This window comes from Dipodomys spectabilis, unplaced genomic scaffold, assembly GCF_019054845.1.
Source record: "Dipodomys spectabilis isolate Male_0828 unplaced genomic scaffold, ASM1905484v1 ptg000092l, whole genome shotgun sequence".
NCBI classification, from domain to species: domain Eukaryota; kingdom Metazoa; phylum Chordata; class Mammalia; order Rodentia; family Heteromyidae; genus Dipodomys; species Dipodomys spectabilis.
Genome location: NW_024870769.1, coordinates 12,489,354 through 12,561,442, shown reverse-complemented (window position 1 = coordinate 12,561,442; position 72,089 = coordinate 12,489,354).

Sequence of the window (72,089 nt, the reverse complement as noted above, 5' to 3'; positions counted from 1 at the left end):
GAGAGAGAGAGAGAGAGACAGACAGACAGACAGACAGAGGGGGGGTGGTATAGGGGAGCTAGATCAAAGAGAGATCAAGTTGGAGAGAAAAATCTACATTTTAATTTGACTATATTTAGGATATTACTAAGTTATAAAATCAGCTATGGTTGCCTTTCAAATTAGAAGTCAATTTTCAAAACATACATGGAAAACAAAGTTATTGTATACTAGCCCAAGTATCATCCAAATGTTATTTCCCATGTCACATTCATTTCTGGCATTAGTGTTGAGTATCCATCACAGTTGGTGAGATAATATTAATATAGTTATATTAATTAAATATGTATGTATAATATACATTAGGACACTGTCTTATACAAGTTTGTTGGCTAAAAACAAAATATTATGACGTGCCATTAGAGTATCATAGAGAGTAGCTTCACTATCTTAAAAATCACTTGTGCTGCTGGGCACTGGTGGCTCACACCTGTAATCCTAGCTAATCTAGCTACTGAGGATCAAGGTTCAAAGCCATCCCAGGCAGGAAAGTCCGTGAAACTCTTATCTCCAATAAACCACCAGAAAATTGGAAGTGGCGCTATAGCTCAAGTGGTAGCCTTGAGCTGAAGAGCTGAGGGACAGCACTCAGGCCCAGAGTTCAAGCCCCATGAACAACAACAACAAAAAAATCACTTGTGCTTTTCCTGTTCAGCCCTATCTCACTGTCCCCCCTTCAAGTTCTCCTAGTTTGTTCATGGCTCCCCCCACCCCCTAGTAATTAATGAATAATTACTCCCTTACTTCAGTTCTTAGCTAACCACTCCTTTCTGTCTCAATAATTTTGACTATTCTAGAAACATCACAGATGTAGGACTATGCAATCTGTATCTTTTACATGTCTGGTTTTTTGCACTTAGCATAATGTTTACATGGTTCATTTATGTTTAATATCAGAATTTCATTCTATCATGAGGCCTGGATTAAACTGCTTTTTAAGATAATGCTACATGTTGTTTATTTGTAGATGGACTTCTCCCCTTCACACACTTTTTTGGTTATTGTAAGTAAGGATATCCAGTATCTGTCCTGATTTCAGTTCTTTTAATCATATACTAAGAAGTGTGATTTTTGTGCTGTATAATAATTACAAATTAATATATATTATATTCTACAGAAAAATAATTCTGAATTTCTGCTAGTAGTACCCAATGTTTGTAATCTGTGCCAACACTTATTTACGTGTGTATGTGTGTGTGCATATTTTTAACAGCCATCTTAATAGCTATGCATTGTCACATTATATTTTATTGGAATTTCCTGAGTGATCAGTGATATTGAGCATTTTACATCTGCTTATCAGCAATTTGTATATGTCAAACTATATATCATGTATCTTCTTTTTGGTTGTTATTGATACAGAGTATCCTTTACAGTTTTTTTTTTTGTCATGGTGATACACAGAAGGTTACAGTTACATAAGTAAGGTAATAAATATATTTCTGGTCGATCTTGTTACCCATGCCTCATCCTTATTTCTCTCCTACTTGCCTTCTCGCATTTGCCCCTCTCACAAGTTGTACAGATCATTTCCAACATATTGTCTTGTGAGTATCACTGTTTCATTGTTTTCTTGTTGTCTTTAATGTACTATGTGATTTCTTGTTTTTTATATGTTTTTATTGTAAAAATACTGTACAGAAGGGTTACAGTTACATGAGTAAGGTAAGGAGTACATGTCCTATTGAGCATTGTTACCTCCTCCTTTGTTTTTCCCCTACCTCCCTTCATTCCCCACCTCCCCATGTCCTCCTTCCTCCCACCCAAGTTCAACGAAGTGTTATGTACATATTACTGTTACAAGGGGTCAACCTGTATCCTTATTTCAGCATTTTGTTATTTCCCTTCCACTCTCCAAATTAGAAAAAATATACAAGATGCAGGGCACCAACAGCAAATACAGTGAAAATAACATATTTAAAATGTACTATGTGATTTCTTGTTTCTTTTGTGAGTTCTTCAACTTATGGTTTATCCCCTGTCATCCCTCTATTTGATGTGGTTACACTAATCCTGTATAGGAAGGGCAACAACAATATCATGCATTTTTAAGATTTCTCCAGAGTTTTACATTTTTCTCTCTCATTTAATTATTCAAAGTATTTGAAGCTACACTTAGTGTGTAATATTAGCTATATATCAAATATCACTCTTTTTGCATGTGATTATCAAGCTTTCTGGGTACCTTTTGTGAATAGAATTTTATCTATGTAAGGTATATTGGTATGATCAACAAAATTTATTTGACCATATTCGTAAGGTTTGTTTTTTTTTCTAAACTCTCTGTTCCATTTGTCTATGCCTATGATCATGGCAGGAGCACATTGCTTTGACTGGTGAAGCTAACATCAGGAAGTAAGAAGTCTTCAAAAAAATTGGCTATTCCTTAAGATGATAGATATTTCAAGAACACTTTTGGAAATACTTCAATTTCTTTGGGTGGGAGGGCGTGTTCCATATCTGCCTAAAAGTTTATATTTCTTTGAGGATTTGTTATTGGGGGATTTATTTTTTTGAGTTCCATGTATATTGTAGATATGAGACCCTTGTCCTTGTATGGCTAGTGAAGGTCTTCTCCCAATCTGTGGGCTTTCTATTGACCTTGCTAGCTATGTCCTTTGCCATGCAGAAGCTCTGCAATTTTATGCAATCCCATTTGTCCAACCTTTCTTTGATTTGTTGTAAACTTGTTCAACCACTTTAGAAAGTAGTTTGGAGATTCCTCAAAAGACTCCACATAGAGCTCCCCTATGACACAGCAATCCCACTTTTGGGCATTTACCCAAATGATCACAAACAAGACCACACTAAAGCTACCAGCACAACAATGTTTATTGCAGCATTATTTACTATAGCTAAGATATGGAACCAACCCAGATGCCCCTCAGTAGATGAATGGATCAAGAAAATGTGGTATATATACACAATGGAATTCTATGCCTCCATCAGAAAGAATGACATTGTCCCATTTGTTAGGAAATGGAAAGACTTGGAAAAAATTGTATTAAGTGAAGTAAGCCAGGTCCAAAGAAACATAGGTCCCATAGTTTCCCTTATTTGCAATAACTAGTATACATCTGAGACATGCAGGAAAGGTCAGATAAGTTGATGTTAGGTGAAATGAATCCCAAGATAAGGACACAAGTGGTTTTTTTTTCTTTCTTGCTATTGTTTCTAACATATTTATAAGGTGATTTCTTTGTTGCTTGTATGTCCCTCCCCCATGACATTACCCCTGCTTTCAATGTATTTGATGTTGGTATAATTTGTGGAGGGGAAGGGAAAAAACAAATCTTTTAAATAGGGATACAGTTGGACCCGTTGCAACAATGAGTTGTAGAAGTAGTTATGTGGAAAAACGAACTTTACAACTTTGGCTGGGGGGGGGAAAGTTGGGGGGTGGGAAAGGGGGAGGAAATGGGAAGGAATGGGAAGGGGAAACAAAGGAAAAGGCAACAATGCTTGATAAGAAATGTACTCATTATCTTGCCCATGTAATTGTAACTGCTCTATATGGTTATTTTCACACACACAAAAAAATAAGTTGAGATTTCTAAATTTAAAATTTGATTATTAAAAACCATTGTAAAATGCACTAGAAAATCAAATAATTTGTTTTGTGTTGGAACGTCCAGGTTTGAGGGAAGGGGAAACAAATTGTTGTCCCATGGGATGGAATTGTAAATGCTGGGTGATTCAATTTTATTGTATTACAACACAGAGATTGATGACATCTTTCTTGCAGCAACAGTCTATTCTCAAATGAATGCCTTTGGCCAGCTGGGCAGATTTCATGGCAAATTGCTTAACATTTAAAAACAGGTAGTGTCTCATTTTGAACACTTAGGTCTTGGATTAACTTCAGTATCTCTTTTTAGTAGAGAGATATATGTATGTATTCATTTAAACAGATGCATGTATCTGAACAGCTGTTAAACTTTAAAGCTATTTTCTGCACTTATTCATAAACAGTTGGGAACACATTCTTCAGTGTTATCATGACATTGCTATAAAACTAAAATTAAAAAGGGAGAAATCTTCCAGATCCTGCTAACTCTTTAAGATCTATCATAGAAAGTAGACATACAATTCCAGTACTGGGTGCATAATTTTCAGATAGTTTTGTAATGCATACTCTTATCTGGATTAATTTAAATTAAATGAGAAAATTTGTCATGAATAATTTCACAAACCAAAATATGGCTCATTATGTTTGTAAAAAGCTAAGACACTCAATTAATAATTTAATAATTAACATATTTCAGATTTCTCCAATTTTCTTTTTATCTTGATACATTATCTCCTTTTCAAAAGTAAGTATTGATAAAACTTACTTCCAAGTCGATCAATTAAGTCAGATGTTGGTTGAGAGAAAAAAACAGCAGAATAATTTGGCCCAGTTTGAACCTCTTCAACTCTACTTAAAAGATATCACTATCAGAGATAAAGCATATCTTTTCTTTTTGGTCAGTCCTGGGGTCTGAATTCTGGGCCTGGGCACTGTCCCTCAGCTCTTAAGCTCAAGGCTAGTGCTCTACCACTTGAGCCACAGCACTACTCCTGGCTCTTTCTGCTTATGTGTGTTGAGGAATTGAACCCAGGGCCTCATGCATGCAAGGCAAGCACTCTACCACTGAGTCACCTTTCCAACCCCATAAGGCACATTTTTATTTGAATAAATAATGAAAAGTTGAGGTTCCGGGAAGATGGCGGAGGAGAAGCTGGAATCTGAACAAGCTCTTGCATAAAAAACAGTTTCAGAGTTCCAGTGAACAGTCCCAAGCCAGAGAATCACACCAAGTGTGCCATCACAGGACAGAGAGTTAGCCAAGAGAGGGGAAGCCAAGCAGACACATCTGAGCGTCTGCCAGCAGCTGCTGCTGCGGCGGCAGGGTCGCAGCTGCGACCGCAGCCGCGGCCATACCTGAGCGCTCACACAGAGAGTCCGGGACGAAGGAGCCAGAAGCGGCGGGCGAGCGGATTCTACTCAACACCAGCAAGAACCGACAAGGAGCGGACAACTTCATCCTGCACTTTGCAGACCAGAGACGACCCAGGATCCAAGACTCGGCGTGAGTAGCCCCACTTCCTCACTCCTTCCCAGGGAGCAGAGGAGGGAAGGCCACCCCTCCCCCCCCCAGCACCGGTGATCTCCATCTTGGATACCGACAAAGCTCTGAGGAGCGGCTAGCTCCAGCTCAGGCCTTGGAATAAAACAAGTCATTTAGCAGGTCACAAGAACTTAACGGCGAAGTGACCTCACAGACTCAGTTCCATCCAGGGAAAAGTCACCCAGCTCAGGCGCCAGCCATTGGAGTGGCTCTCCTCACCGGGTAAACAGAGCCAGAGGCTGCCCCTCCCTCTAGCAGCCACCACAATCAATTGAAAAACAGAAACCCTGAGAATGGCTCCAGGCTGGGTGCTGTGAGTTTTTTTCACAAAATAGCCCCAGGGAAAAGCTACTGTTTGTTGAAAGGCCTCAACTCTACCCAGAACCTAGCCTCATCACTGCATCCCCCTCTTTTGTGATTCTCAAAGCAGATCACCCTCCCAGTAAACTAACCTGGGAGGGGGAATCTCAAAATCTTGGGTAAAGCAGAGCATTTTTCTGCCTGTTCCAACAAACTGACTTAAGAAACCAATCAAGCCACAGGACCTCAAGCTGACCAGAGACTCCAACCAGACTCTGGTTACAGACAAAAGGGAGATACAGGACTCTTCCCCCCCCTCCCCCCCCCCCAAAAAAAAAAATCAAAGACCTTTTTTTTTTTCTTCTTCTTCTTTTCTTTTTTTCTTTTTTTTTGTTTTGTTTTTTTTTCTTCGTTTTTTGTTACCTTATATATATATAAAAATTTTTTTTGCTTTTCTAAAACTTTTATTAATCTTTAATTTTTGCCTCTTCTGAAAAAATAATTGTTTTCCATTAACTTTTTTTTTTTTCTTTTCTCCTCTTATAATTTTTATTTTAGGAATACGTGAATGTGTGTTTTCCTTTCTTTTCTTGTCTTCTTTCTCTTTTTCTTTCATTCTTAATTATCTTTTTGTTTTTTGTCTAGCTCTACTGAACTTCTGATCTTTTCTTCTCACTTTCCTATCCTTTCCATCTTTTCCTCTTTGTTCTTCTTTATGTGACTTAACTCTTGTCCTGCACATCCTCAGATAAACCCATAGTTAACCAGTAGACCCTACCCCCCATTGTGTACACACTTAACCCACAAACTTATTACTCAATTCAAAACCTCTGAGACTTAAATTCATTAATAGCAGTACTACCTCTTTATACCTATATAATATTTTAAGCATTTTTTTAAAGTTTTCCACATCTCCTCTATGTCCCTTCCTTTCTCTCAACATATTCATATTCCTCTATAAATAGATGGTCTTTTAATCTCTAAAATAACATTAATTTTTACGTTTCTATTTTTTTTTCTGGTCTCTTTTCATTCCCCTTTCCCTTTCTTCTTTTTCTCTCTCTCTCTACTTGCATCCTACCCAACCTATTTCCTGCACTGTGATTAGGACATAGTTAACTCTCCCTGTGCCTCCCCACACCAATCTATTCCTATTTTTTACCCACATCTCTCCCTAACCCTAATAATTTCTGGTTTTCCAAATTCTTCTCTGCGGTTCGAAGTCCTTTAACATATAGTTGTTTGATGTTGAATAGATGTATCTGTTGAACTAGATTGTATCTGTAGACTATTGACTGTACAAATGCAAACTTTGGTTGATGGTTGCCTTAAGATAGTGTTCTAGCACAAAACTGGTGCTATCTTCATCTCAAATGGGCAGAGTAAGCCGGAAAAACACAAGAAAAATGGCAAATTCGGGTATCTCAATTCCCAATCTTGATAATCAGGGGTTAGAACAGATAATGAATAATCCAGAGGAGAGTTCCCAAACAGCTCTACAAACACTGCTGGCAAACATGATAAATGAAAAGTTTGACAATGTACAAAGGACTCTGTATGAGCGTGACAGGGAGAGAGAGGAGGCATCCCAGAAGTTTATACAGGAATATCATAAGCGTGAGGAAGCTACTCAAAAACTGATACAGGATTTGCGTGAACAACTTGAGAATACTCAAAGAGAAAGGGAGGAATGGCGTGAGCAGGCTGAGAACACTCAAAGAGATCTGCAGGAATCCCACGAACGGGAGGAAGCTAATCAAAGAGTAATACAGGAATTGAGAGACCAGGTAGAGAACACACAAAGATCACTAAAGGCATTCATGGAATCCATTAACAAAGAGCTGAAGGAAGTCAGGGAGACCACAAAGGGAATGCTGAATGGAACCCAACAGAAGGAATGGGAGCCCAAAGAAACCATAACCAATCAACTAAGTGATTTGAGGACAAACACTGAACACCAAATTAAGGAAGTAAAGAAATTCATACAAGACCTAAAACAGAGCTTCAACAAAGAACTTGAAGCCATCAAAGCTGACCAACTAGAAGGAAAAGAGATAAAAAACAAAGTAGAGAGTCTTGACAGCAGGTTAGACCATGCAGAAGATCGAATCTCAGGGATTGAAGACAGCCTAGATATTATAGAGAAAGAACATACAACCATCCAAGACAAGTCCAAGAAATATGATAGATCTATCCAACACCTGGAAGACACCATCAGAAGGCCTAATCTAAGGATAATGGGTGTAGAGGAGCACCTAGAAACAGAAGTTAATGGTATGGGAAATTTGTTTAACAGGATCCTAGCAGAGAACTTCCCAAACATGCAAAAAGATAGGCCTGTCCAGATACAAGAAGCCTTTAGAACCCCAAATAGACCAGACCAGAATAGGACATCCCACTGCCACATTATAATCCACACAGGATCAACTCAGAACAAGGAAAAGATCCTTAAAGCTGTCAGAGAGAAAAGGGTAATCACTTATAAAGGGAAACCAATTAGAATCACCTCAGATTTCTCAGCAGAGACGATCAAAGCAAGAAGAGCCTGGAACGATGTATGCCATGCCCTAAAAACAAACAACTATCAACCAAGAATACTGTACCCAGCTAAACTCTCCTTCATAACCGAAGGCCAAATAAAAACCTTCCATAGCAAAGAAAAATTGAAACAATACATCTCCACCAAACCAGCCCTACAAAAGTTTCTTAAAGATGTCCTACACATAGAAAACCAACAAGACCGCAACAAAGGCCAAGAAACTGCACCCAAACTGAGAATCCAAGAACCATAGGAAGAACCCAGTTTTCGCAGCCCCCAAAAAGGTAGATAACATGGCAGGAACTCCCAAATACCTCTCAGTCCTATCTCTTAATGTTAACGGAATGAACTCTCCAATTAAGCGACATAGACTGTCTAGTTGGATTAAAAAACAAGACCCTTCTATCTGCTGCCTGCAGGAATCACATCTTGCCCGTAAAAACAAACACATTTTCAATGTTAAAGGCTGGAACAAAATCTACCAAGCAAACGGACCGCATAAACAGGTGGGAGTTGCAATCCTAATATCAGATAAAATAGACTTCAAATTAAAATTCGTGAAAAGAGATAAAGAAGGTCACTACATACTAATTAAAGGATCTCTCCTTCAGGAGGATATTACAATTCTAAATATCTATTCACCAAACAATGGAGCACCCAAATTTATCAAAGAAACACTACTTTCCCTCAAATCCCATATAGATCCAAAGACATTAATTGTTGGGGATTTTAACACACCACTCTCCCCACTAGATAGATCAACTCGGCAAAAACTCAACAGAGAAACCACAGATCTAAACAGCTGCATAGATCAACTAGACTTAACAGACATTTACCGAACATTTCACCCAGCAGCATCAGAATACACGTTTTTCTCAGCAGCACATGGAACGTTTTTTAAAATAGACCACATTTTAGGCCACAAAGCAAACTTGTCTAAATTCAGAAACATTGAAGTTATACCTTGCATTCTCTCTGACTACAAGGGAATAAAATTAGAACTCAACACCAAAAGCCACCAAAGAAAGTCCGGTATCACATGGAGGCTGAACAACACACTGCTGAATCATGAGTGGGTCATGGAAGAGATTAGAAAGGAAATTCAAATGTTCATGCTATTCAACAAAAATGAACACACAAATTACCAGCTCCTCTGGGACACAGCAAAGGCAGTACTCAGAGGCAAGTTTATAGCTCTGAGCTCCTACATCAACAAATTGGAGAGATCAGAAACTAGCAATTTAATGACGCATCTAAACCTCCTTGAAAAAGAGCAGCAAGATAAACCCCAATCCAGTAGACGGAAAGAAATAATCAAAATTAAATCAGAATTAAATGAATTAGAATCCAAAAAAACTATAGAAAGAATCAACAAAACAAAGAGTTGGTTCTTCGAAAAACTTAACAAAATTGACAGACCCTTAGCAAATCTTATCAGAAAAAGAAAAGAACACACCCAAATTAATAAACTCAGAGATGAGAATGGAAACATCACCACGGAAACAACCAAGATTCAGAACATTATAAGGGAATACTTCTCAAAACTGTATGCTAATAAGTTTGAGAACTTGACAGAAATGGACCTCTTCCTAGCAAATATTGACATGCCAAAAGTAAACCAAGATGAGTTAAACTATCTTAACAGGCCCATATCAAGCATTGAAATAGAAACACCAATAAGAGACCTCCCAGCTAAGAAAAGTCCAGGACCAGATGGTTTTACAGCGGTTTTTACAAGGCCTTCAAAGCAGAGCTCACACCAATTCTCCTCCAACTCTTCAATGAAATTGAAAGAGACAGCTCACTACCGAACACATTCTATGAAGCCATCATAACCCTCATCCCAAAACCAGGCAGGGACTCATCAAAGAAAGAGAACTATAGACCCATTTCTTTGATGAACATTGATGCAAAACTTCTCAACAAAATTTTGGCCAACCGACTTCAACAATTCATCCAAAAAATCATACACCACGATCAAACAGGATTCATTTCAGGGATGCAAAGCTGGTTCAATATACGCAAATCAATTAATATTATTCATCACATCAACAGGAGCAAGAATAAGAACCACATGGTTATCTCAATAGACGCAGAAAAAGCATTCGACAAGATCCAACACCCCTTTATGATGAAGGTTGTGGAAAAATTAGGAATCCATGGAACATTCCTCAATACAATAAAGGCTGTATATGACAAACCTACAGCCAGCATTATACTCAATGGTGAAAAACTAAAGCCATTTCCTCTTAACTCAGGAACAAGACAAGGATGCCCACTCTCTCCACTTCTCTTCAATCTAGTGTTAGAATGTCTAGCTACAGCAATAAGACAAGATGCAGACATAAAGGGGATCCAAATAGGGAAAGAAGAAATAAAACTCTCCCTCTTTGCAGATGACATGATCTTGTATTTAAAGAATCCCATAGACTCCACTCCCAAATTACTTAAGCTGATTCAAAACTTTGGCAAAGTAGCAGGTTATAAAATTAACCCCCAAAAATCCATGGCTTTTCTGTATGCCAACAATGAGAAAAGTGTGGCTGAAATTAGGAAAGCAACTCCATTTATAATAGCCCCACAAAAAATAAAATACCTAGGAATTAACTTAACTAAAGAAGTGAAGGACCTCTATGATGAAAACTTTAAAATCTTGAAAAAGGAAATCAACACAGAACTTAAAAAATGGCAAAACCTCCCATGCTCCTGGATTGGAAAGATTAATATTGTGAAAATGGCAATACTTCCCAAGGCTATCTACAAATTCAACGCAATACCTATCAAAATTCCACCCTCATTCTTCAAGGAAATAGAAGAGGCAATCCAAAAATTCATATGGAACGATAAAAGTCCCCGAATAGCAAAAACGCTCCTCAACGGAAAGAACACTGCTGGAGGAATATCAGTACCAAATTTCAAACTCTACTATAAAGCCATAGTAATCAAAACAGCTTGGTATTGGCATAAGAACAGACCTCAGGACCAATGGAATGGAATTGAAAACCCTGAAATGAACCTACAGACCTATAGCCATCTAATCTTCGATAAGGGAGCTAAAACAATAGAATGGAAGACAGACAGCCTCTTCAGTAAATGGTGCTGGCAAAACTGGTTAACTACATGTAGAAAACTAAAGCTAGATCCTTATATATCACCCTGCACCAGAATCAACTCCAAATGGATCAAAGACCTTGAACTCAAAGCAGACACTCTGAAAACATTACAGGATGGAATAGGAGAAACCCTGGGTCTCCTCGGCTCAGGCCGAAATTTTCTGAATAGAGCCCAAGAAACACAACGAATCAAAGAAAGGTTGGACAAATGGGATTGTCTAAGGTTGCAGAGCTTCTGCAAGGCAAATGACATAGCTAGCAAGATCAATAGAAAGCCCACGGATTGGGAGAAGATCTTTACTAGCCATACAACGGACAAGGGTCTCATATCTAAAATATACTTGGAACTCAAAAAATTAAACCACCCAACAACAAATCCTCAAAGAAACAACTGCCCAATAAGTAAGTGGGCGAAAGACCTAAAGAGAAGCTTCTCTGAAGAAGAAAGAAGGATGGCCAATAGACACATGAAGAAATGTTCAACATCCCTAGCCATAAAAGAAATGCAAATCAAAACACCATTGAGATATCACCTCACTCCAGTTAGAACAGCAAAAATCAAGAACTCTAACAACAACAGATGCTGGAGGGGATGTGGACAGAAAGGAACCTTACTTCATTGTTGGTGGGAATGTAAACTTTTTCAACCACTTTGGAAAGCAGTATGGAGGTTCCTCAAAAGACTCCACATAGAGCTCCCCTACGACCCAGCAATCCCACTTTTGGGCATTTACCCAAATGACCACAAACAAGGCCACACTAAAGCTACCAGCACAACTATGTTTATTGCAGCATTATTTACCATAGCTAAGATATGGAACCAACCCAGATGCCCCTCAGTAGATGAATGGATCAAGAAGATGTGGTATATATACACAATGGAATTCTATGCCTCCATCAGAAAGAATGACATTGCCCCATTTGTTAGGAAATGGAAAGGCTTGGAAAAAATTATATTAAGTGAAGTAAGCCAGGCCCAAAGAAACATAGGTCCCATGGTTTCCCTCATTTGCAATATCTAGTATAGGTATGAGTCAAGTGGAAAAAGTCAGAGAATGTGATGTTAGGAAAACGAACCCTCAAATATGTATTTTAATGTTTTTGTTTCATTCATGCATGTGTTTCTAACGCATTTATAATATTATTTCTTTGTCGCTTTGTATGTCCCTCCCCCACAGTGTAACCCCCGCTTTCACTATATTTGATGTCATTATAACATGTGGAGGAGACGGGGACAAACAAGTCGTTTAAGGATTCAGGTGGACCTGTTGCAACAATGAGAAGTACAAAATGTCATGTCCAAACCAGCTTTACAATGTCGGTGGGGGGGAGGGGAGAGAGGGTATGATTGGGTGGGGGGGGAGGGGGGAGGGTGGAAGGGAGGTGAAGGGTAAACAAAGGAGGAGGCTGCAATGCTTGGTAAGAAATGTATGCATTTTCCTGCCCATGTAATTGTAACCCCTCTGTACAGTATGTTTTCAAATAAAATAAAATAAAATAAAATAAAAAAAAATAAAAAAAAAAACAAGGAAAAAAAAAATAATGAAAAGTTAACAAAGATAACATTGAAGTTATATTTTCTTTAACAAATTTAGTCACATATTGCATATGGCAAAATAAATTTGCTGTTTTTGTATGTGTTCTACACTGATATATAATCACACAGTCTCACGCCAAAGTGTAAACTGACTCAAAGCTAAATGAACTCAAAATTCTCTAAAAATTAATTTAAAGACCTACAGAAAAATTTTAAATCCTATAATATTTATTTCATTTTGAAATGAAATATAGTTACAACGGGTCTTCAATATGACATTACACATCAATCATTCAGTCATCTTTTTCTGAGAAAGAATGTTGTATTAAGCAATCAGAGAAGGCAGATTTCATCTTTGTATTCAATTACAGAAGAATATAAGGCAGCCTAAATAATTTTTAATGGCAACTGTGCAAAGCATATAAATACTATTTATTTGAAGGGTTACTCTAAAAACCAGGAGAGTAATATGTAAAATCTCACCCATTATTAGCCTAAAATAAATTATAATATGACATAAAGAGTTGTTGTGCTTGAGTATACTCCCTTTATTTGATATAATTAATTATAGCCTTGTCATAATTATTAGAAAAGCAAGGGTACATTTTACTAAGTCTGAAAAATGCACAAAGGACCAATTACTCTTTTTATTTACTAATATTATCTATATTTTCCTACTTATTAAATTCTATGAAGTTCTATTGAGATATTTAATATACAGTTCTGTCCATATCCTATAGTTGATAAATTAGTAAATCTTGCACTTTTGGCTTTACTAATTTTTCATTTTTTCCTCACATCTTTTTTAAAGCTCAGTAGTTATGGTTTTGCAAGAGTTCTAATGTTTAAAACATAACCTTTCAAATACTGAGGAAAATACTGAAACCATACTAATATTTTCTATACTTAATTTTCATCATTTATTTCACAAAGGAATACTACTAATGTTTTATTTTTGTGTCATGATGGGCCATATCAAGATCTCACACTTACACTCTACATTTTCCTTCATGTTGTTGGTGGTCTACAAGTTGAGTATATAACTTATTCTGCATTTTTGCTGGCTAATTGGAAATAAGTCTCAAGAATTGGTCTTCCTATGGTGTCTCTGAACATTGTTCTCAGATCTCAGCTTCATGAGTAAATAGGACGATAGAAATGGTATGTGTACAAAATGTGAACTGAAAAAAAAAATATATATATAAGAAAATATTATTACATAAATAAATCTAGAAGAATTCAAGAAAATATGAACAGAAATTCATTCCTTCCTTCCCTTTCTTCCTTCCTCTCTCTCTCTCTTGTCTCTTTCCTTTTTCCCTTCCTTTTTTCTCTTTCTCCTTTCTCTTTCTTTTTCTTTGTTTCTTTTTTCTTTCTTTCTCTCCTTCCTTCCTTCCTTCCTTCCTTCCTTCCTTCCTTCCTTCCTTCCTTCCTTCCTTCCCTTCCCTTCCCTTCCCTTCTCTTTCCTTCCCTTCCTTCTTCCCATTCCCTCCCCTTCTTTCCTCCACTCCCCTCCCCTCCCCTTCCCTTTCTTTCATCTTTCTTGCCTGCCAGTACTGAGACTTGCATTCACAACCTAGGCTCTAACATTTACCTTTGTTATGCAAGGATGATTACATACCACTTGAGCTACGTTTCTACTTTGAACATTTTGCTGGCTAAGGATATTAAAGAAATTTCTGCTTGGTTTGGTCTTCAAACAGCAATCATCAGATAAGTCTTTTGTGTGACTAGAACTGCAGTTGTGAGCGAGCAGTTCCCAACTTGTGTACTTTCTTAATAAAGACAGTGTTCTTATTGAAAATAGAGAAAATGCTCTTACTGAAAATTCCCAATGAAACAAACAAGAATTCAGTGGAGTAATTTATATCCTCAATATTATGTTACTGATCCATTCTGAAGCATGTCTCAAACTCGATTAAGTTAACTTTTCAAGAACAAAACATCACAGACAAACTATCTTTCCTTGCCTGGATTCCAGAGAACCCTATATGAGAAAATGTTACTCTTTGAAGAGACTCCTTTTATAGTTTTCACAGAAAACTGATAAATAAGAGAGAGGTGACCAGACTATAAATAGTCCTGTTCCCAGTTTGTTTTCAACATCCCTAACAATCTCAATGCTCAGTGTGTGTAAAGTGGATGAATGTAGGACTTATGTAGTCTGAACAGATGCTCCATTATTCACACTTGTCAGTTCTACTGAGACTGAGATCTCTAGCTATTCCTCAAATCCAAATTCTTTTCCTCCTCTCTGCGTAGACTCTATGTTATTGTGATCTGGCTGAGGCCAAATTTCCATTAAGGAGACACACTACAGCAGTTGTATCAGTCTGCCTTAAACAATTTCTCAAGATTAATCTTTCTCACTTTCTCTCTGGATACTGTTCTTTGTCTACCTATACAAAGTGACATAACATCAGTAATTTATCCTCACATATACAGAACTTCAAAATATTTAATTGCTATACCTTATCCTTTCCAAAATAAGTTCTAGTGGACTAGGTTAAGAGATTAAAAAAACAAAACATTCAGGGCTTTTGGTATTTTGTATGCTTTAAGTTTTACATAGAGGGAAATGAGAAATGTAACCTAATGATTAGGGAAATAATTCTAGCAGATAGATAAGGAAATTAAATATAAAAATGAAATACTAAGGAGCAGGCAAAGTGATGGTATTGATTTAGTCTTTTAAAGGTAAAACCTGCTTTGCAATTTAAAGCATAATATACAGCATTATGGAACACATACACATAGGAAAACAATGTAGTCAGCTTAATTATGTCACAAAATTACTTTTCATGGTATTTTTATGGATAATAGAATCACAAATATTGAGTCAAACATATGCTACGCATTATCTTAAGGATCTTACTTTTTGTTGTTTAAAGTGCTGGGGTTTGGACTAGATAAACACTTTCATGCTAGATAGGTGTGTACTCTACCTCTTTGCCCTTGATTCCTGCTCTTTTTATGCCGTTAGGTCAGGTTGCTTTTTTTTTTCTTTCAGAGACCAGACTTTAAATCTGCTTGTCCTTCCTATGCCTCCAGCCACGCTGGGATCACCTGGCTTATTGATTGAGATGAGGTGGTAACATTTTCCTGACACTAGTTTCAAACCATGTTCCCTTTGATCATCTCTCTTTTAGCTGGAAATGCAAATGTGAGTCACCCAACCAGGTGTTGCTTCTGAATCTTTGTATCTTCTCACCTACATCTTGCAATTTTCCACCCTCATCTGTGTTTAATTTTCTGTCCCTGATATTTCATTTTTGTGATATATCCCAGAAATGAGAACATTTATATATAGACTACTCTCTTATGACTTCAACATATCTTAACATTGGCTCCTCTCTTATAATTTCCTAGGGGACCCCTAAAGCAATATATGTTCACCATAGACATTTGCTGTACCACTTCTACAGATCAATGAAGAAATAAATACCTCTGCTTCATTTATTTGGAGAACAACACCAGAAAATGACATTAGACTGTTGGGTCAGCCTCTGTAACCCATGTGTTTGTTTCTAGTTGTTCTCCACTCACTGACAAACATGAAAATATATGTGTGCTCATGATATGCACACAACATACACTATAAATGCATGTATTATATAGTTAATGTCTATGCTTAGCTGGGCAAAAATTCAAACAGATACTTATAACTTTAATGAAGTATCATGTGGAACATTCACACAAACACCTTTCTTTGGTCTCTGACTGAGATTAGAAATCTGATTTTCATCCTCTAGTAAAAATTATTTATTTTTTAATCCTGGACTTGTCTGGTGGCTTCAGAATTGATACCATGTTCCTTGGAGGAGTAATATTTTTAACTATAATATAATAATTGCATATGGACTTTTAAAAATTAGCCTTACAGATTCCATTTATTTCTGATATCACTTAGGTAACAGCCATTTCTTATATAAATATCCATATTTCTTGTGCTGTCATAGCCTACTGTCCCTAAACTCCTAAATGGTTTTATTTATATAAACAGGACTTATTCTTGTGTAAGTAAATGTGAATATTCTAGTAGTATAAGCAAATACAATATCACTGTAAATATATAGAGTAAATGGATAGAACAGCTTCTAGAGCCCAGAAATAGATCCCCAAGCATTTGAAAAACTAATTTTTTGACATATAATCAAACTTGAAGCAGAGAAGAGAAGACAGTTTACAAAATGAATTCAGCCAGAAAAATTGTATCCATTAAACAAGTATCCAGCAAAAGTTCAAAAGAATAAAACTCTACTCCCTATCTAAAGATTCAGAATTCATCTGAGATCCACATATAAAACATAAGGGAAATAAATTCATAAAAGAAATCACAAGAGAAATGAGATGAACTATTTTGGGAAAGCCTGGACATTTATTAAATATTACAAGTAAGTTTATTTTGTAATTTATGCTGAGTATTTTCCTATAAAAATAAAACTTATTCAACAAAAATATTCATAGCAAATTCAGCTCTGTCAGCCAAAATACCAGAATGTAGAGCTGAAGGTGTGAATGTGGCTCTAGTTGTAGATTGCTTTCCTGCTAAGGTTGAAGCCCTGAATTCTACCTTACTACCAAACCCAAAAATTAAACAGAAAGAATAAAAGGAAAGGGAAAAGATCAGGGGAGGGAGAGAGAAAGGAGGAAAGCAAACAAAAACTGAAAAATTTGCAAATATACTAAAGAGTGAATGGATACAAAGATCAACACAAATTATCATTCATTCATGTAATGGCATAGAATAAAACACCACACAAAGGGATGAAGTATTCATGTGTAGGACATAGGTGAATCTTAAACATTTAAGCTACATGAAATAAGGGAGGGAAATACATACACATATTTATGATTCCATTTTGGTAAATTAAATAATAAAACAGAAACTATTCAATAATGACACAATTCCCCACTAGGTGATTAAGAATATATTTCAAGTGAAACAAGAGAAAAAGAATTAGCTCAAGAGATGCACGAGGAAACATAGAGATGATATATGCTGTCTTGGAAATAGAGATGATTGCTGGGCCATGGGGCCCATGCCTGTAATCCTACCTACTCAAGAGGCTGAAAACTGAAAACTGTGGTTTGAACTGAGCCTGGATAGGAAAGATCCTGAATCTCTTATCTCCAATTAACCAGAAAAAACAAACAAACACAAAACCCCCACAAAAACAGAAGTGGATTTGTGACTCCAGTGGCAGATTGCTCAACTTGAGCAAAAAGCTCAGAAACAGTGCCCAAGCCCTGAGTTCCAGCCTGGTGACTGGCAAGGAAGGAAGGAAGGAAGAAAGGAAGGAAGAGAGGGAGAGAGGAAAGGAAAAAAAGAAGTCATTTTAAGAATGTATCCACATAGTATTACTTCCCATAGTCATGAAAAATAATATTGAGGTAATTATAAAGATGACTTGGAAAACTGAAAGAACAAGAAAAACATCTGTTTGCATCGCAGCTGTATGGATTCTAGTTGTGGTCAATTAGCCCTGATGCTTTGCTCGTGGGGAATCACAATGTTTGGACAGTGCAGGGTCCCACAGTCTGTACGGTAGTCCAATCATCTCAGGTCCTCTGTAGGTCTTCCCTCTCACAAGGCCAACCACCTCCCAACTGGTGGACTCAGTATGAAAAGTTAAATACACTGGCTCTTAGAAGACATTCAAATCCAAACTATAACACCATATGTCAAAGCTTATGGCATGAAATACTTCTTGGGAACTTCATACCCACTGAATGATGGTCATACATCAATAAGGCCTTTAATATTTTATTAAATATATGAACTAATAGAAGAAATACACATCTCAGAACTCTTGTAAAATAATTCAGGTAATAAACACACTAGCAGCATTTAAAAGACTGAATAGAAAATTAATTTTTTTTTAGAAAAATTACCATAGGAAACTAAACAAAAGAGCTTGTAAAGCAAAAATGATGAACAGTGTAAAGTATGTCTCCAGGCAAATAAAAATGGGTACAAATGAAATTATTTTAAAAGTAAAGGCTTGAAATTGTGGATAAATTAGGAAAACAAATTAAAATAAAATGCAATATCAAAGTCCAGCTCAGTAAAATGACAACATCTAAATATCAAACTCTGTAATGGGAAAGGAAAAAGACTGCAGTTCCAGATAAAATGAATTCCCAGGGAATTCTTAATGTCTTTTGAATTCCCAGTGATCCCAATGGTGTTTAAGTTTCTAGACAGAAAAGTAAGATACTTCTGAATTATTTTTTATGAGTCAAGTATAATGTTAATAACTCCAATCGATAAAAATGACACAAAACTGAAACAGAAGTCCAAAATACCTTTTAAAAATGCAAAAATTTGAAGCTAATACTATTAATGTATGATTCCAATCATACATTAAAGGAAAGTAATAAACTGTGTCTGATAGAAGTTAATTATTTGAATATAAAATCAGATCACTGATCAAATAATATACAATTTATTAGTAACCCAATGAATACATTATCCTTTGTAAGATTTTTATCTCTTAGATACTGAAGGCTTTAGAAAAATATTGACTACTGTATAAAAACATCAGCTATTTGGGTTGAAAGGAAATATTAACTATCCCTGTTAAACTTACTCAAACTAAGGGCTGATTGGCAGTAGCTAATACCATGCCCCACATGTAGCAGAATTATAAATTAAGGAGCAGAAAATAAAGATTATTTTTATGAAGTTAGGGCCAAAGCTATCATAGCACTGTCTCCTCAGTATTGTTTTGTGCATTTCATTGAACATCATAACTAATTGACATCAGGACTGGGAAAAAACACAGTAACTGGAAAATGCCATAGATGTTCAAATGAGAAGACAAAGTACAGATAATCCTGAAGGTGAAATGTCGCCTTTTAAATGTGTTTAAAAAAATCTGGAAATTTGGCTCTAAACCTTGTCTCTTCTACTTTTAAAGGCATTATATTCACTGTATAAATAACTCTATGTATACAAGTTGATATTAGGACTACAGCCTTAGTTCTGTTAGGCAAATTAAAAAGGCTCTCCAGTATAAATGTAAGAAAGACCATTATAGCAGAAGCTGTTGAATAAGAGTCTTGATGGGCTGGGAAGGTGGCTCAGTGGTAGAGCGCTTGCCTTGCATGCCTGAGGCCCTGGGTTCTATTCCTCAGCACCACATAAGAAAAAAGAAAAAAGCCGGAAGTGGCGCTGTGGCTCAAGTGGTAGAGCGCTAGCCTTGAGCTGAAGAGCTGAGGGACAGCGCCCAGGCCCAGAGTTCAGGCCCCACGACCGGACCAAAAAAAAAAAAAAAAAAAAAAGAATCTTGATAGACTTAAATAAACAAGGCCCCAAATATTGCAGTTGGATCGTGCATCCTAAGTTTCTAGAGAACCCAGCTCCGTGAAACACAGGAAGCCTCAACTGGGAAACAATCAATGGCTCCTATTTTTCTTTCACAACAGCTACATGGAGTGGTTTCCATGAAGAAAGTCATGACGATGAAAGACTCCACAGAGTGAGGAATGAACGTCAGCTTTTATTCTAAGAAGAGAAGGGTGTTGTGGACTGACTTCTTTTTGACAAGGGCATGATGAAGATTAGGGAAATGGACCAATTTTCATGAAGAAAAATTCATGAACACCTGATGAAACTAAGTATGTGTGTAACATCAGGAGAACAAGAACATTGTGACCCATAATGAACACGCAAGGCTAATAATTGCAGAATATTTTAAACCAAGACTGCTATATCTTTTTCATGCTTGAATTACTCTATATAATATATTAATCTATTTATTTATTTATTTATTTATTTTATTGTGAAAATACCATACAGAGGGGTTACAATTACATGGGCAAGATAATGAGTACATTTCTTATCAAGCATTGTTGCCTCTCCTTTGTTTCCCCTTCTCATCCCTTCCCATACCCCCCACTCCCGCCTCCACTACCCGATCCTCCCCCCCCACCAAAGTTGGAAAGTACATTTTTCAACATAATGAATTGTACATCTTACTGTTGCGATGGGTCCACCTGTATCCTTATTTAAACGATTTGTTTTTTCCCTTCCCCTCCACAAATTATACCACATCAAATACAGTGAAAGCAGGGGTTACACCATAGGGGAGGGATATACAAAGCAACAAAGAAACCATCTTATAAATATGTTAGAAAAAATTGCATGTAAGAAAAAAAAATTGAATACTTATCTTGGGGTTCATTTCCCTAACAACAACTTTTTAAAAAACTGATAATAGAATGAGCAAAATGTTAGTTTTTCTGGGCCAATGCATGGTAATATTTTCATAAATTATTAGAAAAATTACTGTGTGCATGATCCACAAGTTGAGCAGTGATTGCAGCATTATAAAAAGGACTACCTTAATCTCTGATCTGGATTCTTCTAAGAAACATAAGAAATGAGTGGATTTTACCATATATGCAGAACTGATATAATACAGTATGATTACACCTGATTTCTTTCAGTTTTTCTGGGGGGGGAGTTATTGAACACAAGAGCTTTGGAAATGGTGAATTTGTACTGTAGAGTTTATATGGTAATGAGAATCTGAGCATTTCGAACAGGTAAGAAAGAGAAAAAAAGAAAGAAAAGAATGAACTAAACTACAAAAAGGTTAATAATATTTTAATAATATTAAAAGTATAATAATGATTAACTAGAATTTAAGAATTATTAAATTGATGGGCACTGGTGTCTCATGCCTGTAATCCTAGCTAGTCAGGAGGCTGAGATCCTAAGATTATGGTTTGAAGCCTGCCCAGTAGGAAAGTCCATGAGACTCTTATGTCTAGTTAAACACCAAAAATGCCCAAATTGGAGCTGTAGCTCAAGTGGTAGAATGTTAGCTTTGAGCACAAATGCAAAGAGACAGTTCTCAGGCCCTAAATTCAAGTCACACAATTGATGCTCACACACACACACACACACACACACAAATTAAATAGTTATTTCTGTTTGAAAACTAAATGAATTTACTTTAATAAGTTTAGTCAATTGGACAGCATTATTTAGTACAGTGATTTTACCATTGCTGAAAATTACAATGATAAACCACAAAAAATAATATGGATCTTACTTCTCTTCTTAGAATAAATTGCACGTTGTCAAATTTAAATATAATGCTGGATTTGATTTGTTAAAGTTTAATTAAAATCCTGGCACTATATGCAGCAATAAGATATATATCTAGACTTTCCCTGTTCATTCTTTCAGTTTTAGGTAACAAGTTTATTCTGGAATTCTTTATTGAATTAGGAAGTTTTCCAACTTTTTCAATGATATACAGAAGTTCTTGCTTATATATTGAGAATTTTATGGTAACTTAAAAGTTTTTCCTTGTAATTCTAAAGACATGACTTCCTTATGTAAGAAATTTTTTTTGAATTATGAAAATGAGAATTCTGAATTATGACAATAATTATTATAAACCTACAAATATAAAAAACTAAATAATTTTAAAGAACAAATGATCTTTTCATTGATTTGCAGACATACTGTTTGGATGGATATTGCTCTGTGTATTATTTTTATTAACCATGTTTAATTATTTTTATGACAAGAACTCATTTTTATTAATCCATGCAAGTATAAGACGCTTGATTCCCAAAGAGCTCTCTGTACATGTTTAGATAAATTTTTACATCCTTTATTAAAAATATTCTTATTATCTTGAAGTATTCATACAGAAGAGTTGCCATTCACTGAAGCAGTTTACAAATACAGTGCATCTTGATCAATGTTACCCCTTTCAACATTTTCACCCACCACTCCCAATCCACCTCTTCACTCACTTTTCTCAATTTTTAGGTTATACATTCATTTTTTTTTGCCATTTCACAAAGTAGAGTGATCTATCTCATCTTTGAAACATTTTTACCTTCCCTCATCCATTGATACACTCCTCTTTATTTCTCAAGTCTGTTGTCTATACAATGAATTCTTGCTTTCTCCTTTTACCCTATCAATATTCAACCCCTCTCCCCTTGCAAGTCCTATCCTCCCTTCTTGCAAGTACCCATTTCCTGGTACTTAAGGTTAATAATGTGTGACATCAGGCCATCAGATACAGAGCAACTGTAGGCAATGGAGGAGCACCTGCTGGCAAATCCTAATAAAATATCTTCCTAGTGTGGCAAGGAAAATAAAGTTCATATTCATAATAATGTGCTGACAAATAAATGAACATATTATTTAGGATTTTTTGTGATGAACTGCTAAAATCTGCAGTGGAAAAACAAATCATTCTGTTTCTAAATTCAACACAAATATATCAAACCCATCTGTGTGAAGTGGCACTCGAGTGAAATGTTCTGTTTCCTTCCAGAAGAGTAATGAAAATCGCCACAAATTCTTCCTGTGACTGCTTTGACTCAGCTGTAATTATTGTAAAACTTACATCTCTGATTACTCCATCATTGGGTTCTCTGTACAAATCTATGTGTTTATTCTAGTTCTACTCCTGAGAAGAAAATAAAACCGAATAAAATTTGTGCCACCCCACAGGTGGCCCCGGAGCTTTCTGTAGAAACAGGAAATAGTCATAGAACACATTGATACCTCTGTCATTTCCACTTCCTCCATTATGCACTTCCACTGCCTTGTATAGATAACTCTTTTCTGTTGAAACAATCATGCCCCAGATAGAGTGTTGCATCATTTTGTTGAAGAAAGTGATAGTTACTTTTGGAATGACATCCTAAATACTGATAAAGTTACTAGTTGTTTAAATCATGAATCAACAGAACACATGAATTTTCCCATATGGATTCTATTTTAATAATATCTACATATAATGCTTGGTAGAGGTTAATCACACATAATAAGGATTTCGTAATGACATTTCCATACACGCTTACAAGGAACTTTGTTAATATTGACCCTTCTGTTGTTCATTATTTTTCTGTTCTGTTTTCATTCCATATAATTCTATATCATTTTGCCCTTGATCTATTTTTATGACTTCATGTTTGAATTTTCCCTCTAATTTCCAGGAATGCGAGCAAATATATAATACTTGTAATTTAACATAATGAGGGTGAGACTCTGCCATCTTCCAGCAAAGAGTATAATTTCATTTTTTGTGATGGCTGAGTTAAATATTTTTTCCAAAATGGAGGTGTATCTCAAGTGATACAGTGCCAGCTGTGAACACACACACACACACACACACACATACATATATATATATGTATATATATGTATATGTATATATATGTAAATATATGTATAATATTTTTATCAGTTTATTTGTTGTTGGTCACCTAGTCTGGCTCCATGATTTGATTATTGTGAATATTGTATTGTGAATATGATAACTCTTTAACTATAGTGGGTTGATTTCTTTTAGTAATAATATAGGAGTGGTATAGCAAGATCACATGGTAGCTTTATTTTTAAGTTTTTAAGGAATTTCAGTACTGATTTCCATAATGTTGACAATAAGTTATATTGCCACCAACAGCAAATAAGATTTCTTCTTTCCTTGGCATTCTTGCCAGTGTTTGGTATTGCTAGCTCCCTTGATGATAGCCATTCTGCCTGGACTGAGGTGGAATCACAATGCACTTTTTAATTTGCACATCCTTGAATGCTAAAGAGGTTAAACATTTTTTGTATACTCATTATCCATTTATAATTCTTATTTGGAGCATTTTCAGCTCTTTGCCCATTTCTTATTTGAATTATTTTTTATTTTGAATTTAACTTTTGTGTTTATTACATTGCTGGATGTTAATCCATCGTTGAATATTCTTCTGGGAAAGGTTTTCTTTTATTGTGTAGGCTCTTTCTTTATTCTTTTGATTCTTTCTTTTATCATGTAGAATTTATTTTGTTTTAATCATATCTGTCACTCTTTTTGCTGTTGTTGTTTTGTTTTGTGGCAGTCCTAGGACTTGAATCAAGGCCTTGTGCTCTGACTTGGCTCACAACTCACAGCTGGCACTATATCACTTGAGATATACCTCCATTTTGGCAGTTTTATTGGTTTATTAAAGACAGAATCTATCTCATCCACTTTTCTGTCCAGGCTGGTGTAAACTTTGATTCTCAGGTCTCATCCTCTTGAGTATCAAGGATTGATTGCAGGCAGGAGCACCAACACTCACCTTCAATTTGTCACTCATTTCTTGAGTTATATTAACAGAGAATTGACCAGTCAACCATTCTCATCTGTAGCTATTTACCTGTGATACTCTGTTCTTCATACTGACATCTTTGTCCTGAATGAGATGAAAATCCTTTCTCTCACTTTCTGAATCTACCTCTCAGCTTTAGGGAATTGTTGAACACAACCCTTGTCTTACCAAAATCATCCACGGTTTAAAGTTGAGCCCAGATCTGAATTTACTTTCAGAAAAGATGTATGATTAAAAGTTTTAACAATGTTATGATTTGGTCCTCACCAAAAAGGAAATATTCATAAGTCTGAAAATCATTGTTTTAACAATTATCATTTGTAGATACAAGTATCTTGTTTTTTTTCTTTTTTTTTGGTTGTGGGGCTTTTAACTCTGGGCCTAGGTGCTGTCCCTAAGCTCTTTAGCTCAAAGATAGTGCTCTTCCACTTGAGCCACAGTACAATTTCCAGTTTTCTGCTGGTTAATTGGAGACAAGAGTCTCATGGACTTTCCTGCCTGGGCTGGCTTTGAACTGTGATTCTCAGATCTCAGTCCCTTATGTAGCTGTGATCATAGGCATGAATCACTGGCACCCTGCACAAATATCTTGTTTGCACTGCCACATATGTTATTTTTTTTGTTGTTTTTTTGTCGGTCATGGGGCTTGAACTCTGGGCTTGGACACTGTCCCTCAGCTCTTCAGCTCAAGGCTAGTGCTCTTCCACTTGAGCTATAGTGCCACTTCCGGTTTTTCTGGTGGTTTATTGGAGATAAGAGTTTCACTGACTTTCCTGCATGGGCTGGCTTTGAACCGTGATCCTCAGATCTCAGCCTCCTGAGTAGCTAGGATTACAGGCATGAGCCACTGGCACCTGGCAAATATATTCTTAAATATAGATTTTTATGTTTGCCTGAATATGTTTTATCAGTTCCAGTTTTCTGAGAGTAACTGAATGGCTTCAATTACACAAAAAGTTGATATCTAACAAAGTCAAAATAATTTCTTTTCTAAATTGACACAGACCAATATGAGTACACTATCTCTCCCACACTGAAGCACAACTAAGGCTGTTTCTGAGTTTTCAAGAAGAAATAGCCACATACTTTTAAGCTTAGCATCTATTTCTTTATTTCACATAGCAACATAGATACAGCAAAGAATAACTCATGGTTATTTTTCAAGATGAGTTTAATTAGAATTAGTCTCGTGGAATTTTCTGCTCCACTTGGCTTGCAGTCACAATCCCTAGAGCTCATCTTCTTGAGTAGCTAACATTACAGGCTTCAACTCCTGGATCTTGTTTTCCTGCTTTATTGTTTTGTTTGTTCTAGTCTCAGAGCTTGAGCTTGAGGCCTGGGTGCTGTCTCTGAGCTTTTTGCTCAAGGGTAGCACTTTACCACTTGAAATCACATCTCCAGTTCCCTCTTAATTGGAGATAAGTGTCTCATGGGTTTTCCTACCTGGACTGGTTTCAAAGGATGATCCTTAGACCTCAGACTTCTGAATAGCAAGGATTACAGCTGTGAGCCACTGGCACCCAGCTGTGGCTCATTTGTAATACCTAAATTGTGAAGATTTCCCTTTTCTCTATGGTATACTTGGATATCGTAGGAGACTGTAGTCTTAAGACTATTTAGTTTCTCATTGAAGATGTCAGATGTCATAATTTTGCCTTCATTGCTACTTGTCTAATAATGAAAACTATAAAACTAACTAGAAAATTATTCTTTGTCACATCTTCCTTGTTGGTGCCATCCTTATTCTGATTTTATGTGAAAAGAAGCTAAGGTAATAATAAAACCATCTATGGTCTCAAATGAATACAGATTTTGATATGAAACAATACAACAAGGCCACATAATCTCATTGCTGTGTGCTACTGATTAATAAATTATTCCTAGACAGCCTATTATCATTTAACACTAAAGTAAATGCTAACATTAAATGTTGAGAAGAAAATACAGACATGCAGTCACTTGTGTATTTACAGAAATTGAAGCAAGAAGATATTAAATGGATGAAGACCTTGCCTGTGTAATGAAAAAGGGAATTACAGGAATAATTTTGTTACAATTATAGCATAAAGATTAAAAGAACTTCACCGAGATAACATAGATCCCAATGAGCTAAGGATAAAGTGATGATCACTTTAGTTGTCCACTTGTGTGTGATTGCTACCATTCCAACACTTAAAAATTCTCAATGTTATCTTATAGTGAAGAATTATTTATTGCTAAACACATGCAAATATTTATATGTGTTTATGGACACTTCAAAGAGAGTGGTTTATGATGAAAAAAATCTAGTGATCTCCAGGGAAGAAGACATGGTGTGCATGCTCACCCTCCTCTCATCTTTTGCAGTAACTGAGTGAAAACAGCAAGGAATGAGTGAACCTTAAGGGCTCTATCTTAGAGACAGCATGAAAAGTTTTTGAGGCCATTACTTACATATGCCATTAGCTTTTCTCCCTGAAGACTTCTGAAATACACCTTCATCTAACCAATCTTCTTAAAGATAGCTCCTTCTGATTGTCCTGTTGAGAAGGTTCAAGCACTGGTGTTCATAAGAGACACATCTCTGACTCATGGCTATTGATCATGTGCCCATGACCTCTGCCTCTGTCAAAGTAGTTATTCCAATCAAGAAGTAACCCTGAGTTACCCAGCAGGCAGAATTACTCTGAAGGCCTCTCAGAGTGAGGGACGGGGAGACATGATTCAAAAAGAAATGCACTCATTACCTAACTCAGGTAATTGTAACCCTTCTGTATATCACCTCTACAATAACAATAAAAAAGAAATAAAATGAAAAAAATCAAAATGTATACTAATAGAACAAGGGACAGAGAAAGAGCTATGATAGAACAGTTATTTTTTTAAAATTTCAGACTGCACACAATGTTCAAGGTTTCTAGGCTTTCCCATTCTGCAACAAATACTACTTTTGTTTTTTGAAATTTATACTCAGAAAAATTGTGAAAATGTTATTGAACAAATATCGAATAGAATACCTTATGCAAATTCCTAAATTTATTAGCACATATAAGCTTATAAGGTCAAACAGAAAAAAAATAAAACAAGAGCACATTTGTTGCACTAAATGATGCAGAGCATTTTTGTTTAATATATTACAGTTGCAAAAAATAAACAAAAATAACACACTCATTAGGACTAGATATATAAATATACATAATTATGTATGACAAATATTATATATGTATATACATATGCATACATATGTATTTTTTTTTTTCTGGTCATGGGGCCTGAACTCTGGGCCTGGGCACTGTCCCTTAGCTCTTCAGCTCAAGGCTAGTGTTCTACCATTTGAACCACAGCACCACTTCTGACTTTTTCTGCTTATGTGGTGCTAAGGAATTAAACCCAAGCCTTCATGAATGCAAAGCAAGCACTCTACCACTGAGCCACCTTCCTAGCCCTATAAATATATTTTTATTTATTTCAAATAGTTTACCGAAGTTGCTCATATTCAAATCTATACTTCTTTTGGAAGTATATGGTTATATACAATAATTTCTTCCTTGATCGTAGATAAAAAGTGTTTTACACTTTTCACTCTAAGTTCCATTAGAATAATAAGGTATATTCATACAGAAACCATGATTCATAATTTTTCTGTATTGATTTCACCTTAAAAGAGAAAAAAAAACACTTTTAATAGTAACATATTTTATATAACTTCCTTTCATTGAATGCCTTCTACCTCCAAAAGATCAGCTCTTAACATTTTGGAAATAATTATTTACAGAAGACATTTGAAACTAATTACTTCAATATCTCTCTCATTTATTCTGGGATTTTGTATTAGGAGCACTGCTTGATTTTGTCACAAACTGGAACATCAATATGTTATCTGAAACTTGTATTTATCAAGATGAATTTTTATTTTTCATTTATTCATCGAAATAAAACTTTACCTGTTGAAGAAAATAAGAATAGTGTAGAAAATTCATTATATTTAGGATCAAATGATGTTAATGGAAAATTTTATACTTGGTAAGTAAACCTTTGTCTTTTTCCATTAGTGACAAGATGTGAATTTAATTAGATAAATGTGTACTCAGAGATATTAGGCCAGTAGATTCATTTAAAACAAATTAAGTAGCTGAGACTCTATATTAGCTGGGAATGTGTGTAGTGTGTTGTGTCACTGAAATGAGAGAAGTAGAAAAGAAGAAAAAACTTTATAGGAAGAATAACAAATTTTTAGGGTAGTAAAATTGTATCAGTTCTTTTATTTTTTTAATTGTGAAAATACTGTACAGAGGGTTACAATTACATGAGCAGGATAATGAGTGCATTTCTTATCAAGCATTGTAGACTCCTCCTTTGTTTACCCTTCCCAGCCCTTCCTTTCTCCTGCCCCCCCCCCACAACCATTCCTTACCCCCTCCGCTCTCCCCTCTCCCTCCCCCCTCCCCCGCCAAAGTTGTGAAGTTCTTTTTTTGACATAAGATCTTGTACATCTATCTCATTGCTGCAATAGGTCCACCTGTATCCCTAGTTAAACAATTGTTTTTTTTCTCTTCCCCTCCACAAATTATACCAACATCAAATACAGTGAAAACAAGGGTTATACTGTGGGGAGAGGGACATACAAAGCAACAAAGAAATATAAATATGTTAAGAACAATAGCAAGAAAGAAAAAAAAATTGAGTCCTTATCTTGGGGTTCATTTCGCATAACATCAATTTATCTGACCATTTCTGCTTGTCTCAGACGTATACTAGTTTTTGCAAATAAAGGAAACCACGGGACCTAAATTGGAGAGGTCTGAAAAGAACAATTTAATGAGACATCTAAACCTCCATGAAAAAGAGCAGTAAGATAAAACCCAATCCAGTAGACAGAAAGAAGTAATTAAAATTAAATCAGAATTAAACGAATTAGAGTGTATAAGTTCTTTAAGTTCCACTTTGTGATACTTTAAAAGAAACTTACATTTTAAGTGGTATTTTACCATCAAGTCTAGGAAATAATGTTTGTATTTTTATTATAAAATTGATAGACAGTTTATCTTGTTTCCTGTCATTTATATCACTCTTTCTTCCATTTATCTCATTTTTTTTTTTTTTTTTAGTTTTTCCAGGTAACAAAGGTGAAGCATACAGAAACTAAGATTCAAGGCTTGTCCACTAAAAAATTATAGTCTAGCCAGGATACCCTGATTGATTCACTCGACTTCTTGTTCCTTGAACTTCCACTGCCATAAATTTGGTGGATTATTCCTTTTTTTTTTTTTTTTATCAAAACACTTCCACCAAACTCTTGTGCTGTTGTTTTATTTGAACTAATATTTTTTTCTTGTTTAGTCTCTCCTTTATAATACATACTTTGACATCAGTAATGATCTTTTTTTCCCATGTATATTTTTTATTTTGAGGGAACCTGAAGCTATAGCCCACTTCCAAGCTCTTACTACTTACCTGATTGGTGTATAAATGTACATTCACAAAGTGCACCCAACATATTGCTATGTATTAGACAACTGTGCATTCATTCTTTGCTTTCTCTCATTTAATGACTCAATTAAGCCCTAAAATAGAATCACTTTAACTTGGATTTTAGGTCAGTCTCTTTCCATTTAAATCCATGGAATTTTCTACCATCCCTGTTTTTCTTTTTGTTTTTTCTTATCCATATTTTATTAAAAAAAGATAAATTTACCATTCAGTACTTTGTTTTGTGCTGTATATATGATTTAAATTTATCTGCCCAAATGTTAACTTTTTGTCTATTTTGAAATACACCCTGTAATAGAATTTTTTGAATGTAAATTTCACTTCACATTTGCTAAGCTACACCCCATCTCAAAGCATTTTAAGAGGTGTAAGTCACTTTACTTTGTGAAGGATGACTAAATACCATAAATTTCTTTTAGAATTATACTAAATTTTAAAATATACACATGCACAAAATTGAATATATACATGAAGAACTAGAATTGTCTTCTGCATATATATGTATATGTATAGACATGTATATATGTGATGCTTGTATGTGTGTGTGTTAAACAAATACCATTATGATTTATTTTTTGGGAAAAAGGAACTGTTTTCCAACTTTATATCTGACAAAACTAAAAACAAGGGAGCAATGGAAATTATAGTGATTTCTTGTGTGTGTGTGTGTGTGTGTGTGTGTGTGTGTGTGTGTGTGTGTGTGTGTGTGCATGCTGATCCTAGGGCTTGAACAAAGTTGGGGCCTGGGTGTTGTTCTTGAGCATTTTTCCTCAAGGCTATTGTTCACTCTACCACTTGAGTCACAACTTCACTTCCTGGAAACATTTAAAGGAAGATTCGATGATAAAATATTCCAAATCAGAATTTGAAACACGTATTCTAAAGCAAGAACTTGTCAAGACTATGTCTGCAAGAGAAACATGCACACTGAAACAAATAAAACTCATGTAGTAATTATATATTTGTGTTCAAAAGAGATCATTAAAATGAAAGTGTCCTTATGCCTAGCTTCACCTATGGAAGTCAGTTTCAACACCAACCACAGATATTTGTTATTAACCACAGGTAGACACAGATGGACTCCCAAGGGTTAAAGATTTAGAGGAAATGACAAGCTATTTGGTTAGAATTTAGTCTATATCCATAGTTCTTCTCAGAAGAAATACAGACTTTTGTCTCTCTTTCAATAAAATAGAAATAAAAGAGAAACTCTTCCCAATATCTATACACATCATGATGTAAAAACACAGACAGTATGAGAAAGCAAATGTCCTACATCTAAAATATCAAAACATCTCAACAATCAAATCTAGACATAATAATTTGAGTGATCTGTAATAAAAACAAATCAAGGCCCACTTTTCAAAGATTGATGATTTTAAATAAGACTGAAAGAAAAAAAATCAGATATGTAAATTTAGAAATCAATTAAAGACCAAGTCAAGAAAGACAACAACATAAAGGAGAAATTCGGCAAGGAGATGGAAACTGTTTAAACATAAATAAGAGTTGGAAAGCACAGTGGATAGTATCACTAGTAGATAATAACAAGCATAAGAAAAAAATTATCAGGGGTGGAAGATAATGTGATGGAAATACTGAATTCATATCATAACAGGGAACAAAGGGGATGATTATGACTACAATCCTTAGGAATCCTAGATGCAATTAAGAGTTCAAAAGAAGAGGCAGATATAAAAACTAAATGATTAGAAAACTTACTCAATAAAATTGTCACAGAAAATTTCCCGAAATCTTGGAAAAGATAAGAATATACAAAGATGTATAATAGAGTTTCAGTTAAATAGACATGACCTAATAATAACATCTTCATGTCATACCATAGTTAAAAAGAAAATATTAAAGGCAATGATGGTGAAAGATGCAAGAATAAAACTTTAGTTTATGTAAGTATATGTATATATGTATACATATATATTTACATATATATACATATATATGTATACAAAACATTTAACTTTATCTCAGACTTCTTAGTACAAATTAAAATCTAGGAAAGCATGGAATAATCTTTCTTTAATTTTGTAAACAAAGCAAAACAAAAATTCCCAACCAAGCTGGGCATTGGTGGCTTATGCCTGTAATCCTAGCTACTCAGGAGGCTGAAATCTGAGGATCACGGTTCAAAGCCAGCCCAGACAGGAAAGTCTGTCAGACACTTATCTCCAATAAACCATGAGAAAACCAGAAGTGGCACTGTGGCTCAAGTGGTAGAGTGCTAGCCTTGAGCTGAAAAGCTGAGGGACAGTGCCCAGGCCAAATTCAAACCCCATGACCAAAAAAAAAAAAAAACCCCAAACCATCCTAACCAAGAATACTATACCCTGAAATGCTATCATAAAAATCTTCCAGGGTAAGAAAAAGAAAAGCTAAAGAAGTTAAAAATCCATGGAATCGAATTGCAGAAGATACTTACGAGATGACAGCTCATAGGAAAGAAGAATGATAGTCACAAAAAGCACAGGAAAAGAGTCAAATTCAAAGGAGAATCTGTAAACTGGTCAACATTGGGGCAACATGAGGCATGTTCATCTAAAAAGACTTGCAATATAGTGAAAGAAATCCCGGTGATATTCTCCACAAAGCAAAAAAAAAAATCAACTTTAAGGTTCATATGGTATCAAATACCACTTTAAAATAGCTGGAGATATCATGAACAAAAAGTATAGTTCTGGAAGAATAACAATATGGAACTTCAAATTTTGCTAGCATTTAATTAAATTGGCACAAAACCCAATGCATTGGTTAGCATTATTAAAGAAAAGATTCAGAAACAAGCAGCACAGACAACTGATATAGATAGATAGATAGATGATAGATAGATATAGATATAGATTTGTTTATATATATGTTTTATGGATTATGATGCCTAAGCATATTTTGCAGAAGAGAATCTCTTCAATAAATGGTGTTACAAAAACTGGATACCTATATGTATGATATTCAAACTGGGCAGATGCATCAATTAATCTGTACTAACATAAATTCTAAATGCATCAAGGACTTCTATGTAGGAACTGCAACTTTGAAACCAGGACAGGAAAAAATAGGAAGTGACAGACATGGGTAACAACATTCTGAATAGATTTTCAATAGGTTAGCAAATAAGAGCAAGGATTGAAAAATGGAATTGCAGGGAAGTAAGAAGTTTTCCTAGCTTCACTAGGAAACTAGTCATTAGAATAAAGAGGCAGCCTATACCATTGCATATGAAGAAGGATAATCAGATTATACAAGTAATCAAATGGCAAACTCCAAAGAATCCTTAATACAATTAACAAACAGGCAAATAAATTGAACAGCCAAATCCCAAAAGGAGAAGTAGATATAGCTAAGTGTCAAGTGACAATTTAAAAATATCTAAAAAACCAATTGAGACTATTAAATATTTAAATGATATATATGCACAAATGGAAAATAACATACATTTAAAACTATTAACTACTTGGCAATTTTTTTTTTGGGGGGGGGGTCTGGTCGTGGGGCCTGAACTCTGGGCCTGTGCGCTCAGCTCTTCAGCTCAAGGCTAGCGCTCTACCACTTGAGCCACAGCTCCACTTCTGGCTTTTTTTCCTGCTTATGTGGTGCTGAGGAATTGAACCCAGGGCCTCATGCATGAAAGGCAAGAGCTCTACCACTGAGCTACGTTCCCAGCTCCTCTTGGCAAATTTTTAATAAAAGAATAACTTCATGAAATCAATGCTCTGAATAAAATTAAATATAGCCCTAGTTAAAAAAGGAGAACTTATTTAGATATAAACATTTAATAAAAATTAAACTTTCCTATTAGTATCAGAAAGATCTCATTTTAGGTGGAAGAAAAAGATTCACCATGATTCTATTTAAAAAATGGTGTGTGACTAAGCAATTATAGGCAAATAATAAAAAAATATTGTACCTGAACTAATTTGTTATATTAGAAAATGGAGAATTAAGCCAAAGAACAGTAAATATGACAAGCAATACTGGTACATTTTGTTCAACACAAAATTTCCAAAAAGTGAGTAATCAGATGACATGGAACAAGCACTAAAAATACTTAAAATAAGGGAAAGTGGAATAAAATCAGAGCATTCTACATTACATAATAAAGCACTGGTATACATGTCACTTATCTAACAAGAAAAGCTAACAATTTGAAGAGCTAGGGGATGTTGATGGACTCAGAAGTTTCCCCATGGCCACACAGCCATTGGAGAAGGACTCTGATAAAGTCAGTCTCCAAGGGTGAGACCCTTGTGTGAATACAGACTATATCTGTGTATATAAATGGTTGTCCATCAACAAATACTATAAATACATTAATCTGGAGATGAAACTTTGTGAATATAAATCTAAAGAAGAGTGAGACCCTTGTGTGAATACAGACTATATATGTGTATATAAATGGTTGTCCATCAACAAATACTATAAATACATTAATCTGGAGATGAAACTTTGTGAATATAAATCTAAAGAAGAGCATAAAAGAAATTTCTGCTGGGTTCCAGTGGCTCACACCTGTAACCCTAGCTATTCAGGAGGAAGAGATCTGAGGATCACAGTTTGAAGCCAGCCTAGGCAGGCAAGTCTGTGAAACTCTGATCTCTAATAAATTACCCAAAATAATGATGGAAGTAGAGCTATGACTATGAGTTCAAGCCCCATACCAGGTACAGCACACACACAGTAAGAGAGACAGAGACAGAGACAGACACTGAGAGACAGAGAAAGAAAGAAAGAAAGAAAGAAAGAAAGAAAGAAAGAAAGAAAGAAAGAAAGAAAGAAAGAAAGAAAGAAAGAAAGAAAGAAAGAAAGAAAGAAAGAAAGAAAGAAAGAAAGAAAGAAAGAGAGAGAGAGAGAAAGAAAGAAAGAGGGGGAAATGGAGGGAGGGAGGGAAGGAAAGCAGGAAGGGAGGGAGGTAGGGAAAGTAGGAAGGGAGTGAGGGAGAGAAAGAAGGAAGGATGGAAAGAAGGAAGGAAGGAGAGAAAGAGAGTCACCTTATGAGTTAGAAGGGTTGATTGATTTATTTTTTCATCTTCAGTTTATTATTCATTCTTACAAAATTTTGTTAAAATCACAAATGCCCATGAAGAAACGTTCCTTAATAAAATGGCATGGAGACACAGGAGACAAGAATTTCTACCCAGCACACACAGAGCTACAAGGGGCTGCAGGACATTATTATAGCCTTCAATCACCAGGCCATTTTCACTTCCATCTCTTCAGAATTGTGACAAAACTCCATGTGATATTGGACTGTGATTCTCACCAGCCCCTGGAGACACAAACATGAGCACTTACACATCCACATACTCACTTGCATATGCACACATGAATTTTGAAGTCTTGAAAATTAGACAATTTTAGTTGTCTGTGATTGTGGAATATTTTACAAATGACTACGAGCTATTTTATTTTGAATAAAATATTCTACTTTGGGGTTTTTCGTAATTTTTCCCTACTGATTACCTTTCAGTTATATACCTACATATTTAAAACATGTTTTATGTACATATATGATTATATATATATAGTATATATGATTGTATATGTGATTATATATATTCACAATCACTCTAGAAGTTGAACTCCAATAGAACTTCATCGATATTTTTATTTCTCCCATTAGCCTTTACTTCTTAATTAGCTCATATATTAGAGGTAGTTCTTCAGCAACAGCTTTTGTAATAATACCAATAGGAATTAGTCTAAGATTTCCCATTTGCCTTTTCATTATTGTACTAATTTTTCATAACATGACAATATTCATGTTTTAATTTAATGACTTGTTCTGTTTTACTATTTATGTTGTGATCTTGGAAAAACAAAACTTTAAGAAAAAAGAGATGGGAAGGAGTTTCTGAATATTTAATAAATTAATTCTCCACTACTCTTTGATACAGTTATGATGTTATTGATCATTTATAATGTGCTATTTTTTGTTTTGTTTTGTTTTGTTTTAGGACATGCAATTCTACCTGGGTGCTGGTGGCTCACACCTTTAATCCCAGCTACTTAGGCAGTTGTGATCTGAGACTGGAGGTTCAAAGCTAGCTCAGGATGGAAAAATCTGTAAACCTAATTAGCTACAAAAAAAAGTGTAGCTGTGGCCTAAGTAGTAGAGCATTAGTCTTGGGTAAAACAAAAGCTCCAGGACAGCACCAGGCCCTGAGTCAGGCCCCAATACTGACACTAATAAAAAAACAAAAAAACAACAGCACAAAACAAAACAAAAAACCAATTAAACTATTATGTTTTATGTGCAGTTAAGTCTGAGATGGTTTTATTCAATAAAACTAAGCATTCTTTTGCTCATTTCCTTTTTTTGTATTGTTTGTTTCTTATATATTGTATTATGTAAACATTCAAGACTTTCTCTAACATTAGTGAAAAATCTAGCCTCTTGTTTTTTCATAAGCATAAAATCAAACCACCTATGAAATTTTAATTTTTGTATAAATCATACAGTAGTAAAAGGAATAAAATCAGTGTTAGTAATAAATGTTACTTAACCTATGATGCTATAATTTTATTGTTTCAATTTCTAAGACTTTGAAATCCATGACATACTTAAACCTGCTGTATCCAGTATGTTTACATATCCAGGTATTTAAACGTCCACTTAGTCCAGTCATGGTGTACTTATCTGCAGGAATGTAGGTCTGACAATGTTCCATCATATAGTAAACTATACGCAAACTGGACACGTAGTAGTTTATTATGTGATAGAAGCATTTTGTTTCAAAGCTTCACTACTACTTTACCAAGTCCTATAAATTATATGCTTAATGGAATTATGTTGATTTTGTAAGAAACCTTGAAAAGATATATTATTTTATATGAGTCCTGAGGATTAGTTTGATTAGACAGTCCAAGAAGCCTGAGTACACGTGTGCATGTGTATGTATGTATGCTTGCATGTACTATTTCCTCTAAAATAATGGCATTCGCAGTTTAAAGCCTTGTACCTTATTTTAAAGGTTTTTTTTCCTTTAATAGTTAGATAAATGGTATAGCTAAGTAAATAAAATTATTTGGACAGACCTCTTTTCCCTTGAGATTCATTTTCAACAAGAATTTGGCAATGATTAAAAAATTAAAAATGAGAGGGTGGGGTTAAGGGGAGTTGGGTAGATGAATGCACAGGGGAGAGAAGAGAATGCAGGCCAGAATCCATTGCAGACCACAGAATAGAGAAATACAAGGTGAGGTGAAGATGTTGAAGTGGCAACACCGATCAAGATGAATCATACCTGTAAACTGTTAAGTGGCCAAAACAGTCAATATAGAATGTAAAATTAAGTGAGGGACAGGACAGGGTGAGGGGGGGTGAGAATTTGGAAAGGGGTGACAGTGACCAAGATGCACTGTATTCACAAGCTGCTGCAGGGAATGGCAGCTTTGTGCAACTACTTGAAGAGAATAAAGATATTTTTGAAAAGTTATAACACCAGATTAACAAGCAATCAGTGCAAAATTAAGTTAAACTAAAATAAAGCATAGCAGACAGCAAAATGTCCTGCAAGAAGCTATTGAAAAGTTTAATGCGGAATCATATCACTCTCCGGAATTTGCAAGTATATTGAGTGAGTGATTGATGACTGATACGCTCTCTGTTGTGAATACAGATCCTTTAACCTGTATGGAGCTGGTTACTAATTTCACTCTTATTAAAATTGGTCCATCAAAAACTCTATAAAACAATAAAGACAGTTTGCCAAAAAGCTTATGCTTCAATATTAGTTGCAAAAGACCAGTGCTATTGTATAACAATTTTGATGTAACCAAAATATATATTGGAAACATACACTATTATTTTTATGTAATATATGAGATTATGCTATTTTATTATTCTGTTACTTTTGCAGAAATGTTGAAATTTTGCTTATGTGGACAAAGATTTTGGGCTCTGCTGCACATTGCTGCACGGTCATTCTCCACTCGATCAATGCTTTCATCAGTCTTTGAGATTGATTTTTTGCACAGCCAATTGGGCAGATCATGCAGCTAATGAAATTTAGTCTGTGCAATAGATACAAGAGTCAGAGAGCCACAGTCCACCATCCCAGATGATATTTTGATTGAAGATAGAAATATGGTTCTTCTGAGAAATTGCAAAATCCTTTACTCTCTTAGAAATGTGTCATATTAAAAGACATTTTGTGTTTGATCCTCTAAAACGTTTCAACCCATATTAATACTGGCATAGTCTATGGTTGAGCTCTACATCTTGCTTATCTTTACAATGCCATTATATTCTTCATTGCTCAATATTACTTCAGATTCTATCCATGCAAAAATTACCACCATTTATCTCACCTGTACTATGAATTATCTGCATATAGATATTGTTAAATTATTTATTTAAATGAGTAAGTGAATACATGAATCAATAAATAATCATTCATTGCAAGGGGCTCTGTGAAAAAGTAATAAGAGTAAACAAATGGCTTAATTTAGAACTATACTAATGTAGAGCTATGAAATTTTAAAAATTTATTTATTTATTTATTGTCAGTTGTGGGGCTTGAACTCTAGGCCTGGGTGTTGTCCCTCAGCTCTTCAGCTCAAGGCAAGCACTCTACCACTTGAGCTACAGCGCCACTTCCACTTCTGGTTTTCTGATGGTTTATTAGAAATAAGAGTTTCACGGACTTTCCTGCCCGTGTGGGCTTTGAACCGCGATCCTCAGATCAGCCTCCTGAGGATTACAGACATGAGCCACGGGTGCCCAGCAAACTATGATGATTTATAGCAAGATTTCTCTAAAGTTATCTTTACAGATGCTCCTACTCTCACTCTCTGTACTAAGAAGCCTGCACACCTCACTGGTGAGGAGCATTTTGTCCTCATGGCAGATACATTCTTTTCCTGTGCTTCTAAAGGGCTAGTTAGTAAATTTCTTTCCGATCTCTTGTAGTCCATTATACCTTAAAAAGTTTCCACTGCTGTAATGCAGTGCTGATTGCAGCAGACAGTAAACAATCCACAGAACCTCTGCATTTACTTTTCTGCCTCACTGGCTGTGATTCCAAGACAAACTTCTGCCTATAGAGTTTCTAGGGACTGCTCCACTTCCTTAGAACCCTTCCTGCATGGAATTCCTTTCGTCTACTCCTTCAACAAAATCACCAATGGTGTTCTTGTGAGTGCCCATAAACAAATAGAATCAATGTGTTCCCTTTCCGATTAAGTGTAATGGTAATCAATTTCTCAGGAAAGTGTAACTGAATGTAACTTTGTAAAAATATATACTACAGTCATTCTTTTAAAACACAAGCACTGAATGCTCATATTGTACCTGGAAAAATGGCAGAGGCCTGGTGGTACATAGCTGATGGAAATTGTTTTTTCCAGTGGACAAGAGCTGGGAGAGAGTATGAACAGATCTTGAATAGGAATCTATTCTGTGAACAGGAAGACAACAGGAAGATAGGAAGAAAGCCATACAAGATAATGTATTGGTAAAGAGGCTTGAGAAGGATTTTTGAAAGACAGGAAGTTGGGCATAATGTTCAATGAAAATTTGATGTTTGTGCTTTTTCCTGGGATAGAGGAATAAAGATAAAATGAGGTTTTCTTAAAAATATGAATAACATTGAATGAGTTGACATTGGTTTTCTGATATTTTGTGTATATATCTGTTTGTGTTCATATTTATTTTCAGAAAGTAGTAGCCTTATCTAATACTATCTTTACTGAGAATTTAAATATATTTGGTGATGTGTTGAATAGATAGAACACTGTTAACCCTATTGCTTTCCCAATTGTATTTAATTAACAGTATTCTTGCTATTTAAATCATCAAAGCATTAGCACAAATATTATGCCCAGAGATCCATTTGATTTTAGATGTAGTGTATATATGTGCCATTCATTTTCCTAACATTAAACAAGGTCAATCAAAAATAGTAAAAAAATAAAATATAAATCTTTGTTTGGGGGTAACAATGCCTAACAAGAAATGTACTCATTACCTTACTGTAACCCTTCTGTAACCCCTCTGCACAACATCTTTACAAGAAAATAAATTAAAAAATGAATTATATATATCTTTGTTAAATTTACTAATTAAAATAAAGAGAATTTAGTACTGAATTTGTATGCCTTACCCGACGTCTTGTGTTAGACCTGTGATTTCAATATCCTTAGTATAAAATAAAATAAAATATGTTAAGTAGAGTAAATCAAGCTCAGTAAAGCAAAGGAGGAATGTTTTCTTACATATATGGAAGTTTGATTTAAAAGATAAATATGTATTTAAACCTATACAGGGTCATATGCTTATATGTACAAACATATTGACTTGAGTACACTCAAGAAAGGATTTCAATGCTCTAACTCAGACTCTGAACCATTAACTTAAAGTTTAACAAAATGAATACCAGGAAGCTGGAAAATGTGTTGCCTGTGGGGAGGAGTTGAGGTCAAGGGAAGTGGATCAAATGAAGAAAAGAAGCGTGGGGAATGTAGTCATAATACTTAATGTACTATCATGAAAATGTAGAAATGAGGGAGACTTACAAATGCAATGATATTGATTCTAAAGAATGAAACCATTTTATACAAGTACTTACTGATATTATTATTATTTATTATTATTGTAATGATGATGATGATGATGGTAATGATGATGAGGATGATGATATTTGAAGTAACCTCATTACCCTAAAGCCTTGAATTACAAAGAGCAGGTCAAGGAATTGTAGCATTCAGTAAAACATCTTAATTAGTGAATAGCCCTGAGAAGAGAAGCAACAATTCAAACACCACCTTCATTCTCTGAAGATGTAAATCTAATATCTCCATTTTGATTCCATTTGATAAAATGTCACCTAGGAAAATGAAACAGTAACCTTGTTCACCTTCATCATAGATTGAACAGATGTTTCAACTTTTTACCATCCCAGCATAAGTATATGGAGAGTCACGCCATTTGAAATCTAATTAGTGTTTAATAAGCCATTTGAAAATGATGTCATTCAACACTTACAAATTAATCCTGCTCTTTCAACACCTGCTGGTATTTTGCAACAGTAATTATTTCATGACAAAAAGAGGCCTGAACTGGTCCACATTAACATAAGCAGCTCTTGTAACTACTCCACAAAATTCCTCCTCTGGAAAAAAAATGTTAATAGCTTCCTTGTGGCTTAGTGGCAAAGAAATTTCTCCCAAACATAATGAGACTTGCTGAATGGAAGAGAGTTTACTGCTGGAAAATGCAACTTAGAATTGTCAAAGGAAGCAAAGGACTTACCTTATGCTCTTAAGAATTGCTCTGAACTGGTATTACTGGCTCATGCCTGTAATCAAGGCTAATCAAGAGGCTGAGATTTGAGGATCACAGTTCAAAGCCAGCAAGAGCAGCACTGTGAGACTCTTACCTTCAATAAACTACAAAAAAGCTGGAAGTGGAGCTGTGTCTCCATGGGTAATGTACCAGCCTTGAGTAAAAAACTCAGGAACAGCATCAGTCCCTGTGTTCAAACCCCAAACCCCTCCTCCCCCTATCCCCCACATCTCACAGAGATCTCCTAAGAAAGTATGGATTGGGAAAGTACTTGGCAAAACAGACTTCAATGGATGGCCCAATAAGACAGAAAAGTTAATCAGTCAGATTAACTAGACTTGTACATTTCAAAATGAAAATACTGAAGAATATCTTATTTAAACACTTACATAACACAAAATGTCAAATTATTGTCAGATATTTCTTAAGTTGATGACTAACATCTTGGAGTAACTGATTGATTTGATTTATTTTAAGTTTAACTCTGATATTCCTATTTCAATACCTATAATAAAAAAAGATATTTCACAAAGTTCCAGGAAGGCTTAAGCAACATTTTAAATTTGAGAATTCCTACTACATTCTCCAATTCAAGTGAATATTTCTGCTGATCATCCAGATGTATAAATCAACCACAGAAACTACCACAAAATCTAGAATTAAGATTCATGAAAAGAGAAAGTCCAGGAATTTGGTAGTACAGATGGTTGATTATGGGTTCTAAAATATTATATTTTTCACTTAACCAATTGTATTAGCTACATTTTCTCCAAGTTTTCAAGCAAAGAATATTATATGGTCACATTATACAAATATGGTTATTGTTATTGTCCAGATACTCAAAATTTGTTACCATTGGTAAATAATAATGAATAATTTTAAATAGTTTTTATTCAAAGATTGTTTTTGAGATTGTTTTACATAATAAGAATCTTTGCAAATAAGTAAAAAGATAAAAAAGAAATAAAGTTTTTCAAGAGAGCTCATTGCTATGAAAAAGATGTTTTACCAATATTGAGCTCAAATTTCTGATGATAGGTAACTCATTTATACCAGAAAAAGAATGATTAACTTGTTTATGTTCTTGTGTGTGTGAGAGAGAGAGTGTGTGTATTGAAAATACTTAGCTACTAACCCATTTTGAGTTAAACTTTAGTGTGAAACTTTATATGAATCATATATATTTAATGTGTCTTTACTTCTAAACATTTGGTAAATACAGCAAAAACTCCTTCTCATTTCCAGTATTGGCTGGAATTAGAATTTTTAATAAATATGTAAGGTATATTTCTAGACTCACAACTCATTTTGTTGAACAAATTCCTTAAGTTTATGCCAGTACCACTTAGACAGACTAATGTAGCTTTATTTTGTACATTTTGAAGTTGGGAATATGTGCATCCTACAATGTTGCTGTGGGAAGATTGTCTTAGTGATTATGGGAGATTTGCTTGTAAGTTCTTTGGTGGGGGTGGTTCTGTGATGGTTTAATATTGCCTAACACAAAATATACAGTTAACATAACTGTATATAGCATAAATATGCTTTTATTGGAAAATTGAAAGTTAAAAATATGCAATTATATATGTGTACATATGCATATATACACATATAATTTACTAGTGGAAATACCATAGACATTTAAAAAATTTGTAACAACCATTTCATAGTGATCCAGTATGGTACAATGTACAACAAAATTATCTTGACTTTTGCTAAATAAATGTTATGTTCATTAATCATATTTTAGTCTCAGCAGTTTTCACTAGCTCTATAGAATCTTAAGATGAAATAAAATATGCCAATTTGTATGTCATTATTTGCATTATAAGTAAGTCTTAACAGGTCATGTGCATGAGAGCATAATCATGCACCAAGGTAAATATGCAAAAGCTCAATAGTTAACATAAGGACACTTGTTTGAGTCTGTTTTCACTCGTCATTTATTAATTATTAAGGTAATGCAATAATTTAAATTTTACCTACTATCATTTACATGCAAAAGTTTGCTAATTCAATAGTCTTGAGGACAAAGATAAATTCAAATTGTTCTCTAAATATTTATGTTTTGCTTTTCCTTCTGTTCTCCTTAATTTCTTTCAATTATGTAGGAAGTATATACAGCTATAAAACTGCCAGGAATAATAGTATTTGTATGTTTGATATTATTGGAAATTTAAATTTAATACAAAATATATCAAATGACCAGTAGGATATTATTAATATAACTAATTATTAAAGTTTTATGTATATTAGTATCAAATGTAAACAATCTTATAAACATGTGTTTTTTTAAGTCTAAACAGGTAAAAGAAACTTTTGGAATTTACCTTTATAAATAATCTGATGTAAATAATTATGGCTTTTTAAAATTTCTCTCTTAAATATCAGGATTTTAGAACATTCTAATTCTTCTTGATTTGAGTATTCAAGATTTTCTTTTTCCAAAATGAAAATACTTGTGTTTGAGCTGAGAGAGATGGAAGAGTATAATATATGGTGTGGCATCAATAAAAATGCATTGTACTTTTAAACTGATTTGTTGAATGATAACCCTTTTGTGCAACTACCTACAGATAATAATTTTAAAGGACAAAAACATCTTAAATCCTATTGGAAAACTTTACAGGAAGGAAATAAAGAGATTATTAGCTAGTGAGCTAAAAACCATGATGTCTTTTAAATAATTTTTTTTAAATCTGTGTCAAAATGTCAATAGCTAATGAAATTCAGTGTCAATATCTCATCTATTACTAAAATATTTTTCTTCAATGTTAATAAATTTTCATTTTGGGAGAGACTTTTTAAGATTCTATCCTACAATTTCAGAAGTATAAACTAATTCATGAAAACATCTCTTCTTTAGCTTCCAGTTCACAAACTGACAGGTAACTTTGTGAGTTGCAAAGTATAACTAAGATGGATTAGGCCAATCTGTTTTATCTTTTTCCCCCTATAAGGTTTGAACTTAAGGCCTGGGTGTTGCCCCTGAGCTCTTTCATTCAAATATAGTGTTCCACTACTTTGAGCTACAGGGCCACTCCTGGTTTTCTGGTGTTTTTTTGGAGTTAAGAGATTCACAGACTTGAGGCACAGGCACCCAGCATGTTTATCTCTGTAAGAAATTGTCATGGCTTTGTTTCAGAGCTAAGATGTCTTTCCAGGGGCATGAAAAACTTGTATGGTCACATCATAAATAAACCAACACTTGATTAATTAATATTTCCTTAAACTTTTGAACTTGAAAGTAGTGTCACGAATGATAATTTGATACATTTGCCATTTATTGTGTCCATGATTATGCCTGTAAGATTAACGACATTGAAATTAAATTGTGTTGGAGCTGCAAAACTACCTTTTTTGGGCTGGTGTGAACTTACCTCCCTGTCCACATGTGAGACATGCCATCCATCACACATTATCAAGTGTGTGCTCTTAACACTTTAATTTTTCTTACTCTGATAGGGAAGAAAATTCACTGGCTAAAGTTTAAATTTAGTGCATTGGCTATCAATGGCGTTGAGGATTACACCTTAAAATCTTACAGATAACATCTCAGTGTGCATAGTTATCCAGTTTTTTATACGGAGTTGTTTGTCTCAATTATTGAGAAGTCACAACGTTGTTTCCTATTCTTCCGTTCAGATTTTGGTCTGGCCCCAAGAGTGATGGGCCCACTCTCTTCCCCCTATTGTCCCAAATTCTTTGCTGGTCCATCTAATTTTCTCCTGAGTAAACGGTCTTTCTGCCTCACAGATCTACATCACCAGTAGCATCTTCTTCTTTTTCCTTTATGTCTCTGTCATATGCAGCAGTTACATAGAGAATGACAAACCCAGGTTCCTTTTCTGCAAAAGTATTAGCATTAGGAAAGATGCTGCCAGCTTGGTACTGGTGCCTTACACCTGTGATCCTAGCTACTCAGTCTACTAGTAATGCTGACCTCACAAGAAGTTATTTATTTTGTCTTATTAGTTCTGAAGAATCCATATATCATTTAGGACTTAATTCTTTAATGAAATTTACAGTTGTTCATTTCCTTTATCTATCTGACAATCTATTAAACTATTTAGAATGTGGACTAAATTAAATTCACAAAATAAAGTTTATAGCTAAAAAGACCATATGAAGAAGGAGCTTCCCTTTCCCATATTCTCACTGCAGAAGGACAGATACTCAGTGAACTGCATGTCTACTCAGGCAAGCATTTCCTCTTCATCTTTGCTGCCTGGCTTTGATGAATGCTTCTAATAAAAGTGAGAGTTCTCCATCATAGATGATTTCACCTCTATTTCCAGAAACATTCTCCCTCAGCTTCATCAGATCTAACACTTGCCATCACTTGGCACAGATGACAGAAAAGCGCTTAAAGACATTTCAAAGTACATTTTTGAAATACATGGAAGGCTATACATGGGAGAGTTATAATTTCCTAAATCTATAATCATACATAATTTGTAAAAGCCCATCACTCTGTTATGTCTTATTTGTCATCTAGGAATAACCAAGCTTTTGTATGTTATTTCACTTTCAAATCAAATTAGATGATGTGAATAAAGACAATGCCAAGGGACTGGAAATACTGTAGTAAAAATTACGTTCAAGTATATATGTTCATTTTCCAAAGTTAAGAAAAAAGACCTCCATCTTCGTAATTGTTTCTGAGACTAAGACTTCAACTCAGTATCTGATGCTTTGCTCATTGGCTGGCTATTACCTGAGCCAACCCCCACTTTCATCTTATTAAGAATCCAAATATCAAAAATAAAGAATCATACTTGTAACCTTAAGTACTAAGGAGGCTGAGATGTCAGGATTGCAATGTGAAACTGGTCCAGGGAGGAAAATCCACGAGACTTATGTCTCCAATTAAGCACTATAAAAGCCAGAAGTGGAGTTGTAGTTCATGTAACACAGAGATAGCTTTGAGCAGAGAAACTCAGGGACAGTTCCCCGGCTCTAAGTTCAAGCCCAAGGAGCAGAATAAAAATAGAGAAGCACACCAGCACAACTATGTTTATTGCAGCATTATTCATCATAGCTAAGATATGGAACCAACCCAGATACCCCTCAGTAGATGAATGGATCAAGAAAATGTGGTATATATACACAATGGAATTCTATGCCTCCATCAGAAAGAATGACATTGCCCCATTTGTTAGGAAATGGAAAGACTTGGAAAAAATCATATTAAGTGAAGTAAGCCAGGCCCAAAGAAACATAGGTCCCATGGTTTCCCTTATTTGCAGTATCTAGTATATGTCTGAGTCAAGCAGAAAAGGTCAGATAGGTGATGTTAGGAAAATGAACCCTAAGATATGTATTCAAATGTTTTTGTTTTCTTTCATGCGATTGTTTCTAACACATTTATAAGATGATTTCTTTGTTGCTTTGTACGTCCCTCCCTCACAGTATAACCCCTGCTTTCATTGTATTTGATGTCGGTATAATTTGTGGAGGGAAGGGGAAAAACAAATCATTTAAATAGGGATACAGGTGGACCATTGCAACAATGAGATGTACAAGTCGTTATGTCAAAAACGAACTTTACAACTTTGGTGGAGGGGGGGGAGGGGGAGCAGGGAGGTTTGGGGGGGGCAGGAGGAGGATGGGAAGGGATAGGAAGGGGAAACAAAGGAGAAGGCTACAATGCTTGATAAGAAATGTACTCATTATCTTGCCCATGTAATTGTAACCCCTCTGTACAGTATTTTCACAATAAAAATAAAATAAAATGTGAATATAAAAAATAGAGAAGCACAACATCAATGAAACTCATACAAAACATCAAAATGGTATTTTACCTTAAATGTCTGAAAATGAAAATTTCACTTTATCAGATTTCTTTAAGTAATGTTCTAATGTAGAGTGGAACTCAGTTTCCAGTAATTATGATTGTGTGGTGAGTGATTCTGTAACGTAGTTCCCAGTGAACAAAGGAGATGGAGTCAGGAACAAGAAACAAATCAGAAAGAAGTTTGCAAGAACTTTCCCATTAAATGTTTAGAAATTTTCTTGGGGTAGGGTCTGACGAAGATGGCAACGTAGATGTTTTATTTTCAATAAATAGCATAATATGCCATGCAAGAACTAAGGCATTTTAATGCACTTCTGCATGCCAAAATCATTGCATGTGTGAGATGGTGGGTGATCATCAACTTAAACAAAAACTGTGTTATACATGGTGGGAACAACACTTATTCTGAAGACAACATATTTCTTTGCCTAGAAGACTTAGTCATTAAAGTGTATGAATCCCTAAGCTTCATTTTTGGGCAGTAGTTTTCCCACATTGAGATTTTCTAAGGTTAGTCTTTGATAACAGGTAGCCAGCAGACATGTAGCATATTGGATTGGAGGCAGTTTGAGACTATCAGGCAAAGAGGAAGGAATCTCTTTCTTATATGTAATGGACAGCTCTGGTTATGTTTCTCTGGGAGAGGTTTTCATCATAGCGATGTTATGGGCATATTCCGTGCAATTACTCTTATCTTGGTCCTGCCAGAAGCAGAGAGGAAATTCCTGAGTAGTTAACCTGGACAACATGTTGCAATTCTGGATATAAAACCTCTTCTAAGATTGCAACCCCTGGGAGTTACAAATATTCACAAGAACTACACTCAGCCTCCAGCAATCTGTCCGAACTACCCTTTAAATTTTTCTTCCTGCCAATGGCGCTCTTTGTTAAGCCAGGTAAGCAGCCTATGACTTGACTCTGCATTTGTCATCTTCCTTAGCTTTCAGAATGATTGCTGGTCCTGCCAATCTGGGTTTCTGAAATATTCAAGAAAAAAAAAGATATTGACTTTTTCTTCTATGGTGTTCATTTTATAAGCAGGATCATATACTTCCTAACTACTTATAGTCACTGAAAAGTTAAATTCCCTGAGTTATTATTTATAAATACTAAATGTTTCCACTCTCCAAGTTATTTGTCCAAACACCAATTCTAGATTGTGTGTGCAAATCTGCTAATCATTCGAGTGAATACTTCACAAACTCATTTGTACATTGACTGCCAAGACAGATAAAATATTGTAGATTATATATGTATATATCAATTTAGATATAAACATCTGAACTAATAATGACATATTGATTAATACAAAAATGAAATATGTAAAGGTAAAAGTTAACTACTGTAACGTCAAAATGAACCTTAAAATGGTTAAAATATAGTAACCATTTTTGTTTTGCATTTCAGTGTTACTTTAATACTGAATAGCTTTTGTTTAAAGGCATAAAAAGCTGCTCACACACACTGGAAACCATCTTTCCTTTACCTGAACAATTTTTATTAATTAATTTTATTGTCGTTAACAAAAGGAATAGGTGTACAAAGAGTTTCCATTTCAGCACGTCAGTTTGTAGTACAATGCATCTTGGCCAGGGTCAGCTCTTTCATCTTTCTTTCCTATCTCCCCCAATCCTCCCTCCATTTTCCTAGCTCTACTTTCACATTTGAACATCAAATACTATGACTGTATTCACCTACTCTTCCTCTCTCTTTCCTCTTGACATTACACTTCCCTTGACTATTACAACTTCCCAGTATTCATTTTGTGTGGCATGCCAAAGGTGTAACTCCATTAACAACTATCTTACAGTACAGTTTGCCTGACTTTGGTTCCAGTGCCCTCTTTACAGTAGCCAGGAATACTGCATTTCTAACTAGGTTCACCCCACAGGAAAGCATTCCACCTGTGGAAGTCTAGAGAATCAATAAACCCTCTTTCTTCCTTCAAACCCACCTCATAGATGCTTTCATAATACCCTGTACTGAAGACTTGCTGAATCTACTATAGAACCACAATCCATTGGTACTTGCCTTGGCCAGTGTGGCAATCAAAAAGTATTCTCCCTCCTTTTCTGTCTCATCATCATCTACTCTCCTGTTCCTTGGGAAAACAGATCTCAGTAACAGATCTCATCCCACATTCTGAGAAACAAAACACCTATTCAGTGAACACATGTCTTTTCCAAAGCAGAAATAACTTTTCCAAGGTCCAGTGTCATTTGCTCCTCCAGAAAGTGAGTTACTGAATTGTAAGTCCATAAAAAGGCAACATACTAGAACCTAGGGGCTCATTATGGCTTGAGAACCTTTATTACTTTTTGCTTTAATATTTAAGAGAAATTCACATGCCTTCTGCTCTTTTATTTGCTATGTAAGTCTCATTATTCAATACATTCCAAGTGAGTGAAATGAAAGGTACTACCTCCAGTGCAAATAATTTAGTATCTAGTCAATATATATTCAGATGAAATAGTTCATGAAATCATTTATTTCCTGGGAAAGACTGTTTTGCCTGGTATTCCTTCAGTCCCCCATTGGTATGGCCTTAAAACTACATTAACATTCAACCTTGTTCATCTTTTGATTATTTTTTATGTTTGTGTGTGCCAGTCCAGGGCCGTGGCACTATCCCTGAGTTTTTTTTTTTTGTTCAAGGCTAGAACTCTATAACTTGAGCCACAGCTCCATTTTTTTTTAATTTCTGTTTGTTCACTGGTTCTGTGGTTAATTGGAGATCAGAGTATCATGGACTTTCCTGCCCTGCCTGGTTTCAAACTTCAGTCCTCAGATTTCAGCCTCCTGAGTACCAAAGATTACAGATGTAGGCCATGGACTTTTGGTGATCTTTTGATTATACAAAGAAATTCTACAATTTCCCTCCTAAGAGACTACCCACCATTTTATGCTCATTTCAATGTTGATAAGCACATGGCTGTTGAAATCTCAATTACCCACAGAGAGCAGAAAGATAGAGGTATATTTTATAGATCATGACCAGGCTTCCATATCACTTTCAATGTTAAAGGTGAAGGTTAATCATTCAAAATTTAACCCTTTGGACAGGGTTTAGCAGAAACTATTTAAAATCTGCATAATCTCTATATTGTTTTGATTTTTTTGCTAGTACTGGGACTTGAACTCAAGGTCTTGGAACTGTCCATTAGATGTTTTGTTCAGGCTGGTCTTCTATCATTTGAACCATAGTTCCATTACTGGATTTTTGATGGTTAATTGGAGATAAGACTCACAGACTTTCCTGCACAGGGTGGCTTTGAACCACAGTCCTCAGATTTCAGTTTTCTTAGTTGCTAAAATCACAGACATAAGTAATGAGCTTCAGATGTTTTAACTGTTATAAAGGAATTGTGTCTTAATCTTTAAAAACAGCATCTTCAGCAGAAGTTAACAGCCTCAAAGTATATGTGTTAACATTTTAGCATAATTCATTGCAACCTACTTTATACACATTTGATGGCTCAAATTTACCTTACTTATATAAAGTTCATTTGCAATGATTTAATAAAATCGTCTTGCTATTTGGTATGGAATTTCATGGCTTTTCTTTAGTGTTAAGTATAAAGATTTTATTTTCATATTGTAAAAATGGACTTAACTAACAATTAGTTCTGAAGCCTTACTAATTGTAGAAAAAGGAGGCACTCTATCAGAGATTTTTAAAACATAGTATTATTTTGGCAGATGCCATCCAATATTAACCTGGCTTTTTTCCAACCACTGCATAAAATATATCAAATCTCTAATTTATCTTGGACTAACTATACCTAATAACTCACCTGGAGGTTCACTATAAAGTGAAATTACCTAGCAGCAATCTCAAGAGTTTTAATTTATCTTACCTATAAGCAAATGCATGCAATATTGAATTTTAATCTAAAGTTATCAATAATACCAGATGTTCCTGGCTCATCTGTAATCCTTAGATTCTCGGGAAGCTAAGATCGGAGGATAGCACTTCAAAGCTACTTACTACAAGGAAAAAAAGGCTTCAAGTCTCCATCTCCAATTAACTGGTAAAATGCTGGGCTGGAAGTATGGCTCAAATGATAAAGTATTATCAAGGAGTGAAAAAGTTGAGCTAGGGTTTAAGGCCCTGAGTTCAAGCCCTGATACCAGAATATATGTGTGCATGAGCATACACACACACACACACACACACACACACACACACACGACAGCACAATACTTATCAATATCAATACTGAAGATTCAATAATATAAAATTCTCATTCTTCAAAAATCACTTTTAAATTACTGGAAACATTTTATTACTCTTTTCTTTTTTTTTTTAAATTGTGAAAATACCCTCTAGAGGAGTTACAATTACATTCATGATAATGAGTACATTTCTTATCATGCATTGTTGCCTCCTCCTTTGTTTCCCCTTCCCATCCCTTCCTATCTCCCAACCCACCCCTACCCCCCCACCCCTATACTCCCTCCTCCCCCCACGCCAAAGTTGTAAAGTTCGTTTTTCGTCATAAGGACTTGTACATCTCATTGTTACAATGGGTCCACCTGTATCCCTATTTAAACGACTGGATTTATTCCTTCCCCTCCACAAATTGTACCAACATCAAATACAGTAAAAGCAAGGGTTGTACCGTGGGGTATAACAAAGAAAGCAACAAAGAAATCATCTTATAAATATGTTAGAAACAATCGCATGAAAGAAAAAAACATTTGAATCCTTATCTTGGGGTTCACTTCACCTAACATCAACTTATCTGACCTTTTCTGCTTTTCTCAGATATCAAGCATTGTTGCCTCCTCCTTTGTTTCCCCTTACCATCCCTTCCCATCTCCCTCTGCCCTTGACCCCACCGCCCCAAAGTTGTAAAGTTCGTTTTTGACATGACAACTTGTACGTATCATTGTTGCAATGGATCCACCTGTATCCCTATTTAAACGATTTGTCCCTTCCCCTCCACAAATTATACCAACATCAAATACCGTGGGGGAAGGGATACTCCACAAGTAAGCAGCACTCCAGTCCTTGGGAAGATAAAGTGGCTATTTAGAAAACTGTCATTTTTTTTAAACATTTTTGCACTCTTTTTTACTTTTCGCACTGGTGCTGGGTCTTGAAATCAAGGTCTGGGGCTCTTTCCCTTTATTGGCTCTCGACCACTTGAACATATAGCATTTGATTGAATAATTGATGGCATGGTCTTTTAGATTTTCTGCTCAAACAGGCTTTGAAGAACTATTCTCCCATCTCTTTCTCTTGAGTTGCTAGCTCATAGGTATAAGCCATGGGCACCTAACATGTTTTAAATTCTTAAATGGATGTTACAAATCCCTTTATTAATTGATACATATTTCATATAAACCTAACTAAAGCAAGCTCACTCATTATTATTATTGTTAATAGCAGTAATAGTATTACTATGTAATTGTACAAGGGGTTTCAATTCCATAATTCATACTGAGTACAATATATTTTGATCAATGTTACCACTTCTTTTTTTCTATTTCCCCTCTCCAATTTCAACCTTCAAGTTACATAGTTCCTTTTTGACATAATATACATTGAATATAATGACTTCATTTGTTCACCATTTCTTTCCTTATTCCTGTCACATCCCCTGAAGCTAACTCTTTTAGAGAAAGTGTTACCCCAAATTTATCTTCTTGTTCATTAGTCCCTATTAACAATGATTTTAGAGAAGTGACACTTATTGACAATTTTTCTCACTTAAAATCTTGTGTCATATATTCTCATTTTTAGACTTAGAATAAGTTATATCATTGAAGATTTATTTCTTTTGAAAATAATTGAGTATTTTCTACGATGCATGCTGTAACTTGATATCAATCTCTGATATACACTAAGGAGCATTAAAGTAAATAGCTCTAGAAACTAATTATGTAAGTTGTAAGCATCATGTCAAAAAACTTATTTCCTATGCAACCGCTTTTCACCATGTTGTCTGTATGAGGATAACTCTACCAACTTTTGTTTCACTTCAGGATTCATGGTGGATTCCATATCAGAATAAGGAGAAATTTGTCAAATCTCTCTTTGAGAGATTTGAAATATTTGAGATTTGAAAATACCCCTGAAATAGAATGCCTACTTTATGGTTTATTTGTTTATTCATTCATTTGTTATCTGTTTGATTTATAGTCTTAGAATCTAAGATTTGTAACTGTTCCATTTACCCCAGCTTTTCTGGTGTTGCCAATATGTATATCATGAGGAGAAATAGAGAGACTAGAAGCAGCAATAGGTGTGCTTGTAGCCCAAAAGATGCATTCAATTTACCAAACTTTTCATTACTCTTAGGTGCTGTAAGCTTCCACTGGACAGAGACAGTAGAAAAGTCACTTCCTCACCAAAGTGATCTAGAAAAAAATTATGATTTACCTATGTGTGGTGGAAAGAAAAGCTGTAGAAAAATGCTAAAAATCAGAAGATGAATCAATAATCAAGGTGAAGAATTCAGAATAGCTCCCCTGATCAATTCCTTGCAGAGACTGGGGAAAAAGCACGCGTACCCATGGACCTGCCTTGGCCCTGGGATAAGTTCAGCACAAACACAGATCCTGTGTCTGCCTACTGTGAAATGCTCCAAAAGGATATAGTCAACCTTTGTCTATCACAGGTTTCAAAGCTTGGCTCCAAAGTGTACAGAGAGAAGAATACTAATTTTATATCACTGAGATTATTTTAGCTAAAATAATATGTTCTTGTACAAGAAATTATTTGCATAGGCACTTTTTTCTTGAATTCATTTGTATTCATCCCAATTTGTGTTCTTTCAACGAATTCTTTTGGATGGAACCCAAATAAATGCATTGTCTTGCGACCCTTATATTCTTTCTGGTCTTCTAACAAAGCTATCTAAATCATTTGACATCCATATGTAGTATAGTCTATCATTTTAAAAGTGTGGCCCAAAACTTGAGGAGTCAGAAAAGTTTGCTCTTTGAGATTTCATTTCTTCAGTTGTAGAAACTGAATGAAGGAAAATTGAGTCAACAGAAATTGTTTGCCTCTAATATTGCCTCTGAAGCTACATTTAATATTTGGCAAGTGAAATTTTCTTTGCAATAAAGAATTCTCAAGCTAAGATCTGGAAGTTATGTTAAAAATATGAAGGTAAAATGATAAAAAACACAATGTACTCAAGCTTCCTGGAAGTACTTAATGCCTAGTAAAGTATCCAATTTTCATTTTATTTGCATATTTGGGCTAAAATCCTGTGTTTTCTTTCTAGGTTAATTCTTTTAATTTAATATAATGGTTCTAGAAATATCTGTTGTAATCAATTTCAATTTGGACATTTTTGTGAATATTTGTTTCATATTTGGCTTAGAGAATATGTAGGCTTTATTCTGCTTTTTTCCCCACATTTACTGTTTTATGTTTCTGCCACAGAACTGGTATATGGTGATTCTCAATTTCTCATCTTTGTATAACTCCTTCCTGTTCCATGAAGTCAGAATCAGAGATCTGCATTGAATCCTTAGAATACTGAAAAAAGAATGGGATAGTATGTAACTTATTGTAAATTTCCCAAATATAAATTGTATCTGAGTGAGAAAGAGAAACCTTCCTGCTAAGAAGGAAACAAGACTGTCATGAACTACCTATGGAGATAATACAGTTATAAACTTCACTAGCAAGGAGTCAGTAAGCAGTCAGGGCCTTTCACTATCCAGTCCTACGTCAATGTATTTGGAAGAAAGAGGAGAACAAAGAGAAATACACCATGGCCAAAATCTTGATTTAAGTCTTTTAGGAATCCTCAGTATGTTCCCAACTGTGGCCATACTCCTGACATGGAAAACAGACAAAACAGATTGTTTCATGCCATTAAATGTACTTACTTATTATGTAATATCAAACTAATATTAAAGAAATTGTAAAACATTATTAATATGGAATTTATTCTGAGAGTTTAATATAAAATAATCTTCATAATCGGTTTTCAACTGTGGAGCTTTTGCATTGCCTTCACATCTATTTTATTAAAAAATGTTATTTTATGTATCAAAGATTTTGTCCATATAATAGAATCTGGAATTTACTAATTTTATTGGCACCTGGACTTCAGTATTTTTCAAAACTATTTTTGTGAGAGTCTCAAGACATTAACATGCAATAGCATTTTTGTATGTAAATAATTATATATTTGAGTTTTAATTAAAATTTAAGCTAGTTCAGTAGATATGGCTTAAGATTTTGCTTTTATTTATTTATTTATACTCACTGTTTATTTTTCATCTTCCTTCTTTCCTTCCTTCCTTCCTACCTTCCTTTCTTCTTCCTTCTTTCTTTTTGTCATTCTATGTTTCTTTCTTTCTTGTGTAGCTAATTGGAGATAAAAGTCTCCCAGACTTTCCTGCCTGGGCTGGCTTTGAATTGCTATCCTCATAGCTCAACCTCCTGAGTAACAAGGAATACAGGACTGAGACATTTACTCTTGGTGAGATATTACTTTTTGTATTTCATACAGTGCTCATAAAATTCTTTTTAATTGTGCTTTATATGTTGTTATTTATGAGTGTGCTTCTTTTTATATGTGATGACCTGAAAAACAGAAAAAGGTTTAAAAAGAAATACTTTAGAAGAAGTCGAGGAAGCATTTAGGTTTTACCTTTTTATCTAGAAGAAATGGAAAAGTGTTTTTCTTATAATTTTAATTGAATACACATCATGTATACAAAAATCTGTTGTCCTCAATAAATTAATAAAGAATTGAATTTATCTAGAAGCATATGCAGACATTTCTTGAGAAGATATAATATAAATTTCTTACTCATGAGTTCAAACTTTCTAATCAACTTTTAGACAAATAAAATAATATCAGTTTGCTCATTTTCCCCTGACTGTGATCTTCCTTAAAATCTGCTAGAGATTACAACCATCAATTATTCCTTCTATCCACCTGTCATTAACCTTTCCAACTCATGGATTTCAACCTAATCTTTCTAACAACTTTGTGATCTACCATTTATAATAATGTTCTTGTTTTCAGTAATAGTATTGAGATTCTGGGAAATGTGCTGCAATAATAACTAGGGTTTGGTAATTAATATGTTTCAAATATTTAAGTCTATTTTTACAAGTATTAGATACATTGCAAAAATTTAGTGTATGTCCTACAAAATTAAGAAAAATGAGGGAAGGGTTGGATTGGAAAGGATAGGTGAGAATATGGAAAGTAGCGATATTGTTCAATACACATTTCATTCATAAACAGCTTTCTTGTATGGCAGCAGCCTCTTTGCTCAACTACTGAAAGATAATACAAAATATATAAAATAAAAAGCCAACAGAATGAAAACAAAACTAATCAGGAGGAAAATTCAAATTCAAAGTGATGAAAAATACTACATGTGCTATGAATTTTTGAGGAAGTGATTTTTGTCAGGAAATTTGCTTGCACAAATATTAAATGTATGTTTTGAGTGGCAAAAAAAATAGAAGTACGGAGTTATCTCATTTACCTCTTGTCCCCATACATGCATTACCTTCATCATACTGTCATCTCCCAAGAGCTGTACATTGAGTACAATTTTTAAGTCCCTTGACTGTTGTCAATCACCAAAGAGTCCACAGATTACATGTGGCTTCACTGTGGATGGATATTCTGTCATTTTGGACAAATATACAATAACTTGGACATACTACTGCGGGATTATACTGAGCGCTTTTCTTATTGGAAATATTATTTACACTCTGCTAACTCAGCTTTCCCTCCTCAAGGCCCTAACATCAGTGACTTTCTTTACAGAATGCTATATTGTTTGAATCACATAAGATACAGCATTTCGGACTGGTCAAAGTCTTTCACGTAGTAGAATTTTCAAAATTGTGTTCTCATATATATGACAAAGGGTACAGAAATCAAAAATAGTGACAACAAATAAGGGAAACCATGGGACCTATGTTTCTTTAGGCCTGGCTTACTTCACATAATATTTTCCAAGTCTTTCCATTTCCTAACAAATGGGGCAATGTCATTCTTTCTGATGGAAGCATAGAATTTTTATACATATATATAAATTATATATATATCACATATATATATATCACATATATATATATATATATATATATATATATATATATATCACATTTTCTTGATCCATTCATCTACTGAGGGGCATCTGGGTTGGTTCCATATCTTAGCTATGGTAAACAATGGTGCAATAAACATAGTTGTGCTGGTAGCTTTAGTATGGTCTTGTTTGTGATCATTTGGGTAAATGCCCAAAAGTGGGATTGCTGGGTCAAATGAGAGCTCTAAGTAGACTCTTTTGAGAAACCTCCATACTGCTTTCCAAAGTGGTTGAACAAGTTGACACTCCCACCAACAATGTATTGGGTACCATTCTGTCCACATCCCCTCCAGCATCTGTTGTTATTAGAGTTCTTGATTATAGCCATTCTAACTGGGGTGAGATAGAATCTCAACATTGCTTTGATTTGCATTTCTTTTATGGCTAGGTAGGTTGAATATTTCTTCATATATCTATTGGCTATTTTTATTTCCTCCTCAGAGAAGTTTCCCTGTAAGTCTTTAGCCCACTTATTTATTGGGCAGTTGTTTCTTTGAGGATTTCTTGTTGGGGGATTTAATTTTTTGAGTTCCAAGTATATTTTTGATATGAGACCCTTATCTGTTGTATGGCTAGTGAAGATCTTCTGGAACTAGCAGAAGATAATCTTATATGACAGTATAAGATGACGTTAAGCGAAATGAACCCCAAGATAGGGACAAAAGTGTTTTTTTCTTTCTTGTTAGGGTTCTAATGTATTTATAATGTACCATGTGATTTTTTTTTCTTTGTATGTTCCTCCCCCACAGTATAACCCCTGTTTTTCATTGTATTTGATGTTGGTGCCCTGCATCTTATATATACACTTCTCTAATTTGGGAAGGGGAAGGAAAAAAAACAAAATGCTAAATAGGGATAAAGGTTGACCCATTGTAACAATGAGAAGCACAAGACACTATGTTGGAAAACAAACTTTACATGTTAATCCAGGGGAAGGAGGGGGATAAGGAGGAGTGTAGTTGTGGAGGTGTAAAGGAAGGGATGGTAGGGGAAAAACAAAGGAGGAGGCAACAATGCTTGGTAGGAAATGTACTTATTACCTTGCTCATGTAACTGTAACCCTTCTCTACAGTATTTTTACAATAAGAAAATTATAAAAACAGCGACAACAGAACATAAACCAAAGGAAAACGAAGGAAAAAAAGGAGAGTACTACAAATAATACATTATAAAAATCTTTTGTTTCCATTTCTTTATTTTTATGGAACTGTATTTTATTTATTTATTTTACTGAAAAGGTGATGAGCAGGGGGTTACAGTTACATATTTAAGGCAATGAGTAAATTTGTTTTTAGTCACTGTTACCCTATTCCTGATTATCTCCCACTTACCCTCCCTATACCCCTCTCTCCCATGTTGTCCTGTTCATGACCAATGTATTGTCAAGTGCATATCAGTGTTGCTTTTGTTCCTCCTTTGTCTTGCTGTTTCTGTGATTCCCTTTCCTTTCCACATATTGGATAATCTTATATGCAAAACATGAGTTACAAAAACTAAGAGAAATGAAGAAAAAACAAAACAATAGAAAAAAGATCATACTATATACAGACTCTAAAAATACCTCTTGTTTGCATATATTAGAGTTCATGTTGACCTGCTTCATAACTTTCTAAGGTGTTCTAAGCTAAGCTAGTTTGTAAATAATATAGTAAAATAAGTTTTCTTTATTTTGTTTATCTTTCTTTTAGTCATGGTGCCTGAAATCTGTCCTTCAGCACTTCAGCTCAAGGCTAGTGCTCTACCATTTGAGCCACAGCACCACTTCTAGATTTTTCTGCTAATGTAGTGCTGAAGAATTGAACCCAGGGCCTCATGCATGCAAGGCAAGCACTCTACCACTGAGCCACCTTCCCAGCCCTCCATTTCTTTTTTTAATATTTCATCATTATTAATTTGTCTTTGTGTTTTGAGACTAGGTCTTGCTCTATTAACCAGGCTGATTTTGAACTATGATTTTCCTGCTTCTACATTCCAAGTAATAGAATTATGGAATTCTCTGCTTTAAAATATTTTTATCATTTTTCTTTTTTATTTTAATATGTTTTTATTGTAAAAATACTGTAGAGAAGGGTTACAGTTACATGAGCAAGATAATGAGTACATTTCTTATCAAGCATTGTTGCCTCCTCCTTTGTTTTCCCCTATCATCCCTTCCTTCCCACCTCCACAACTAAACTCCCCCTTACTCCCTCCCTCCCCTGGCCTAAAGTGTAAAGTTTGTTTTCCAACATAGTGTCTTGTGCTTCTCATTTTTACAATGGGTCAACCTTTACCCCTATTTAAGCATTTTGTTTTTTCCTTTCCCCTTTCCAAATTAGACAAGTGTATATACAAGATGCAGGGCACTGACATCAAATACAGTGAAAACAGGGGAAGGAACATACAAAGAAACAAAAAAAAAATCACATGATATATTATAAATACGTTAGAAACCATAGCAAGAAAGAAAAAAACACTGTGTCCTCATCTTGGGGTTCATTTCGCTTAATCATCTTATAAGGTCATATGTACATAGCTTTAGAACTTTTCTGCTTGTCCCAGACATATACTACTTATTGCAAATAAGGGAAACCATGGGACCTATTTTTCCCTGGGCCTGGATTACTTCACTTAATATATTTTTTTTCCAAGTCTTTCCATATCTTAACAAGTGGGGCGATGTCATTCTTTCTGATGGAGGCATAGAATTCATGTATATATATATATATATATATATATATATATATATGCGTGTGTGTGTGATATATATATATATATGTATATATATATATGCGTGTGTGATATATATATATATATATATATATATATATATATATATATATCACATTTTTTTGATCCAGTCATCTACTGAGGAGCATCTGGACATCTGGGTTGGTTCCATATCATAGCTATGGTAATTAATTCTGCAATATGTTTTTTTTTGTTGTTGTAAAGATACTGTAAAAAGGAGTTACAGTTACATGAGTAAGGTAATGAGTACATTTCCTTTGTTTTCCCCCTATCATCCCTTCCCTCCTCACCTCCCCAACTTCTCCCTCTGCCCCCCACCCTGAAGCTGTAAAGTTTTCAACATAGATTATCTGATTTGTGGAAGGGAAGGATAATCACAGAAATGGATGGACAACAAAAGCCAGAAAAACAACTTTGTAGTAATCAGAATGTTACCCAACTGTATATTATTTGTTTCATTGTAAATATGGTGAATAGTGGTCAATAAATTGTTTGTTTTGTTTTGATTTAATTTTTTTGCCAGTCGTGAGACCTGAACTCAGGACCTGGGCACTGTCTCTGAACATTTTTTGCTCAAGGCTAGTGCTCTACCACTTGAGCCTCAGTGCCACTTCCAGCTTTTTCTGATTATGTGATACTGAGGAATTGAACCCAGGGTTTCATGCATGCCAGGCAAGCACTCTACCACTAAGCCACATTCCCAATCCTACTTTTATATTCTTATTTTAAAGATGTGTTGTATTCATAAACTGTTTTGTTAAATGGAAAAAAGAAAACATAAAATTTGCTTATGCAAAAGACTGTTTTCTCTCATGAATTACACATTTGTGTTATAGTTAAAAATCCACCAGCAAACACAGGATCTGCTAGAATTGCCTATTATTTTTCAGGAATTTTCTAGTCTTGAAATTGATATTGTTTCTTTGATACATTTGAAGGTGTCTTCTATTTTGTTTTGGAATATTGAAAGTTCTGTGTTTAGACTGTGCTCACATATACACACTGGCGTACAGATGTCCAATTGTGCCAACACCATTTACTGAATATGTTGTCTTTAATTCACTGTATTGCCTTTGCTCTTCATTAAAGATTGCTCGTGGGGCTTGAACTCTGGGCTTGGGCACTGTCCTTCAGCTCTTCAGCTCAAGGCTAGCACTCTACCACTTGAACTACAGTGCCACTTCCAGTTTTCTGGTGGTTTATCGGATATAAGAGTTTAATGGACTTTCCTGCCTGGGATGGCTTTGAACCATGATCCTCAGATCTCAGCCTCTTGAGTAGCTAGGATTACAGGCATGAGCCACTGGCGCCCAGCTCATTTTTAAATCATTATGAGTAGTTGCTCTGAACATTGCTGGAAAAAATAGACTGAGACTCAATTTGAATTATTTGGGGCATATACTTGAAAGTGATATTGTTGGATCACATAATAATTATATGGCTAATTGTTTTTATTTCCAGAGTATTTACACAATTTTACATTTCTAGAAAAAATGCAAATTTATCCATATTCTTGTCAAATTTCCTTATTTTTATACCTTTGCTTCTTGATTTTTAATCAGGCTTCTGTGTAAACGAGACTGCAATTTTAAGAAATTGCTCAATAGGAAATGTACCCATTACCTTGCTCATGTAACTGTACCCCTCTGTACAGTATTTTTATACTAAAAAACATACAAAAAAAGAAGAAATTTTTGAGCGTTTTTACTCATCACAAACTATCTTTTAAAAACCTTTGGTTGTTATTCCCAGTTTTAAACTGTTGAACAAAGATTGTCGAACTGTGAAATATGTACTATACTTCTGGGTGTTCGGTCTGGAATCATGGAGTTTTGGAGAAAACTCTTTCTATTTTGTGTTTTTCCTATCACTACATATCACAAATAAATGCTTCAACAACCTCAATTATTTGGTTTGGTATCTGTATTGTGATTTTGACTGATATGAAAGGCAAAAATTTCAACATCAGGAGAGAAATTCCATCTTGAATAAGCCAGAATTTCAAAAGCAACCAGTCAGTTGTTTTCAATTGCTTTTTAAAGAAAATGTAGCAGGAAGCAAACCTACGTCTTTAGTGCTCAGAGTACGAACTTGACACACTGTTTTAAAAGAAGCCCAGCTGTGTGATTTCATAACTCATATGTTTGAAAGTTTCTGCTGATTTTTCTACATGTGGAGAATGGCTTTGCCTTATTTGCTTTTCCAGTATGCATGATTTCAAACATTCTCCTCCAAGAAAATTTCGAGCACTCAGCTCTTTTTAGTTACAAGGATGCTTGCTCTGCAGAGAAAAAACTGTGGCTGGCCTACCAGATTTTTCTTTGGAACATTATCATTTAGAGGCAAAATGTACTAACCTTTTTGGTCTCTACTGATTCCAGCTCCTTATCACCATTCAGTTCTGATGTCTCTGAGATACATTCAAAGAAGATTGGACACAGCCAACAGGAACATGTCTTTCTAACCCAAACCACCTGCACAGGATGGAGCAGCAGCTCTAATCATTCCAAGGATCATTATTGACCTATAGACATGGTATCTATTTCTCAGGGGCTCCAACACTAGATACTTCTCAGCCTTGATTGACAGATATATGTAGATTGAAGTTCAGAACCGGCAGCCTTTAAAAATAAACTTGCAGATTTTATAGTTCTCTATTTTATGCAAGCCAAAGACATATTACTAGACTTTAAAAACATCATCCAGGCCACAGGTCTAAGTCTAGAATATTTTCTTACTTCCTTTTTCTGGTTTCAAGCTAAGCATATACATGATTTTTGTCCAGAGTTAATGGGAGAAGACATCTCATGTTATCTTAACTTATACCAATAGACTTGTGGAACCGAGACTCTCTAACGGAAGCTAAATCTATATGAAAGACCCTGCAGACTGCTTAACTTTCACTGAGAGAGTCATAACTGCAGAGAATGGAATGTTGTAAGTCAAAAGTCAAATTATCATGAGCTACCGCAGTTTTTCCAACAGGCATTTTCTTTCCATTTTGATCCAAATATAACAACCTAATATCCTTGAGACTACCTTGGTAAGACTTTTGGTAGGCATCTGAACCCCAGTGCAATTTTAGCCTTTACCAATTTTGCAGACAAGAGAGCTTCAAGATAACACTTGAAATCTATGCAGGTGTTATCTTTTTTGTTTTGATAAGGTTAGCATACCTGATGCCACCATCAACTGAGCAAATGTATTAACTTATGTCTTTCTCTGTCCCGTGGTTATAAAAGATCATGTCACCTCTTCCATGGCATGATTTGTAATTCAGAGTCTCTCAAAAACTGTAACCAGGCCATGGTCTTTGGCTCAGAATAAGATATTCCTTTTAAAGTCTTCATTTAACTTGATAATGAAAGAATAATGTGTAGTTTTAATTAGAAAACTAGCTTGAAGGAAATAAGGAAATAAAATGTGGCAGTAAACATTCAAACTCAAATCAATAATAAGCTTAGGTTACATATGGGTAAAAACTGTCATTTAAAAATACTAAATAGCACATATGCTTATGTTATCACCAAATTATTTCTGCTACTGTCCAATTGAAAAATATTTTTGTAGGAAAATGTTAGAAAATGACATTAAAAAGAACGTAACGTCACCTAACCCCCATGTATACTTTCCTGTACTTGGTTTTGCAAAAGGTGATGTTCAGATATGATTATAACCCTGCGTTCCTAATCAAGATTTTCCCTTCTCTCTATTTCAAACTTCTGGTAAATAAATATTCGTTTACTGTAGACTGTACATTTCCACCTCACACCCTCCTTAAGAGGCTATTTATTGAGGAGTAGTCCAATGGATAACCATTTAACTTGAAGTTAGATGGCCTGTGAACCTTGTCACTTCTTTGTCAACCCATGTGGTTTACAAGGAGCTTGGCTCCCTGTAGTTACCTTCCTTCCTTCCTATCTAGAGCATAGACAGAGATGTGTCTCCCTTGGTACTGGACAGCCCTTCTGCAAGGAACATTGCTTTATAAAACATCCTCATGGATTGTTCCTTCAGCATCTTCAGGTCTTACATCAAAATTCCCTTGTCTGTGAGGCTTTTCCTAACCACGTAATGTTTCAGTTGGATTTTTCAGGCTTCTCCAGTGTTCTACACTTGTATGTTTTGTTACCCTGACATTTGTATCATTCAAATATAAGACATAACTCTAACCCTAAGTTTAGTATAATTTCTGTCTCTTTCCCAGTAGAATATAACATCCAGAGACGTCATTTTATAGCACTGACCCTAAAGTAGTGGTTAATCAATAGTAGTAACCATGTTTCCTGTACTGGTAACTATCAATTAGATAAATGAAAAAAAAAAAAGCAACACAACACAACAACAGCAACCAGGATTAGTAAGCTCACAAATAAAATTCCATAGCTCTCCCTTCAAAGGAGACAAGTTTAAAATGTTATCTGCACATGGGAAAAGTGAAAGGGCTTGTTTGAGCAGATGAGACTTAGATTGGAGCTTAATTGTCTACATATCTAGAAATAATGATCAAAAAGCAAAAGAAGTGTTTATTCTTCCAAGAATAGTTTTGAAAGCTTCTCTTGAGGGCAGAAACATTGCCATTTCTAAGACTACTAGCTGTCATTTTTCAGGTTTTCTCTTCTCTTCTCCAAATGCATTTAAAAAAATTCAGTGAGATAAAAAAGAAAGGTAGTAATAGTATTCATTCTTGTACTATAATTTACTGCTCTCAGCCAGAGTCAAAGCTAGGAAAAAACTATCTTTAGCTTAAATCACAAAGAAATCTTGAAAGAATAATAGAGCTGTATGTGAATAATTTCTTTCTTCTTAAATAGCTTTTGCAAAAAGTCTTTAGCATTAAAAAGCAAGTGGCCTTAGCATGGCCTGAGTAGCAGTGTTCGTGGGTGTGATCAGGAAACAGACGTAATGTCCAAGATTCTTTCCTCTCTCCTCTGAAAGCCTGTGATTTTACATCCTAAAGAAGTTGATTCAGACATATGCTAGTTATTGCAAATAAGGGAAACCATGGGACCTATGTTTCTTTGGGCCTGGCTTACTTCACTTAATATAATTTTTTCCAAGTCTTTCCATTTCCTAACAAATGGGGCAATGTCATTCTTTCTGATGGAGGCATAGAAGTCCATTGTGTATATGTACCACATTTTCTTGATCCATTCATCTACTGAGCGGCATCTGAGTTGGTTCCATATCAAGGTCAGTTAAACTGATGTTAGGGAAATGAACGCTAAGATATGTATTCAAACGTTTTTTTCTTTCATGCGATTGTTTCTAACACATGTATAAGATTATTTCTTTGTTGCTTTGTATGTCCCTCTCCCACAGTATAACCCCTGCTTTCACTGTATTTGATGCTGTTATAATTTGTGGAGGGGAAGAGAAAAAACAAATCATTTAAATAGGGATACAGGTGGACCCATTGCAACAATGAGATGTACAAGTCGTTATGTCGAAAAGGAACTTTACAACTTTGGTGGAGGGGGGGAGGAGGGGGGATGAGGGGAGGATGGGATGGGATGGGAAGAGGAAACAAAAGAGGAGGCTGCAATGCTTGATAAGAAATGTACTCATTATCTTGCCCATGTAATTGTAACCCCTCTGTACAGTATTTTCACAATAAAAAAAAAGAAGTTGAACAGAATTAACATGGTTCTGGTCAACATCCCATTTTAATAATTAGTTTAAATAGATATTTTTGCAGAATAGAACTCCTCCATGAAACCAGGTTCTCCATACCACCAAGGCAAGTGCTTTTGTTAGACTGAGTTGCAGCCATATTCCCAGGAGAAAGCCTAGAAATCAGATCATAAGATAGACATGCTGGAAGGTAATTTAGATACCTTGCAAATATCTGGCCTGTTGAAAATGTAAGTTTGTTAAAACTTCAAACATTACATTTTCATTTCTGTCAAAACTATTTCAATCTAAAGTTAGAAGCAAAGAAAGTCAGGGGTGAGTTCCTTATTTAATCTTTCTATCATCTATTTATCTTCTAGCATCTATCTATCTACTATCATTTTATGATCTGTGAATGAAAAGGCTATTTTATAAGTAGACTTTAATTTCTCTGATCAACTGCCTTGACTTCATTTGGCTATAATGATCATCTAAGAGAATGCATTTTTAACAAAGTCCTTAACACAAAGAAATGCAGATATTTTAATGTCTTATCAACTTGACATTAGTGAGGGCTATTAAAGTGAATCCTAAGGACAATAAAATAATGAAAATAATTTCAGGATGATTTATAGAATAGCAAAGCAGGCAATTGTTGTAACATGGCAGTGAGAATCAGGAAAAGAATGGAATACACTCCAGCAGTTTGAAGTACAAACTAAGAAATATGGTATGTGGCTTTTCCATTGGGGCTATTAATGCAAGCTAAAACAAGTCAAAGAGTCTTGCTTTAAATGTTTCCAGATAGATGTGTTTTATGTTCAGCAACTAGTAACATTCAATCCTTCTGCTGTGGCAAACTTTTGACACTATCATCCAAGCATGGAGACACTAAATCTGAAGAGCTCACACTGAGCAACTATTCTTGGGACATGGATACCTTGTTTGGGGGGAGTTTTTTGTTTGTTTTTTGTTTTTTAAGTTTTAGAACTATTTTTTAATTTTTTTATTGTAAAGATATTGTACAGAGGGGTTACAGTTACATGAGTAAGGTAATGAGTATATTGTCTATGGAGCATTGTCACCCCCTCCCCTGTTTTCCCCTACTATCTCTTCCCTTCCTAATCACCAACTCCTCCCCTGCCATGCTCACCCTCCTGCCCTCAACTTGTAAAGTTCGTTTTCAACATAGTGTCTTGTAAGTCTTATTTTTACAATAAGTCAACCTATATCCTTGTTTCAACGTTTTGTTACTTCCCTTCCCCTCCCCAACTTAGAAAATGTACATACAAGATGCAGGGCACTGGAATCAAACTCTTTTTTGATCAAAAAACTTGCCATGCCAGACAGTTTTATGTTTGGAATACATTATTTATGAGAACAAGGTCAAAGAAATTCTCTCTCTCTCTTTCTCTCTTTCTCTGTCTTCACTACTTAACAGGAAAATGGGAATGGCACATGGAGAGCTGTGGTAACAGCATGTATTTAATACTTTATTTTGGACAACATTGAAGCCTGACATGGTAACATATTTAAAGTATATCTCTTGCCTCTGGCTTGTTTTGGTTTTGGAGTCATTGGTTTGTCTGCCAGTCTACCTCAAGGTGAGAAGGTAGCCTGTACAAATGTGAATGTGATCCCAGAACTAGAAACAGCATTTGACTTCAGAAGTTGCTGATTTGCCAGCATCCCTTTCAAAGAAACAATGCAAGGGATTTCTTTTTCATATTTCACCATTTCAGGCAGAGAAGGGTCAACCTCACTCTGAGCCTAAAACATCTCCTCCTTGTCATTATCTGAGCTTTTCTCTTGCTTATTAGCTTTCTTCATTATCAAGCACATGACATATTATTTAGTGCTGCTCATTTACTCTTGTGGATAAGATTCTGAGGGGAATAAAAGTCATGATTTTCCAGCTTTATTCTTCTTTTCCTAAGATCAAAAGAAGAATAGCCAGATATTATTATAGATTCATTGTTTGTAATTTTTTTATATTTCACTAAATAAAATTTATTTTATATATAAAAATGTATTAATACCCTCACCTACTTTTAGACCTTATGAACCCATACTCTTGTAGAATATACATTGGCATTGAAAGTTTAAAGTAATGTAATGGCTATCTAGTTGTGATTGTTGCATTCATCCCGTATTTTATGTGTTTGCACATATAAAAGGAAACTAAATTTTTTCAAACTTTATGCCCAGCAATTTTTTTCCCCTAAAAAAAAGTACACTGTTGTCCATTGCTATGTTCTTTATAAAGGACGTCAGTTTCAAATAAAGAAAGAAACAACAACTAAGATCCTAAGATAACTCTGCTGTGTCTTAACAGCATTTTTATGAAAAACAATTTGAGCTGGCATGCAAGCAACTTTTGTTGTCACATACCTACATTGAGGGAAAATTACACCCTTTTTACATAAAAATCTCAATTCACACACTGTAATAAGCTCAGAACAATAAAAAAAATGACCAGTGTGAATGGCACATAAAACATTGTTTGTAAATGTTTGACTGACTTACACACCAGAAAGCCAGCTGTTCTAAGAAACAACTGTAGACAGGATGTACCCTAGTTATAAGATCTCTGCATGAGAGACTTATTTCTCCAATTTTGTAAATAGTCCCGCAGTGTGAAAAATTAGTTAAAATTATTTGGGAGACAGGTGTTATTAAAGACATTACATTCAATTGTGAGAAATGCAAACAAGATAATGGATCTCTTTCTCATGACAATCATTGTCCAGCATGAACAACAGGCATGATGGATTTCAAATGCATTCTTAAATAACAATTTGTGGCAAGTACAAAAACAGTTGCTAGAAAAGACACGAAGCCTTGTTTTAGATGCTCTAAAAGATACAGGGAAATTTCTTTAAAAGGAAACCACTGAAATGAAAATTTAAGAATAAGTAGAGTTACATTTTTCAGAATCATACTCTTGGAAGGCTTATTTCAGAAAGGAACACACACACACACACACACACACACACACACACACACACACACACACACACACACACACACACACACAGCATTCTCTGCTGCTTGCAGCTGGTAGAGTGCCTGAAAAAACAGGATAGATTCTTCTGTAGGACATTGCTTTTATACTCATAGATTTATGATCTCATTTGTAAATACAGGTGCTCTCCAAGGGAAGAAGTAAGATGTTTTAAAAAAGAATAAAGGTAAATAAAAAAATGAATGAATGAATAAAATAAGCCTTTCATTGTGAACATTTTGTTTAATTACCTAACTCCTTTTTTTCCATTTGCATTTAAGCTTGGTTTTTCACCATTAAAAATATTTTTTTTTAATTTTATTGTAATTCAAGTAGTTGTACAGAAGGGTTTCAATTCAACATGTCTGTTTGTGAGTGAACGAATCTTCATCTATGTTACTCATTCCAATGTTCTCCTCTATCTCTTCCAACCCTACCCATCCCTCAACTTGGTTGCATTCTTACATAGCACAATAAATATGCCTATTTCCACTACCCTTCCACTGTCTATTTATTTGTGCACCCTCCTCAGACAACACGTGTTTCTGCTTCCTAAGTATTATTTTTGCTAAAATGTGAGTTAGTTGTCCAAGTTGTTAAGTGAATTGAGTCAGGCTCAGAGAGACAAGAAACACATTTTTCTCAATTTTTGATTATTTTTTTATTTATTCTATAAATATGAGAGAGAAATATTTCTTGAAAAGTAAGACTTTCAAGAGAGCCAACAGAGATAAACATAGACTTAAGCAAGTCATCAGCCCAAAATTTCATAAAACAGAGTATAAAAAAGAAAATCAAGAGAGTTAAATGATAAAATATAAATGCAATACATAATTTCTTAGGCTTCTTTCTGTACTTAAAAGACTCACTGATTTTTCAAATAAAGTCAGTTCTTTTTTTAATTTAATTTAATTTTTTTTGGTGAACATACTGTACAGAGGGGTTAAATTACATGGGCAGGATAATGCCTACATTTCTTATCAAGCATTGCAGCCTCCTCCTTTGTTTACCCTTCACATCCCTTCCCAGCCTCCCCGCCCACACTCCCACCCAATCCTTCCCTCTCCCCCCCCCCAATGTTGTAAAGATCGTTTTCGACATGACAACTTGTACTTCTCATTGTTGCAATAGGTCCACCTGTATCCTTAAACGACTTGTTTTTCCTCATCTCCTCCACAAGTTATACTGACATCAAATATAGTGAAAGCAGGGGTTATACTGTGAGGGAGGTCCACAAAGCAACAAAGAGATAATCTTATAAATGCCTTAGAAATAAATGCATGAAAGAAAAAAGCATTAAAATACATATCTAAGGGTTCATTTTCCTAATAGCACATTATCTGACCTTTTCTGCTTGACTCATACATATACTAGATATTGCAAATAAGGGAAACCATGGGACCTATGTTTCTTTGGGCCTGGCTTACTTCACTTAATATAATTTTTTCCATTTCCTAACAAATGTCATTCTTTCCGATGGAGGCATAGAATTCCATTGTGTATATATACCACATTTTCTTGATCCATTCATCTACTGAGGGGCATCTGGGTTGGTTCCATATCTTAGTTATGGTAAATAATGCTGCAATAAACAGTTGTGCTGGTAGCTTTAGTGTGGTCTTGTTTGTAAACATTAGGGTAAATGCTCAAAAGTGGAATTGCTGGGTCATAGGGGAGTTCTATGTGAAGTCTTTTGAGGAACCTCCATACTGCTTTCCATAGTGGTTGAACAAGTTTACATTCCCACCAACAATGAAGTAAGGTTCCCTTCTGTCCACATCCCATCCAGCATCTGTTGTTGTTAGAGTTCTTGATTTTTGCCATTCTAACTGGAGTGAGGTGGTATCTCAATGTTGTCTTGATTTACATTTCTTTTATGGCTAGGGATGTTGAGCATTTCTTCATGTGTCTTTTTGCCATTCTTCTTTCTTCTTCAGAGAAGTTTCTCTTTAAGTCTTTAGCCCACTTATTTATTGGGCAGTTGTTTCTTTGAGGATTTGTTGTTGGGGGATTTGATTTTTTGAGTTCCAAGTATATTTTAGATATGAGACCCTTGTCTTTTGTATGGCTAGTGAAGATCTTCTCCCAATCCTTGGGCTTTCTACAAATAAAGTCAGTTCTAGTCCATTTTCAACTCAAGTCATTTACTGACCCTCAGTGGAAAATAACCAATAGCTTTCTTAGATAGTGACTTGTGGATATGACAAAATTCAGGCATTGGAAAGCCTGAATAATTAGGACTAAGTAGAACATGACTTAGATAACTAAAAATGGAAATAATGGACTGTAACAAAATGAGAAAATGGGTAGAATTGTTGTATGTGTCAGAAAGCACAAATGACTACACTGCAAAAGAACAAAAGACCTGGTGACAGACAAAGTCCACTTCTAAAATCCAAGCATCCTCAAGGGAAGTATTTCAAATATCCAATAGGAAAAAAATGTAACTTAGACATGAGAGAATATGAAACCCTTATTACTTGGAAAATTAAAGGGAGGGATCTTTACCAGCTAGAAATAAAATTGCTTCTTGCAGCCTCAGAGAGTGTGCCTCTCATCATATAGATACTGGATTTTGCAAGACTGTCATTTTTGTTGTGCTTCTTATCTGAGTCCATCCTGTGAACTTTGAAAGGCAAGTCTGGTTCTCACAAGGAGCTATTTAATGAAATCTTTCTGGAGAACTCCTCAAGAGTAACTCCCATTAGTCTCATTCACATGTAGCAAATGCAAAGACTTTTCCATTTCCCTACAAATTAAGAGTTTGTCTGTTGCCCAGGCTTTGTTCTTCCCCAATGGTATAACCCTTGTTGTCACTGTATTTGATTCCGGTGCTCTGCATCTTGTATATACATTTTTATAATTTGGGGAGGGCAAGGGAAATAACAAAATGCTGAAATAAGGATACAGGTTGACCCATTTTAACAATGAGATGTACAAGATACTTGTTGAAAATTAACTTTACAACTTTGGCATGCAAGGAAGGAGGAGTTGGGGAGGTGAGGAGAGAAGGGATGGTAGGGGAAAAACAAAGGAGGAGGTAACAACATTCAATAGGAAATGTACTCATTACCTTACTCATAATGGTAACCCCTCTATACAGTATTTTTACAATAAAAAATATACAAAAAAGACTTAGCTCTATGCATTTCTCAATCTTACTGATCCCATTTTAACAATGCCCTGGCCAGCCACGTGTACACATCCTCAAAACTAGACATTAAACAAATTAGTTTGAGAAAATTTTGTATGGTTGAAGACATGATATACTCTGTGAATGTGAGATCACCTGAATTATGAGTAGGGACATTTTAGGGGTGAAT